We start from the raw sequence: 72,089 nt of genomic DNA on the forward strand, positions 1-72,089 counted from the left end.
ATTGTTTCATGGGAATATTGGCCAAGGACTCGGTATTAAATTTCACTTAAATTACTTGTGATTTTTGGAATTGATTCTACCTAATTTAATTATTGCCATTTTCTGCATATGGGAGAAAACTGTAACTGCACAAATCTTGATGACTCAGGAAGTATTCTTGCTCGACACCACAAGGTCTGGTTACATAGTCACTTGGCGCCTACTGGTTTATTCCCATCCATCATTCTGTAGTATGCCAGCAACTTTATTTTCAAATTGCAACCTGTGCTTCAGAAGCAATGGCAACACCTAACACCTTAGGTGTCTAAATATTTTTAAAGATGGTTTCATGGTGTGTCACACAGCACACTGGCCCAGCTGAACACCGGTCACATCATCGTATCACATAGAGTCAAGTCCTACTATAAAAAATTTCCTCATTCTCAATCTGACTATGAAATCTTGTCATAGAGAAACTGACTCAACTAATGGCTTGTTCTTGTGGTATGACTGTTCCTGTTTAAAATATTTAACATATTAATGGAAAAAAATCTAGGGAGGGATAATGTCTCTACTGTATTTGAGGTTTCCATGTTATTGCTCCTCATTTCAGTATCTCTAATGGGTGCCATATTGAGTCTGTTTTTCTACATTGACTTTTAGAATGCAAGATACAGTTGAAGATTATGGTTAAGGAATACGGGCAGCCTCTCAGTGGTTTTAGTTCAATCATGTACTAGGGAAGGGAAATATTGCAAAGTAGGACCACAGATACCCATCAGACAAACGAAGATGTACATGAATTAGAATTTCATTTTTCAGTCTAGCTTTCCTAATCACATTCTTTAATCAGTGACAATGAAGTCTAGTTTTCTCACACTAATACGTGTTCAGGCCACTCATCTAAAAGTCCTTACATTGTTTTATTATTTTATTGGTCCCAAACACATTTACCATGTAAAACATTGTACATCTACTTGGGTAAGAATTAGAATAATATTTCTAGTACACATATGTGGTGTGGTATGTAGTTCTTTTTAGAGTCACCATTCTTTTTTCTCTATAGCAATAATTGATGCCAGATCATATTGTAAAATCTTTTATTTTGTAATATGCATAAATTAAAATATTGTTTTTACCATTTAAGTAATATTTCTATGATTATTTTCCACACCCTATTTCATGGGATTTGTGTTCTATAAATAATACAATGAAGAACCCTGTATCAGAGGGCTTGTTGGTTTCAAGTATAGGGCTACTTAAATTATTTTCTTATACCATGTTTATGACAGATTTTTAAGTCTGATTAATTACAGTGTTTCTTACTGTATGCTGAAGGATACAAAGACTTTCATTTATAAGAAATCAAATTTAACTATTAAAAAAACCATTTAGTATTTTTACTTTTAAGGCTTTATCTGCTGCAGGCCAATGGTATAAACTAACTAAAGGACAGAAATGATATTTATTATTTAACTCATGTAAGCTATAAAATACAGTAATAAAACCCAAAATGTATAAATTTTGTTGTAAAAAAGAGAGGGAAAAAAACAGCTCTAAAGGATACAACAGCAAGTGTGTTTAGGGGTGTTAAATAGCTGACCATATTAATGTTTTTGGTTGGATCATTGAACACAACTGTTTGCAGTCTCACTGTTTGAATGTCCACTTTGTATGCTTTGATACTGTGATTTGAGCAATTATCTCTAAGATGATAATATGTAATCTATTAACTGGTGATTTCTTACTGTTTTTTTTTTTTTTTTTTTTTTTGTAGTTCTGTATTACTTGTACCCTTACACCGCTTTGTTTTGTTTTGTGTTTTTCTCTTTTTCCTTTTAAATAAAATTTTTAAAAAAACTATAAAATACACCTGTAAAATAAACTGAACATATAGTTAATTTAAATACTATTTGCTTAATTCTTCTTAATCTAATTATCAGTCTATTACCTATAATTTAAAACTTTCTTTTTCTTTTTGAACCAGCTATCCAAAAACCAAATAGTTTATATGGTCTATATTTTAACTTCTTTGGATAATAGATTACATGAAAAAGAAAATGTCCAAGCCCATCTGCTTATGGTCACACTTGCCAGATGGAATTTATATCTGTAGCAAATGAAAATAAGACAGACATCATGTATTTTTTTATCAGACATCACGAATCTTGTTTTAGAATTATTCACATTTGCACAACACTTTTATAAAATAACAGAACTGATTTTCAAGATAATACCACCAAACATATGCCTCCAATTACATAATAACATCTTTAAATTAATCATAAGATAAACATGTATTGGTACTTCTTTATGGCAATTCATAAGCACTAGTCACATAAAAATGAATAATTAAAAGATACAGAAGAAAACACTGGATGTGATTGAATGCCTCTAGCACTGAAAATAAGTACCCCAATTCCTTGTTGGACATAAGATGTAATTATTATATTGAACATCTTGTGGTTAGCATGAGATCTGACACTGATTTAGTAACTTAAGAATTTCCAAATGGGTAACAATGAAATTTCTAAAAACATATTTTTTGTAGTGTTCCATATTTACTGTAAATGTGTTTTAAAATTAGGTATTCACCATATGGACCACCAGGCAGCAGTTTGAACTATGCACAAAACTAAGGAAGTTTAGTTCTTCCTAGTGACAAAACCCTTTGCTGAGAGATACAGAAGTGACTGAGATTCATATGACAGACAGCGCCCAACACAAACAACAGGCAGTGAACTGACTTCTAACCTCTGGACTGGATATGCTTCTTGACATTTTCCACCAATGTATTTTATAAACCATATCTTTTTAAAGAGGCAAACAGGTTTCTGTGCATTTTTTTATTCAAATCAACTTATGAATCTAAACAGTTTTGCATGGAGAACTTAAAATTAATTTGTGAAGACAGGCAAGATTTCTATTGAACATATTCACATTTCTAATTCTTAATAAATTTCCAGATATATAATTAAAGCTTATGGGAAAAAAGCAAGAATGACCATGAAGTGCCTAATAATGTTCCTGAGAAATGTTATTACTAATTAGTAGAGAATAGCTAAAGACAGGTTTTAGTTCCTTAGGTATAACATTGGCTTAAACTTTTGTATTTGTAAAGTAATATTAAAAATAAAGTTTTGTATATTTTGGATAAATCATGATTTCATCAAAATCTATTATATTAGGTAAATAAATGATTTTTCAAATCTACAAACAGAGAATTACAGTATGATTCAGTTAGAAGACTGTTAATTAACCTGAGAAGTATAGCACGGTTTAGAATCTCATGGTTATTGCAAGAATTACCTTCTATAAAATGTAAAGGTATAACTCATAGTAAACAAAAACATTCCTTCCTCTTTCAGTGGCTTTTAATATGCCCTAGAAGGATTCTTTTTCTTTTCAGAGTCCAGAGTGCTAACCATTACACAATGGAACCATAACTTATTTTTCTTTTCAATAGGATGTATTCTATTCAAGTTATTTTTTCCCACCAACCCAAAAGTGCAAAAAAACCCTGTAGATCCAACATACATTTCCTACAAACTTATTGAAGCACAAATTATAAAATTTTATTCATAATGCACTATAACATTTTATTTAGATAGAAGAATATATTAAGGATAACTCAAAATTTTCTTGTTATTTTATCTATGGATTTGGATAAAATCTAGGAAATAATTGTAAATGGATTTTAATGAACTGTTTTTCTCATAATTCTATGCCATGTTCCAAAATAAACGTACTAGGAAAAGCTTTCTGCTTATTCTAATCAGTGTTAATGACTAGTAAAGTTTCAACTTTTTTTTCATTATTGTGGAAATATTTTTTACCAAATATAATTGAATATTTGAAAGGTTAATGTATGATTTGCCATAAACAGATGTTGGTTGTAGAATACTTATTAGTGAAAATGAATGTTTTACTTCTAACTAATTGACTGGTCATTCTGTGAAGAAACAAAATTGGCTTTAGGAAACATGATTGTAATATAATAAAAAAATGACTTCTGTAATTTTACTTATTTCTATAGACACCAAAAACTCATTTGATTTTCATAAGTCTTTTTTAATGTTAAAAATCTCTTAACAATATTAATATTCAAATATTTAAAATAAGGGTAGTTACAATTGATAACTGTATTTTATTCTTGGAACACAACTTGATCTTTCAGTTTAAAACAGTGACATTGAAGTTTCATTTAATAATTTTGTCAACAGTTTATTTTATTATTAAGACATAATATCTGTCTATTTTATTTCTCCAAAAGTTGACTACTATTATGTTTTACTCTGTAAATTTGCAAATGATCAAGTTATCATTTGATTTTCACAGTGGTGTTATAAAATTTGATTATTTCTGATATCACTGAAAAATTTAATTGTGAATATTAAACTGTCACTTTGATTTTCATTTAAAGAAAGGAGAAATTAATGTAAACTCATAGAGACTTTTGTGGATATTTAAATGATATTACATATGATAATATATTATTCTAATCATGTATAGGCTTAGTGGACAATGTTCAAGTAATAATGACAAGATGCAATTTACTGCAACTCAAGGTTTCTAAAAATCAACATAATTCATGATATATTTTTGTAAAGATACTGAAAAATTAGAACCTTGGCACAATTAGCCAATGACATAAACATACCTTTATAAAATATTGCCATTTTATTTCACTAAAATCTAAACACAGAATACTGTGAATATGTAGAAGCTGTGTTTAAATGATGACCCTGTCATTGTGTCTCCTATGGTGATTACATACTCTTCCAACATCCTACTCTTCCTTTACACTACTCTGGGGTCTCCTTATTGAGTATTAACAAAATTGCAATCAACACATCTGTGAATATATATGCATGCACATCTCTATACAGTTTATACATATTACTCTGTAAAATTTTGGACTATTTGAGTATTACATATATTTTAAAAGTAATAGACAACCTTGATATACCTTCACGTATCTGACTTAAATCTTGAATATGTCTCATTGTTATTTTTTAACAAGTTGGAATATGTGGTCCTATGATTTTTTAAGTATTATTTCTTTAGCAAGTATCTTGAAATCTTGTTGAAATAGAGATTTAACTTACGTGAAAGTGCTAATCTTGTTGTTTTTTCACTGTAGACGTGATATTTTTAATTGAGGACCTAGTAGCTCATAATAAATCCTAAAGCTGGCCTCCATTTTGGCTTCCTCCATAAATTTTCAAATATTTCATCCTAAATACTTTCATAAGGTCCAATTTTTTAAAATCTCTCTTTTAAGGATCTTTCTTCAGCTAATATTTGTTCTATAAATTTATGTAAGACTTGTTTGTTACCTTTCATTTTTAAATATTTCTTAAAGGCTTCAAAACTATGATCTTTAAAGGTTTTGCATTCAGGCACAGCATATTAATTTAGTAAATTAAAAGCATGATATTACACTTAAATATTAGTCTTAAACTTAACTATTTCAGTGAAAACATTAGAATTTCAGAATTACATGTTGCCTACTCTGAGCGTGTATTTTAAAATAATTTTTGGTACTGTCTGTTTTCTAATGTACCCAAATATATGCAGTTTATTAAAATATTCAAGATTCTAATTTATACTTATTTATTTAATTCTTTGGTTTAATATTTAATTTACTAATTGAAATATAAACAATTTATATGACATATGACAATCACAAAGATTCTAAGATGTGGTAGGTTACAATGTCACCATTTAATGAGAGATGAGAAAATATACCAGACTCCTAGTTAAGTAAACAATTGCCAGTATTTTCACACACACACACACACACACAAAAAAAAAAAAAAAACAGTAGCCAGAATATTAATTTTACTGCCAATCTTCCCTAAACTCTGATACCAACAATTCAAAACAAAAAATTAGTGACAGTTCCACGAAATATTACCAAAGATAAACCTCATGCTCATTTAAGCTCATCTGTTTTCCAACACTGAAGATTGGACCTGGATCTTTTGCACCTAGGTGTGCCCACATACCTTAGGAATGGGGATCCCACTTGTAACTCTGCTTCGTTAGCTCCCTGGAGTTCTGAGACTACAGGTGTGTACCAGCACACCCTGCCAATCTTCTGAAGTAGACACTATGTACGTTTGTATACTTTTCACTGAAAGACAGACACTAACTCTACTTTCCAAGGTGTTTTGCTATAAAAGCATTCTTCAATAAATAGTGTATAACCAATGAACGGCATCCTCCTTTTCTAGAGATGGCAATGAAAATTGTCTCCTAATTACTTACCTAGCTAAAGGAATTTTACAACTTAGCTCTTTAAAGTTTCAAATATTTCTAAAATCTGATGAATTACAAATAATAAAGCAAGAAAACATCTGCTATCTGAAGGTTTTATAATTCAGTATTCAGTCTGCTGGTCCATTTGTTTTCTCTGTCTCCATCTGTTTTTTTCTCTCTCTCTGTCTCCATCTATATAACATACATATATATCTCCATATATGTTTATATAATTTGTATATAAATTCTCTGCAATATATAAAATCCTCCAAATTTCTAAAATCTCTAATAACTTTTCTCTCTAAATATATACCATTTGTATGTAAATTTCCTAAAATATATAAAATTCTCTAAAAATTCAGCAGCTTTGGCTTCTATTAAAAATATAACATCTTGTTTGAAACTAACTTGTACACCAAAACAAATCCCAAATTTATTTGAGTTTGCAAATATTTTTAAAATACTATTTTTATAAATTGTGGACTATAAAGTTTATATTTTCTTACTCAATTCCAAAGCAAATAATCATAGTTTCCACATCATATTTTAAATATTTTGCAGTAATATTCATGATATTTTGAAATGTTATTTATAAAAGAATGAAAAAATAGAAGTTTTACTTTGCCTTAACTATATAAAGACAAACTAAATCCTCATAAAACAATCTTATTTCTTACTATAAAAATTACATGCAAACATGATATCCTTTTATATTTTTCATAAATTTTCTGATTACATAGATCATTAACATTAAAATTTACTATTTTTGTATTTATAGACACAGAAAGATAAAATTATAATGAAAATAAATTATTTGATCAAAATGAAAACTTGATTCATGGAGTTATATCTAAACTCAGTTTCTCAAAAGTTTCTTTCTTGCAGATTTTCAAAATATGATTTGTATGTTTTGAAGAAAATGTGGAAATACCTTCAGCTAATATTTGTTTTCCTGTAGTCTGAAATGTTTACCTGGCATCAAATTTGAGAAACAAAGTGAAAAATATTTATGAGAATATTTTTGTAATTTAAAAATAGGATAGATTAACATTATATGAGTGACTATTTTAAAAATAATTGCTATGCTGTAACGCAAGTACTAGATCTCTATCCCTTGGAATGCTGATCTAACTTATCATTCACCAGATTTTGCCTTGATTTTTTTCCTACATCATCCAGTTCGACTTTTGCCTTCACATAATCTCTCTCTCTGAGTCAGACTTGAGTTTCCTTGCAGTCACCTTGCAGATTACACAGATGATGTTTTAACTTATCAATAACTAGCAATGATTCTCATCTCAATTTGAGGTAAGTTAAATGAAACTTTCATTCTGATATGACCTTATAAACTACTTCTGCGGTCATTTATGCCATTTTTATTTAAGATTTAGGGAACATTATGAATGTCACATTGAATTTTAGAGTATGGAGATAGAAAAATGATTTAGATAAGGACTCACCTCTGGTAATATTAGTAAAAAGAACATTATTGAATGATATAATGGAAGCATGATGATGAAGCTTTGAAGATAACATACTGTGTTGACTGCAGAAGGCAACTTAATGTTCTACTTGATAGATGCTTGCAGAAAGAAACAATATACAGAATGACTACGAAAGATTTAACTTTCAATGGACAATGTTAGAGCAATTGGTAAGAGATAAGATTATATAAAGCTTTGGGGCACAGATATAACTGGCACTTTTGATTGCTTTATTATTTAGTATCTAGGCACAAAAGAAGAATATGAAGAAAGAGAACAATACATTAAAATTTAAATGATGAGTATAAAAGATGTTATGGCTCTAAAATAGTGAAGAAGCAAGCAGATTAAATGAGAACACATTTTGAGTAAATATTTAAAGGCACTAGCTGTAACAATCAAGGACACTTGAGTTTTTATTCCTGTGAATTATAATATCTCATTAAAAAGTTAGAAGGCAGTTCTTTGCAAATCACTTTTTCTTTTATATCAGTGAAAAGAATAGAGCTTAACTATAAAATCTTCAAACGTTTAGAGCATATAACATTTAGTGCATTTAGAACATATAACAATAGATATAATTAAATTCACATTTTGCAGAACTACAAAAGATATACAATATAGTAATGTCCTTTAGTGTTATTATTTAGAAACTGATCATATATGCAGTTATATTTCAAGCACTGAAATATAATATTCAATGTTTTCAATTAATCTCATGGCCAGATGTAGCCAATCATTATGAAGAAATCTGAACTATTGATGTCATATTTTTATTTTGTAATTATGACATTTTAATCATGTATACCAAGATAATGAAACAAATCTTTCTGTACTGCTCTGATTCATTGTCATATTTATCTCTATATTATGTTAAAAAAACAAAAGTTGCAATGGTTTCTGAACTGTATTTAGAATTTTATTTCTCAAGAAAACTAATATCCCTTTTTAAAATTTGGTAGCCTTAAGTTTTACAAGAGATTTCTATTTAAACTCTCAAGATATATAATATACTGATGTGAAAATTCAATATTTTAAAATTTCACTGTAGTTTCCTTTGAAAGAAACCTAATGAATTTTAAGAATATTGTTTTTCAAAAAATTTAGGAGAAAATTTACTATTTCTTTCTCTAAACTGTGACACATTTAGAGAAAAAAATCACATTGTCCATAAATATATGAATGAACTTTTATTTTAAGCAACTTAACCAGTTAATTGGATATTTTACTGCGATTTGCTCAAGGTTATAGTAATGTATTTGTTGAAATGTATCGAAGTAGATGTAACTGCCCTCAGCATTGACTAATCACTCCCTCTAAATTCTAGTCTCATTTTTCCCTTTTGAGTCTTTTTTTGAAGTTGTGCTGTCTATAAACACTTAAGGAAGAAAGAGAACATTAAGAAACAGGATACTCTGATTCAAATTAGTTGGCAGCAACTGGTCCTAAGAAATAGAAATAAGATATGGAGATTTTTCTTGTATCTCAAGTCTATCAATAGTGTTTCTTGAGTGTCAGTTCAAGGTTTTGTGTACAGTTGGTTATAATTTTATTATTTGCATTATATATCTTGATTCTAAAGCAATTATATTTTCTAGTTTGTTATCCACTAGATTTAGGAATCAAATTATTCTGCAATTTAGAACACATAGTTTGTGTTTTTGCTTTTGTTTTGGTCTTATATTTGGCATTTGCTTTCCACTCACAAGAATTGTGCTTCTCAGTGTGCTCTGATTTTCACTCTTCCATCACTCTTAAAACACACGTTATTTGTTCTAGAAACATTTAAGAAATAAATTTTCTACACTGTGGAAGGGGTGCTACTGGCTTCTGTGAGTTAAGACCAGAGACAGTGCTAAAAACTACATGACACTGGACAGCCCACTGCGGCAATCAATAGTGAGATTCAAAAGACAAGAATGAAAAACTTGAGCAATCTTTCATTTGAGAAAATCCAATGAATATACTAAACCAATGAGTTTTGTTCTCTTTTAGCCTCCCCTTGTCTGATACACAATAATATGGAAATATGAGTCAGTTTTCTTCTTTTCTTTTGATATGTTGCACATTGAAAAAGTAGTCCAAATTATTAGGCCGGGGTAGATGGCAGCTACTAATTGCTGTATACCCCAGTTTTATAAACAGTAGATCTACAACCCTGAAGTGATGTATGGGATACTTTACTAAGACAATACACTTATAGAAATATTACTTATTACCATTTCCTAAAATAATCAGTTTCATCATTTACAAATTATTCTATTTTCATTTTCAAAGGTTCTAATATTTTATAGCAAAAATAAAATGTATTAGCATATTTTCTCTTCAGGAAAAATCAGTGGATAAGGATTCGTTATGCACTATACAAGAGTTACGTGAAGAATTTTTTTTTTCTTTCTGTCTTTTTTGAAACTATTGATAAAATATCTGAGGCAATTAAAAGAATTTTCATTCTAAAAAGAGTAATTGGACATTTGCATTCTGAAGCTTGGGACCAGAAAAGTTCTGCTCTCAGCTAGTTAGTAAACTCATCAATAATTTAAAGGCAGCCTCAAGGTTACCCACAGGTTAACATTTGTTAGGAACCTGTTGAAAAATGCATGCTACAGTAAAATTCTTACAGGTTTCATCCTGAAAGTCAGCAAGTGCAGGTGAGAATTAACAGCTTCCCAATCTAGAAACCACCTTTCTCTCTCCTTCTGGACTAGGATGTCTTAGCATTGCAAGAATTTAACAAAACAAAACAAAACAAAACCAAAAAAAAAATATTTTTTTTTTGTTTTGGTTTCACATCTTTATCTTTTCAGATCTTTATTTTTTACAAACTCTCCTAGGTTATTTTTTTTTTTTGGTCCCAGTGATAAAAATGTGAATGAAGTGACAAAGGTTATATATCTATCCTCAGCTCTGTGTTTCATGCACCAGAATACAATTTAAACAAAAGTTATGCTGAGGATTATTTTTTATAGATTATAGTCTTTAACTGAATTCAAATAGCAAGTCTATGCCTTCTAATTTTCATTTTTGGGGTCTGCTTTCTCCAAATATGTTGAGAAGTATGAACCCAAGATAGAGGTTTATAATTTTTTTTTTTTTGGTGGTATCATGTTCACTACATGTAAATCATGACCATACTTTCTTTCAGAGGTTTGTAAAGCCAGAATCACATTTCTCCAGTTTCCATATAATCAGGTTTTCCTAAAATTTGTATGCTGAAACTTTCAGGCTCAATGTGGCAGCATTAGGGTGAGAGGCTTTGGGGAAGTGACTTTATCATGAGAGTGAAGCCTTCGGAATGAAGTTAGTGCCCTTATACAAAAGAATAGAGCCCTTATCCTTTCCAGCATGTGAGAAGACTATTAAACCTGGCTTTTCAATAAAAAAACATCTCCTTACCAAACTCCCCCCTGCCCTAGATTCTGGATTTTTTAGCCCCTACACTGTCAGGAATATATTTCTGTTCTTTAAGAATGACTTAAGCTCTGATATTATGCTATGGCAGCTTGAATTAAGTAACAGTTGAGGAGAAGCTATAATACTTCTGCAATGGTTCATTCTCTAGGTAGGGGCTATGAGCAGCCATTTTCTCATACTAAGGAAAAATAATGACTTAGGCTTACTTTCAAGAAAACAAACATTAAAAAACTATGAAATTAACTATATCAGTCAAATTTGCCTCAAATTGATTTAAATTTAATTATGATGAGTTTAGAATAAATTATCCTGGATGAACTCTAAGTAATTTTCCTTCATGGTATCTTGATATCTAGAAAATATACTTGGAAGAGTAAACATTTTCATTATGCCACTAACTAGAAAGTATAAACAGTATTGCACATTAAACTCTTTAATTCTCTCAAGACTCATCATTCTTGCTCTGAGGAGAGAATTTAAAAAGACCAGAAGTTACAAGGATTTTAAAAGTATTCTTTTTTTTTTTTTTTTTTTTTTTTTGTAATTAGATGTCTTCTCTCAGGTTTTACAAAGTATGTGCTACAAATAAACACTTTTTTCTTGTAAGGGATTTTAGGCTGTAAAGTTTTTTTAGATCACCCTTCTCTGTTGTGATTGTGTGTGTCAGTGTGTGTGTGTTTGTGTGTTGTGTATGTGTGTGTGCATTGTCCTCCACCTCATTTGGCTCCAGGGATCAGTTTTAGGACAACTTTTCCACAGACAGGGGTTAAAGGATAGGTGGCTTGGGGTTGATGTAAGAATACCTCACTTATTATTTACTTTATTTCTGTTATTCCCTTATAACATATAATAACTAAATTCACAATTCACTATGACACAGTGTTAGTGGAAACACTGATTTGTGTGTAGCTAGACAGAAATAGAGATAGGATGGTGGAAATACAAGGAAGCTTTTCAGTGTTTTGGGGGCAATATCATGATATCTCACCCTGAATTCTACGCAGAACATAAGGAAATTTGAAGATGTCCAAGCAAAATTTTAAGGACACTATCTTTGTGATCTCAAGCTGTTGACTTTTTAGCATGAGCAGAATTGCTTTACCTGGGTAATTTGCAAGTTGATGAAACTTTCTAGTTTAGCACTTTTTTTTTAATTAGGAAAAAATACCCTTGAAAGCTGGCACAGGTGATCATGCACTAACTAAAAAGGAAAAAGGTGCAGTCTCCTCCACAACTGTAAGATTTGATTCATATCAAAAATCTAAATGTCCCATCATAACCCTCATAATTGTAATTTGACTTTAACTTTGGATGCTACCACTTAAACACATCTGTGGTTCTCTCCTGTGTCGACAAATTCAGTTTGCTGAGCAGGTTCAATATATTACCTGAGTAAGTAAGTTTTTCTGGTCCATGAAATGTAGTAGTGACTGTTTTTCCAAAGGAAATTTCTATAGTATTTATTATAACTCAAAATCTCTGGCTAATGATCTATGTTTAGTGAGTCATCTTTCCTCAGGTGTGAGAGAAGATATATGTGCTCTGCCTCCATCTTTACGCAGATCTGCACAAATAGGCATGAATCATGGGCACTGTCTCTACTGGGACTGATAATTTTAATTACATGCTGAAAAATATAAAGTGCAGGTGACAAATTTCTCTATAGATGGCAAAATGTGTAGACACTCAAAACACTTTGCCCCAATAATAAACCTAAGAAAGCTGTCCTGTCATGGCATCTCTCCATTAGTGTGCAGACGAACACAACATGGCCAGTTTAGTTTTCGCTGATACGTATTCACCCAAAGACTTGAATAGTTCCATAACTGTGTCATTCATTGGAAATAAAACTGCAGATAACATATCCTCATGCATATCTTCCTAAGAATAAATCCTAAATAAACATTGTTGAGTTGTCAACATTGATAAACTGTGGAAGTGAATACCATTGTGACTCATTAACCATAGCAATTGTGCTGAAATACCCTCTACTATCTCATTAATTTATCTAAGTTCGGTGTTCGTTGAAGGAGGAGCACATGCCAACTTTGTCAACTGCAGTCTGGGCTAAAGATTGATGACAAATGTCCTTGGCAGGAAGCAAGGCTAACTCCTAAGCAATAGTAAAGGGCTTCTTAGCTTTACCAATGCTAATTGCCACTGAGAGTGATTTCCTCCTTGCAGACACATTAGATGTAGTGATAACCTTTAATAACTGCTTGTTTTTCTGTGTTCACTTCTGTATTTTGGAAGCTCCAATGGCTTTTACCTTAATGCAAGGTACTTGCTCTCTATGTGACAACGAAGTGTTGAAGTTTCATGGCTTCATTGGATAACCAGTGGTCACATTATATAGAGCAGGATTGAAGGACATGGATCACCTATTGTAACGAACATGTAATTTCGAAAGGGCTCAATATTTTTCAAGTGGAATTTCATTTTTTTAGCAGTCTTAGAGTCTTCTGCTATCTTATATTTTCCCCTTTCTCCATTTTTAGAGAAGCTCTTTAGTAACTTTTGTTGTTACTCTTAGGCGAGGGTTATCCTGTGAGCTTACCAAAACTGTAACTATGACAAGTGGGCATGCAGTTACTTACTTACAAAGTAAGTAAAATAATGAGCAGGCCAAACATAGAGGAAAATAAGTGTTGGAATTTGACTTAAAGCCTGCCACCAACTGCAACTATACAATTGAAGTGCATCAATTCACTCGCCACTATAAATCCTGCCACTAGATGTATTTTAAATATCACTTATATTTGTGATAAGACTACAATGAGTCTGCAAGTAATTGATTATGGTCTCCGTGAGGTCACACTTGTCTGCTAATGGAAATAATCCCCAGGATGAGCAAGCAGTTTTACATCAACCTCAGGTCATCAGGCATTAACTTCTCATAAGGTGCACACAACCTCGAAGCAGAATTGAGGCAGTAAATCAAGCAATGTGGAGAAGCTATAAATACACAAAGCTCAGCTCACTCACCTCTGTTCACTTCCTGAGCTGTAGCCGTTTTCCTAATATCCCAGGAACTGGTTACTGGTTCTTGGTTCAGAGTTTGGGGATCCCTGCATCCATGCACGGAACTAAATGATTCATGACTCACAAATCAGCATAGCTAACAGTCTCAAAGTGATCAAAGTAAGCCTAAATATATTGAACTTTAAAATATTTTCATGTTGTCTGTATTGAATAGTATGGCAGTTGCTCTAAAAGCTAGGAATAGAGAGATTTGGAGAACTGGTTTCTGTCTTTAGAGAGAAAACATTCTAATCAAAAGATGAGAATAACAAAGTGATACCACAAAGAACTAACAGTATTTCTATGCTAAATCAATTGCCATAGATACTAAGCCATTCACTGTTGTGGGCTGTGTGTGATATGTGAAGACTGAAGTTAATCTCTGCTTTCATTATTCCACTTAAATTCCAAAAGGTGTTGGTATGTAATAATGTGAGAGCTTGTCAACCAGAACAGTTTTTTTTAGAATGATAAAGAATACTGTCTTGCCCCTGGGCAGGTACAGCACTCACACTGCCAATCCCAGCACTAGACAATGACCCAATCACAAGTGGTGCATTCAGGGGACATCCCAAACATAACAGTGAACAAGATGAGAGCTAGACACATATCCTCATTTTGCATCTGCGGAAAATTCCAAGCACTACAATAAATAAGTGTTAATTACCTTACCAATTGGGAAACATGCATTGCTTGATTGTGAAGGCCAAGAGTGCCTTTGTGAGATGTATTGATCTGCATCAATAAGCATCTCTTATTTCCACTAGCCTATTTAAGTGCTAAAATGCTTGCATATGTAAGGATTCCACAAGTATGAACATTAGACATACACAAATTGTGAAAATAGAATTTTCTTTTCTTTTGCAAATTAGTTCATAATTTATTCATATATTAGAGAAATATAGAAAATTTATCTTCATAACCCCATATAATACAAAGCAAACATTTTGACCTAAAAACTAAAAATACCTTTAAAAATATGTATTTTCATTATTTGAATTAATTCTGAGTTATCATGTTGTAAATGTATAATGTTGATATAAGAGAGAAATTAATATCTCAAACTATAAATATACATATTTCAGTGATGTAATATTATCCTACAAAATATTGCTTATTTTCTTAATATGTGTACTTAGTTATAAATCTAAGCACAAAATCCTTCTTTAAGTATTTGATCAAGGATTCTAATATTCATAGTACACTTGGTCTAAGGGAACTGCTGCTCTCTAGTTGCTGCTGGATGACTACCCTCTGTTCATCTGAAGCTGGGCAGGGCCCTAGGACCACCTTCCCTTTTCATAAGGGTTATTACTCAAGGGCAGATATAAGAGAAACAAGCCCTCCTTATCTTCCTGGAAAAATTTTAAAATCCCAAACCATAACACATGCACAGCAGACCATCCTACCATCTTGAATGACCGTTCTTTCATTCCCTGAAATTCATTGAAGACTCATGCACATGGACAGTATCTCAACCTCTAACTAAAATAGAGTGAACTATGGGAAGAGACATGAGTGATAGTCATAGTGCCACCCTGAGAAACACGTTGTCAGTCATGGTCTGGAAGATCCCATGGGAAGAGCCCAGACCTGGGGCAATATTTTAAATCCTTAACCTAATGGGCTTAGGGCTGTGTCATTTTCCTTTCATCAGCACAAACCCACTCACCCAGCGTGCTGTCATCTAATTAAATTTTGTTGCTGCATCCTTACTCTCACATGCCACATCCAAATCTTTGTTTCTCACTTACAAGAACCTACAAATCTGGCCAGTATTACATCACCCATGGTAACAGTGCTACGTGATTGATTTTGAATGGTGGCATTATTTTTTTGCATTACATTTTATAAAATATAAATTTTTCAATATTTAATAATTCACATAAATATATTATGATATTATTTAAATAGCACAATGTATTTAATTATGCCATTCTATTTTACATATTATAATTTCTTTTTTATTTCTAATCAGTATTCTATGGAAACACATCAGTTTTGAGTTTTTTTCTGACTCAGCTGTCATGTTACGAATAAAGAACTGATATATTTTCACTCTTTTTGTTTTTGGTTTCTCTAAATATAAAGAATCTTATTGAATTTTTTGCCAAAATTTTTGATAAAATATTAGTGATTTTGTGTTATAAATTAAAACATAGAGAGCAGTGTTCTTTCCCAGAAATTGTTCTTTGGCTACTGTTTATGTTTAGTAATATTTCCCTTACACCCCCTGATCTGCCTCTATAATGGGGTGTTTTGGAATGCTAAAATAGATATGGAGCTATGATGATGTGCATGTGATTTATTTATGGAGCTATAAACCTTTACCTACTGATAGTAAGAGCTTTCTGGAAGGAAATTCAATGTTTTGTATGATTTAAGCTTTGTGCAAAACCAGTTCTGATGCCTAACATTCAGGAAAAGATGATTTAAATTTTCCACATTATGAGTCAACTCTGCTGTAAATCAGTAATGACTTTTGGTAATCACAGACCCATTAAAGTATTTCAAAAAAAGAAAAAGAAAGTCCTAAGAACAGTGTCTCAAGGAATCAGTATAATTCAATTACCTTCCTTAGCATCTGGGTATCGCATTACTGTTCATCCAAAAGATTTCCAGATTTGAGATTCTCTTCGCCATGTGATTTTACTTAGTCATTATTTCCCTCAGGTACTCTGGATGTTGTGCTACTTAACAGTGATTCAGGATTCTGATGTCTGAGAAATCACGGAATGTTTAACAATCACCAACATTAATAAACACTTTGGAGCAAGAGTTATCTTGCTTAATCACTTGTGTATTTTAATTTCTTAACAATTATATCAACACTAGAAGCATTTCTTTTCTATTAGGAAGGATGTTTGGCTACGGTAAGATCATTTTGTGTGAAATGTGAAACAGTAAAATGAAAACAACAAGAAAATATCCTTATCTATGAAACTGTATAGAGTATAGCAACTTTTGATCTAACTAGTTAGACACCCACTATGTGTGCTTTAAGTTTGCTAATTTAACTGCCATAAATATGAGATAATCATATATTGCTGGCATAATCTCTCGGATTAAGCCGAGCACACTTCATAAGCTGAAAAAAAAAAAAAAAAAAAAAAAAAAAAAAAACTAAAATGTGTTACAAGTGGTTATTTCTGTGATCTTTTATCTTTTTCAAACAAAGTTAAATTTTTAAATTTAGCCTCTCTTTCTAAAAAAAATAACTACACTGAAAATGCTATGTTGCACAAGTATTGTTAACATATGTGAAAGCACAAGATTTTATTGGTTTATTTGGGGAAATAAATAACATGAAAACAAGATTTTTTCACTTAGAAAAAAAAACAGCAACAAACACCATCTAATGAGCATGTAAATTTGCTTCGCTACTGTAAATAAAGTTTAGAAGTTAAATAACAGACTGAGAAAAATCATATTTCAAAGTAAAATAGATTTAAAAAGACATATTAATGAACTTTTTGGTTTCATTTTACTTTCTCTAAAGATTTGCAAACATATCATATATTTCTGGTACAATTTTTCTTATACTACTGAGATACCATTTGTTCTCCAAATAGGAAAGATAAAATAAATGTACTGAAAATAAATTTATTCTTTAATGAAGCAAGTGGAATGAGGACTTGATTTAAAATTCTAAAGCAGATAAATTTCCATCAGTGCTCATTTAAGAATCTTGCCATTTTACGTGTTTTAAACTGAGTTGTTTAAAAGATGAAACAATGCTTTTATTTATAATGTACCTAACATAGTCATACAATGAATACTAAAGAAGAAATAGCAGTTACATTTTTAAAAATTTTATTTAGATGAATGAGTATTAATTTACAATATTCTCTCAGTTGCAGGATTCATGACATTTCAATATACACAGGATTATTTTAAATATACTAAGTGGTTATCTGTAATACTCAAGTTTGGAAGGTTCCAGCTGAACTAAGCTCAAATACCCACCCTAAGACTCCAAGAGATCAGCAGTGGTGAAAGCAGCAAAGGGTTTTAATCAGCCTGAATTCAGTGACAAAAGCAGAGAAATGTTTAGTTACCCTAAGATTTGTCTTCATGGAGTTGGTAGGAACTTTAAGGTTTTGTGGCAAAAGGGTTTGCGTAACAGGAAGGTTTGCATAGCTGAGAGAACACGTAATCTAGCTCAGGTCATGATCCCATTGGTCATTATCTCAGGACCCAAAATATCACTTCTCAGTGACAATGATAATGGGAAGTCAGAATTGATCATTTGTGTGACAAGACAAGGTTCACTGTTAAGCTGGACCAAAAAAATTCAGAGTAGTTTAAACATTCATATTTTCTCAGAGTTGGTTAAATAGAGAGTGGTAAGTTAATAAAATAGAAGCAAAACTACTACTCTCAGGAAGATTCATTAAAGAGGAAATCGAGAAAATTGGTGGCTACTTCCATTTTGTTTGAGCATTTCAACTATCCTATAGATAAACAAAGTCTCTGCTTAAAGGTCTAAAACAATAGCAGATAAATGAACTGAAATGAACTATAATCTGTTTTACACAGTGTTCTATCTTTATTTTACTACAAAAATAGATTTACAATAATGTAGAAAAGGCATTGAGGATTAATGTGGTTGATTATATTTTTTGAGTCATTTTTAGTTTGAAATTTTCATGTCTTGACATTGTTTATGACAGGAAGATTCCTTAATTGCCGTTCTCTTCCTTCTTACTATTTTCCAGTTCTTCCTCAAGTACACCCAGGCAGGCGGTGACTCTTTGTGGAGCCAAACTATACAAAAAGATAACGAACATTGCCTCTTTAAAGTGTACCTTCAATTTCTCAATAGTTATATAGGGCTATGTGATTCTCATGGGTCATGAAATATAATTTTAAATAGGAAGCATTGATTTAAAATGAAATTTAAATACAAAAACTTTAGCAATTATAAACAAAATGAAAAAGGTGCAATTTACTTATTACTTTATAAAAATCAATTTATTTATTACTATATATCAATTTAATTTACTATATATGTAATTTACTATATATTTAATTTACTATATATCAATTTAACTTATTACTATATAAAATCAATTCTGGAATGATATGGTAAGGACTTTTGTTGGAGAAATTATTTGGACTGGTATTTGAAAAAAAAAACAATTTAATATGGGTAAAAAAAAGTAAAATACAATGCAGTGTTTGTTATTATTCCCTCTAGTTTCCTATCAATGGGCTAAGGACTTAATGAAGTCACAAGTCAGTGTGCTCATTTGTGTCTAACAGATATGCAAATAAATTGCATTTAGTTGAACAAACAAATGATAGAGATAATTTATAGCCCCATTGAATATTAAAGTTATTTTTATATGGTCATCAATTTTGTCACTAGAAGTATTTTAGCTTCTCAAATGCTCTTGGAGCTAGCAATAAATCATGTTGCGTTGCTCATTCATTAACATGCCAAACTATATAACATATGTTCAGTTTGTATTATCATTATGATTTGACCTTCCTGACAATTTTGTTAATTATGCTTTACCACTTTTCCAACAGCTTGTGTATTCCACACATTATCGTTTCATCACTTCTGACTTCTTTTTTTGTACTTTGTAATTCTGAGGCAATGAAAGTTTTATCATGAAAGTCACCATCTTGCCCGCATAGTTTTAACCTAGGATGCAGAATCATGCAGTTGCTCCCAAATTATAATCATGCATATGAGGCTTCCCCTATAAAAGAGAATGTTGTTGCTAAATAGTTTCAGTTTATCATCATATTGAAGAAGAAACAGAACCTTAGGAAGTGAAAGTAAGGAACTTGGTTTCCCAACAGTTCAAAACTCCTTGGGATAGTGTGTGTGTTCAGAGAATCTTTGTGAGGAAACCTGATAATATTCTGAATTCATTTCCTCTCATTGCCTTTCTTGGCAATAATCTTTCTCTTCTCTAGAACCAAAAACACAAAATTATGATAAAATATAATATTTTGTTCTTTCTTTCTGTAGTCTATCCCTCAGACAATTATGCTATCTTTTTATACTTTTCTCAGTTACCTATTATAACCAATTATTAACGAAAGAGAAGTAAAGTAAGAAAGAAATAATATAAAAACTTTGTCTCATAATAAAAGTAATCTTTGATTTCCCTTGAATTCAATGGATGCAAGTCCTGCCCATCTTTATCCTCTCACTGCTTCTACACCTTTCTTTCTTCCCAGGACTCATCACCCCCAATAGCTGAGTCTAACTCCTCTACAGATGCCATTTTCTCTCTGGAGAAGGCTACAATACATGACTCAATCTCTTCAAAAAGAAGAAGTTGTTGCCTAAGCTCTTCCAAATGATGGAGATAAAATACCTTTAGTTTTCAGTTCACCTCAGAAATACTCAACTCAAAAGCATACTGCTCTTTAGTTTGCTCCCTAGAGTGGACCACAGTCAGTGACTGAAGAACAGGAATCTATTCTAGACAGATGATGTAGATGGAACTCGTAATGCTGAAGGACCAGTGCGTTTTTTTTTTTTTTTTTTTTTTTTTCCTTGGTTGCACTGAAAAAATCAGCCAAGGCTATAAGTAGGATTATGTGACAGCTGAACTTCTTCCCTTACCCCAATCTTATTTTCCTTCCCTTATGCAGATATTTATTTCAGGAGTTCTCCTTATTTAACCTTTGGTAGAGGCAATTTCTAATGAGCTTAATCTCTGAATCAGCTTCTACCATAACCTAACATGATTGCAACACAGAGCCAATACTACTACCTGAAAGTTGTGTAGGTAGTCAAGATTAGCATATTCGCACATGAAGAACTAATCAAGAGTTACCTGTATTTTGCAATCCATGTGAATTTCTCTTTTTCTCTCTCCTTTTTAGAAAATATAACACCCCTGGACATTTTATCATGGATGATGAAGATTCTGAATTGTAGACAAAAATGAAATATTTGAAGGAGCAGAGAGCCAGGTGTCGCGCTACATATTTGTTATCCAAGCACTTGCAAAACTGAGGTAGAATATTCACTGTAATTTCAAAGCCAGACTTGTCTGTATCACGAGTTTAAAGCCAACTTGAGGTATGTAATAAGACATACCTCAAAGCAACAAAACAAACAAAAGGAAGAGAGGAAAAATTAGACAGACTGGAAAGAAAAAATCTGTGGAAGAACCACAATGAATAAGAGATGGCATTTGAGTAGCAGTATAGTTTATTTTTTCCACATTTTTTAATTGCAACTAATGCTATTCTTACAAAAATGCTTATCAGGAAGCCCTGGAAATGCATTTTCTGTCAATGAAGAGGAGTTTAGGAGATGAGTTGTATTGGAGACATATTCTCATGGAGTACTAGAAGCAACATCAGAAGCAGGAGGAAAAAATCTTATGATTATCAACCTAAAGCAAACAGCAACTAAAATATTTACATTCTGACATGCACCAGTTGGAATAGTTTGGAGTGGTCTAGATTTTATTCACAAGACCTATATCATTTTATTAAATATTTATAAATGTAGAGACAGCTTTCAATGATAGGTCTTTGTATGCATCAGTTAAAAATAAATCAATGTTCTTGTGGAAACTAAATACTAATATGCTGACTTCCGGGAGAACATGGCAGACAGATAGCAGCAGCTACGGAGGCTCTCTGAAAGACCCAGCTTAGAATTCAGGAATGGTGCGGAGTAAGGAATCATAAGCAAGAGGAGATATGCCCCACTGACCCAAGAATGAACTGGGCTGAGAGAAACCAACTGGGAATGCAATCCTGGTGCTATAACAAGAACAGAAAAGCTTCAGTGTGGAAGTTGGAGCCCACGCCATTGGAAGCCGCAATTTGGGTTTCCTGCCATTGCTGCTGCATCTATATTGGCTCGGCAGGGAGAGAGACAAGCGAGAGCTCTGAGAACGGGAATCAGTGAACAGAGTTGAAAGCAGGACGGGTGGGGAGCTGTGCATTGACCTGCGGTGAGTGAGAGAAACTGGGACACTTCCATGGTCTAGGAGACTCCAAGAGAGGACATTCTGGGACCAGGCACACTTGCGGGAACAGGGCGATGCAGTGACTTCAGTCACATATCCACCTCTCAAGCAGGATTGGTGAGCAGTGCCTAGCCTACATGATGCTGCTGGCTGAGACCCAGTAGGCTAGCACAACCCAGGTCCCAGCACCTGAAGGTAGATTGACCTGGAGGGGCGGCCCCTCATAGGCTTCCTGGTCTCCAACTTCCTGGTGCGCTGCGGTGGGTGGGCGGGAACACCTAGACAGCACAATTCAATCAGACGGTGGCTTCAAGGAAGAAAGCTGGGCCTCCTATATATGGTTGCATATATAAGGAACAAAGAATATGGGAAGAGGCAGCAACAAGAAAGGCTCCTCGGCCCCCAATCCTGAGAAAGAGGCAATAGCAGACACAGCACCAATAGATATAAAGTGCTATCTCCAGTGCCTCATAGACAAGTTCAGGAATGAAGTTATTAATGACCTGAAGCTAGACATAAGCAGAATAGTTAGAGAAATGCTAAGCACCACCCAAGAAAAACCAGATGGTGGAATGGAAGAACAGAAAAAGAGGGGAGAATTGTTTAATGGAGAAAATAGAGAAAGCATAGAAAACGTGAAGCAGGTTCAAAGAGATTACCAGGAAACTAAAAACTCTATCGAAAACTGGCATAACAGCTTGAAAGAAACTAAGGACAGATTATCTGAACTGGAGGGCAGATTTGTAATATGGGAGCATGAAATGAAAAACTTCTTAAAAATAACAAAGAAACAAACAGCAATAATACAAAGACTAGAAGATGATAAGAGGGTCTATAACTTAAGAATTAAGAACATAAAAGAAGAAGTAGGGACACAAACAAAGGAACTACAAAAGCTACTCACAGAAATAATCCAGGAGAATTTTCCTAATTTAGCAAAAGGTAAAGACACTCAGTTGTATGAAGCATACAGGACTCCAGCCACCTACAACCCAAACAGAGCTACAACCAGGCATATAATAATTAAAATTCCAGAAATCTAATACAAGAACAGAATATTAAAAGCCATCAGAGACAAGAAACAGATCATTTACAAGGGAACACCCATCAGAATTACAGCAGTCTTCTCCTCACAAACCATCAAATCACGAAGAGCGTGGGAGGAAATAATTCAAGCTTTGAAAGATAATAATCTCCAGCCAAGATTGATATATCCTGCACAATTATCCCTGGAAATTGATGGAAAAACAAGGTGCTTCCAGGATAAAGAGGAACTAGGGGAATATGCAACCACCAATTCAACTCTACAGAGAATACTGCAGGATATTCTAAAAAAGAACAATACGAAGAATCCAGAAATAGCGGCAGAGAGGCCACAATGAAAGGAGCAGAAAACAAAATGAAGAAGACAAACTGACAACTAATGACAGCAAAAGAGCTCAACAGAAATGAGGCAGAGAAGATTGGATGAGAGTAACAGCTGTTTTGGAGAAAATGAGGTCTTAAGAGGTAATACTGATTTAGTTTCATCTTGACTTGAAGTCTCATCAAGCTTTTCTTCTTCTGTCTCCATTGGTCTAAACAGGTGGTATCTTATTGGATTTTATTATGTATGATAGTATAAGCAAAAACTTTTATAGACAAGGAGATTATACAGAAACCATTGTTCATTTTCTGTTAGTTGATTCTAAATACCCTGTAAGGCTGTCATTATCTTAAATGGTTTTACATTGTTTTGATATATTTGATGCTACAGTATACGAAGTTACACTCAAAGATTTCAAGGAAAGAGACAATATGGTAACTACTTTTATGTCGGGATTATCTTGTGGTGAAACACTATTTTGCTTAAATGGTTATGTTTTGATCTGCGCTGTTTTGCTGTTATGCCCTCTTTTACCTCAATCTCCATTTTATTATTTACTTTTTTATTTTTATCCTTTTAATTAAGGGAAATAAATTTTAAAAAATAGCAGGATATATTATAGTAACCCACTTTGACTTTCCATTATCTTGATTTAAAGCCCTGTATTGCTCTCACCATCTTGTTTTGACTGATGTTCCTCTATTCTGTTTTGCTTGATAATACCATGTTCGAAAGTTTAGGCAACAGCTCTGAAGATAGTGGGATTCATTATGACGCCCATTCTGGTTGACTATTACCTTTTGAAGACCTATAATGTCTCCAGTGTTTTGGTTTTGTTGGTTTTGTTCTTTACTGTTTTGTTCAATTTAATTATAACTGATGATATAGACAATTCTATTAGAGATAGCGGGAGGCATCATGGTAACCATTGTTGATCACCTTGTATTATGCTTTTACATTATCTATTATGTCCACCCTTTTGATTTGACTGACTCTGTTCTGTTATGTCACATTTGGTTCTACTCTCTTCCAAAAAAGTAATAAGAACTGTGGGAGCAACAAAACCCAAAACGTGTAATTATCATTGTACAAAAGAGAGGAAAAGAAAGTGCTCTAAACTATATAACTGCATGTATATTTAAGTGTATAAGATAGATAATGATATTACTGAGTTTTGTTGGATCATTGAACAGAACTGTTTGCAGTCTCACTATTGGAATGTCCACTTTATAAGCTTTAATTTTGTAGCTTGAACAATTATTTATAAGATGACAATATATAATCCATTAACTAGTGATTTCCTGCTGTTTATTTTTTTCTGTAAACCTGTATAACTTGTACCCTTTCTCTGCTTTTTTTTCTTTTTCTCCTTAAATAAAATTTTTAAAAAACCACTAATATGTTGTATACTAATATGCTGTATATAATTGAGATTGGCCTAAATAGATTCAACAGGTATGTCAGTACTTGTGTGTTTGAAGTTCTGAGCAAAAATGAGATGCATGCCTACATGACATATTTATTCCTTTTCATACATACTGCCTCATTCTCCTTTCCATTCTCTAATGTTGACCACAGTTCCAGTTTCTGGATGCAGTAAGCCCATTTTTACAAAGCAAATTTCATTGTAATTTTGAACATTTTCCCAAAAGATATAATTAATTAAGGATAATTAATTAATTAATTAAGGGAGAGGTGCATATCATTCTCTATTCAAGAGAATCCGAGAACTTAGAGTAAAAATAAAACTTATGTGAATATGATACCTATGGCATACCTTTGGACTACAATAAAAACAGCATAGATTAGGCAGCATGCAAACAACAGAAACTTAGATATAACAGTTCATTTTTGATTTTTTTTATTTTAAAGAGATTAAGACAAAAGAGGTCATAACAAAGCAGATCAGATCAGAACAATGCAAGTAACACAGCATTTTACCACAAGACAACCAAAAATTAACAGAAACTACCATAATTCCTCTTTCTTTGAAATAGTTGAACATAGCTCCTGTAAGATAGTATTCAACATAACAAAACAGTATAAAACCATTCAAGAGAATGAAAGCATTACAGGGAATTCAGAACCAAATAGCAGAGAATAAACAATTGCTACTCTATTATCTCATTTTCTATAGAAAATTTGTTTATACTATCACACATAATAATATCCAATAATATATAACAGAATAGAGCCAAAGAAAACAGAAAAATGAAAGTATAGTAGGAATTCAGAGTAAGATGATACGAAGTCAGGCTATTCTAATGTCTTGTTTTCTTTAAGATAGCTATTTATACTATCATAGATAATGAAATCAAACAAACTAGGATAAAACTATTCCAACTAATGAATACAGACATTATAAGGCTTCAGAGCAATGTAATGGGGAATCATGATTACTATAAACTCTTATGTATTCTTACCATTTCTTAAACTAGGGAGACTATATGGTACTTATATATGTGAGTTTGATTTATTTCACTTTATGAGTATGGTCGCAAGTTGCATTAATTTATTTATAAATATATCAATGTGATCATTCTTTATACCCAAGTAGTACTCCATTGTATAAAAGTACCACAGCTTTTTATCCATTCCTCAGTTGATGGACACTTAGGTTGTTTTGAAGATCTGGCTATTACAAATTGTGCTGCTGTAAATATGGGTGCACATATATCACTATGGTCTGATGTTTTCAGTTCTGGGAATATGCCTAGAAGTGGAATAACTGGAACAAATGGAACTTCTAATCCCAGCTTTCTGAGAAATCACCAGACCAATGTCCACAATGGCTGCACCAGTCTACACTCCCACCAGCAGTGCAGGAGAGTTCCCTTTATCTCACAGCCTTTCTAGCATTTGTTGTTGGTAGTTTCCTTGATCCTGACCATTCTTTCAGGAGTGAGATGGCAACTCAGTATGGTTTTAATTTGCATTTCTCTAATGAGTAATGATGATGAACATTTTTTCATGTATTTATTTGCCATTTGTATTTCTTCATCTGAGAACTGTGTATTCATCTCAGATGCCCATTTTTTGATTGGGTCTTTGAATTTCGAGAGTCTCATTTTTTTTAAATTCTCTGTATGTTTTAGACAGAAGCCCTTTGTCTGAGGGACAGTTCACAAAGTTTTTTCCCAGTTTGTGGGTTTTCTTTTCACTATCCTGGAGGTTTCTTTTGACATGAAGAAACTTTTTAATAAGACGTGATCCTAGCTATTGCTTCTGGGAAGTATTTCCAATGCAGTTTGATTCCTGTCCATGAATTATCTACCTACCCTTATGTATTCAAGATTTTTACCTAATTTGTCTTCCAACAGATTTAGTGTTTTTGTTTTAATATTCAGATCATTGATCCATTTATATTTTAGTTTAGTATATGGCGGTAGGCATGGGTCTCGCTTTAGTTTTCAGCATGTGGAGAGCCAGTTTTTCCAACACCATTTATTAAAGAGACTGTCGTTCTTCCAGTGAACATGTTTGGCCCCTTTATCAAAATAAGGTGGTTGAGTGTGAAGGTAATTGTGGTTGTATCTTCTAATATATTCCATTGATCTTCAGATCTGTTTTTATTTTAGTGCCTTGTAGATTTTATTACAGTTGCTTGTAGTAAAACTCCAAGTCAGGGATTGTGATGCCTCCTGCCTTGTATTTGCTAGTTAGAATTGCCTTTGCTTTTCAAGGTCACTTCTGGTTCCAGACAAATTTTAGGATTGATTTCTCTAGATCTATGAGGTCTGTTGAGCTATTTACATTGAGATTGCATTGAATCTGTGAAACAGATTTGGTATAATGGCCATTATTACAATATTCATTCTTTCTATCCATTAGTAAGGGATGTCTTTCCATTTTTTGAAATTCTCTTCAATTTCTTTTTCAGGATATTATAATTTTGCCTGTATAGATCTTTAACTTCTTTGGTGAGATTAGTTCCTAAGTATTTCATTTTTTTGAATGTTAGTGTGAAGGGTGTGACTTCTTTTATTTCTCTCTCAATGACTTTGTTGTTAATGTAGAGAAATGCTATTGATTTTTGAGTATTGATTTTGTATCCAGCTACATTGCTGAATTTATTTGTTATATCTAGGAGTCTTTCAATGAAGTCTGGGGGTTCGTCTATGTAGAGTATCATGTCCTCTGCAAATAATGATAATTCAACTTCCTCTTTTCCTGTCTTTAACCCTTTTATTTCTCTCTGTTATCTAATTGCTCTGGTTAGTATTTCCAGTACTATGTTAAATTGGAGTGGTGATAAGGGATATCCTTTTTTTGTGCCTGATGTTAAGGTAAAGGCCTTCAGTTTTGGGCTATTTAATATGATGCTGGCTGTTGGTTTGTCATAGATGGCTTTCATCATATTGAGGTAGAGATCATCTATTCCAATTTTCTGTAAGGTTCTTAGCATGAGTGAGTGTTGGACCTTATCAAAAGGTTTTTCTGCATCTATAGAGGCAATCATGTGATTCTTACTTTTGGTTTTATTGATATAGTGGATTACATTTATTGATTTACATATGTTGAATCATCCTTGCATGCATGGGATGAATCCCACTTGTTCGTGGTGTATAATCCTCTTGATGATTTGCTGCATCCTGTTTGCCAGTATTTTACTGAGGGTTTTTGAATCTGTGTTCATTAGCCATATTGGCCTACAGTTCTCTTTTTTGGTTGGGTCTGTTTCAGGTTTTGGTACTAGAGTAATATTTGCTTCAAGGAATGACAGGAAAATTGCTTCCCTTTCAATTTCATTAAAGAGTTTGAGGAGTGTTGGCATTAAGTTTTCTTTGTATTTCTTGTAGAATTCTGCAGTGAATCCATCTGGGCCTGGGCTCTTCTTTGTAGTTAGGGACTTAATTACATTTTCAATTTCATTAATAGAAATTAGGTAATTCAGCAGTTTTACATCTTCTTGACCCAGCTTTGGTACTTCATATATTTCTAGGAGTCTGTTCATTTCTTCTGTGTTATCAAACCATTGACAGTAGAGGTTTTTAAAGTAGGTGTTGAGGAATTCTGTATTTCCAGAGTCTGTAAAGATTTTGCCTTTTTCATTCCTTCTTGCATGAAATTGAGCTGTTTCTCTCCTTTTTTATAAGAGTGGCTAAGTGCTTATCAATTTTATTTATTCTTTCAAGGAACCAACTCTTTGATTCACTGATTTTTTGGATTGTTTTCTTAGTCTCTATTGTATTAATTTCTGCTCTGATTTTTAATTTCCTTCCTGCTTTTGGTTGGGCTTGACTTTCTTTTCTTTTTCTAGATGTTTGAGGTGTAGCATCAAGTTATTTTTTTGTATTCATTCTGTTTTCCTGATGGGGGAACTCAGTGCAATAAGTTTTCCTCTGAGGACTGCTTTCATTGCATCCCACACATTCTGGTAATTTGCATCAGTATTCTTATTGGCTTGTAGGTATTGCTTCATTTCTTCTTTAATTTTCTCTGTAACCTACTGATTGCTCAAGAGTGTATTATTCAATTTCCATGTGTTTGTGGTGTTTTTTCCATTTCTTTCATCATTAATTTCTAGTTTCATGGCACTATTGTCTGATAACTTGCATTGGATAATTTCAATTCTTTTGCAATTTTTAAAATATGTTTTGTGAAATAGTATATAGTGTATTTTAGAGAGTGTCCCATGTGCTGCTGAGAAGAATCTATATTCTGATGTTGTTGAATGGAACAGAGTATATGTTGATCAAATCCATTTGTTCACAGGTGTGATTCAGTTCTGTTATTTCTTTGCTGATTTTCAGTGTGGTTGATCTTTCCCTTGGTGTCAATAGTGTGTTAAGTACTCCTGTTATAATTGTGTTATTGTTAGTATGATTTTTCATTTCTATTAATACTTGCTTTGTATAATTGGGTCCTCTGGAATTTGATGTGCATATATTTAAGGTAGTTATCTCTGCCTCTTGAAGTTTTCCACTAACCAGTATGTAATGACCTTCTTTATCTTTTAGGATCATTCTTGGTTTGAAGTTCACATTATCTGCAAACAGAATAGCTATCTCTGCTTTTTTTTTTTTTTTTTTTTTTTTTTTTTTTTTTTTTTTTTTGTTCCTGTTCCATGAAGTATTGTTTTCCATTCTTTGACTTTCAGTCTATGAGTTTCCTTTTGGGTTAGGTGGGTTTCTTGCAGACAGCATATGGTTGGATGTTGCTTCTTGATCCATTCTGCCAGTCTATTTCATTTCATTGGTGAATTGAGATCATTTACATTTATAGTTAAAACTGTTATATACTGGCTTATTGTTGACGTGTTATCTTTCTGCTGTTGCATCTTTATCTTTCCATTCTGTTTAGTTTTCTACCTTGCTTAGTGGTTTTTTTTTTTTTTTCCCTATGTGTATCTAGACTGTCTTTTCCTATGTGCATCTAGACTATTCTTTGCAGGGTTGGCTTGGTGTCCATGAATTTCTTCAGCTGTTCTTTGTCATGGAAGTATCTTATTTTTCCATCCATTTTGAAGGAAAGTTTTGTAGGGTACATCAGTCTAGATTGAAAAGCATTTTCCTTTAGGATCTGAAATACTTCATTGCATGCTCTTTTTTACTTCATTGTTTGTGTTGAGAAGTCTGCTGTGATTTTGATAGGCTTTCCTTTATAGGTGATCTGTCTTTTCTCTCTGACAGTCTATACTTATTTTGGACTTCTGTGATGGTGATTATTATATGTCCAGATGTAGTTTTATCTTTGCTATGGCTATTTGGAGTTCTATATGCTTCAATAATCCTAATGTCAGTTTCCATTCTCATGTTCGGGAAATTTGCAGCTATTGCTTTTGTGAATAGCCTCTTGATATCATTTGTGTTGGTCCCTTCTTTTTCATTTATCCCTATTAATCTTATGTTGTTTTTCTTTGCATCATCTTGTTGAATTGTTATTTTCTGATTCCTTGTTATTTTTAAAAGATCTTTCCTTTCCTGATCACTAGCTGCAATCTTGTCTTTGAGGTCTGAAATTCTATCTTCACTTTTGTTGAGTCAGTTTTGACAACTTTTGATGGAATTTTTGTTTTCCTGTATATCTCTTTGAATCTGCTCCACGTATTCTGTTTGTTTTAAATTGTTCATCCCGGGATTCTATGTTTTTGTTTTGTTCCTCTAATTTTTTTTTAACTATGTCTTCTTTAGATGTGTTCTGCACCTCTTTCATTACTTTTATAATTTCTTTTTTTACCTGGGAGATTATTTCTAGTTTGAGTTCCTTTAAATCTTCCTGGAGTTGCTTCTTTATTTCAGTTGCCATTATTACAGGTATTTCAGATGTATGGTATATATTTTCTTCTATGTACATGGCTCCTAGGCTTTCTTGGGTTGGGCTGGAGGTTTGAGATTGCATTTTGGTCTTTCATTTTGTCATTTTACTATATTTCTGTGTTTCAAGTGTTGTTCCCAGGCTTCCCCTGGATGTGTTGACAATCATCTCCTATGCTCTAGGAACCTAGGACTGAATGGAGGTTGCTGAGCATGGTCCAGTCAGGCCCTCAGGTCCTCCTGTGCCACCTTCAGTGTTCCAGTAGCTGAACAGGCACCTAACCACTGTGGATGATGGGCTAAAGCTCTCTCTGGGCAAAGACCAGGATCCTGGAACTCACTTCATCTGCTCTCAACTCCTGTAATTGAACATCCCTGGGCATAATATAGTCAGTGCACAAAGCCTCCCAAGGCTAGTCTAGTGTGGCTGGGCTCTGGGCCGGTCCTGAAGCTCTGGGAGTGATGATCTTAAATCTCTTGGGGCTTGGGATGGTGCACAGACTCACCCCAGCTGCCAGCTGAGTATCTAAGTTTGAAAGAAGATGCGATATAACAGTTCTTTAAGGTGCTATCTATGAAGTTTCAGTCTTCTGGTAAATAATGGTTATCTTTTCCCTATGTCTTCTCAGTATGGACACTAGGAAATTCTTTGTGACTGCTTTTATAATGGAACTAACCTTATTCACAAGAATTCCATTCTCACGACCCTACTAACCTCATCACATTGATGTTCAGATTTCAACACACAGAACAGGTGGGAAATAAGCATTTAAGTGACAACATGTAGCCACAGCCCTAGTGACTGGCCTCCTCATCTTTCTTAGTGGATCTGTGTCCTGTAGGTTTACTCTTGACTACTTTCCTTAGCTATATCAGCTTTTTTGTTCCCCAATAAGAATGCCTCAGCTACCTGCCTCCCTCTGCTTTTACTACAGTTCATGAAGCTTTTCTTGCAAATGTGTTCATTATTTGTTCTTTTCACTTATGCATATAGGTTAGGCCTCCCCTGTGATTCACTGACCTCTTTTGTATGCTTTCCTTTCCTAAATTTTATTTTGTATCATTTATCAATACCTGAAGTGTGTATTGTCATTTTGCTTCATTGGTATTTTTATAATAGTTACCATTGTCTTATTGCTTCAGTTCACAATGTCTGTCTCATTGTTTGCAATCAGCTGAGCACATTAGTATTAGAGACAGAATCAAGTGTGTACACAGATGATCCCCACCTCACAGTAGTCAGAGTGATTTTTCAATTTTATTGTTGTGGGACTTAAATATATATTCATTGAAATTGTGCTTCAGATTTTGACCTTTTCAAAAGGTACTTGATCTAATCTTATTCTTTTGGTGCTGTGTGACAGCAGCAAATAACCTTTCCGATTGGTTAATCAAGTTATGAAAAACTGATTTCACAAAACATGGTGCACATTCAGAAGTGATGTTCAGTTAGCTAAGTCTATGAATTCATTTTCTACAGATCATCTTTTCAACTCACAATGGAGTTAGTGGGATGACCCCATTGTAAGTTTAAGTTTAAGGCATGTGCATATATGACTAGAGTAGAATAAAGGTGCCTTGGTAACCCACTGTAAATCCTTAGCTTTACTCTTTGAAAGTAAGACAAAGGTATATACCCCTCCTTGACTCCTTCTTTTACTCACTGCTTCCTGTTCACCATGAGGAGAGCAGCTTTCCTCTACTCAGTTCTTTCCACCATACTGGACCAAAAATCTTGAAAAGTAAGGCAAAATATACCTCTCTCTTTTTAAATTGTATGTGTTGGGCAATGTGTCTCAGTGATGAGAAAAGTGGATAAGACATATATATATATATATATATATATATATATATATTATTACTTAAAGAAATTGAATTTTAACCATTTTTCAAGGAAAAAGCAACTTTGAGCATTCATATTTTTTTGGTATTATTACACTGATTAATTACAACTGGAATATAAAATAATTTCATGCTATAAATGAAAGCCTAAACATTTCTACAAGCATATTTATGTAAGAAATATGTTCTAATAAAATGAAATTTATGAACTTCAAATTTAAAGCATATATTATTTGTAAATCAAATCATTTTGATAGTTCTTTTTATGATTAAAAACACCATTTTATATGTAAAATAACATAATAGAAAATTGAGATTAAGAATTAAGATTTAAAGTGTATCAAACTATTTGATACACTTTATAAAACAAACTAACAAAAATGTTTATTTGTTTCTGAGACAGGATCTTTCTTTATCGTTATGGCTGGCCTTGAACTCACCATGTAGCCCAGACTGGTTTCTAATTCACATCAATCCTCCTGCCTTGTCCTCCCAAAGTTTTGATCATAAGAATGCACCACCACACTCAATCTGAAAAAATATTCCTTAAAAAGTAATGTGGGCTTTATATCATGTGTTCTGATGGTAGCATATTTTAATGTACTCTTTGTGTAACATAAAATATGTAGTCAGGCATATGAAAGATAAATACTCTTTAAATAGAATTTCAAATTCTTGTGATTGTGAATTAAACAACAAGTAGGCATAAGTACTATTTAAAACAGAAACGTGTAGACAATATTTCAACACACAAAATTATTTAATATTTCACTGAAAAGAATCATTACAAGGCAAAGCCAAAATAATAAAGCTTTTATGCCAAATGTTCACCAATTATGGTAATAGTGGGAAATAATTTATATGATTATTTTACTAATGGAGGATAAAATATTAGATAATTTGTATTATTTGTTTTCTTGTCAGAAGAACTGTGTGAGTACTTAGCTTGTGTAAGAGTGAAAGTAAAATGGAATAGTGATATTTACATGCTCTGTAATTTGATTTGCTAGGTTACAGAGGAAATGGTTATAATGAAAGTAGTTACTCAATGTTATTATACATAAAAAATGCTTCATAATCACTGTACACTCTCCAAGGTGGGTGTGGAGAGGCAACAAGAGCAACAACTGTAAGTTAAAGATATTATATTTATTTAATATTACTGAATTTATTATCTGAGATACAGAAATTGAAATCATTTAGAGAATGTAAAATAAATCCTGGGATTACTCATCTTCTTATGAATCGGACACTATTGCAATATATTTTGCACTTTTATAACCAGTTTGACTTAGTTCACAGCATTTCTTGTTTACTCTTGTGAGTAAGCAAGGAACTGTGTAAGACCTAAAAAATATCAATAGGGTGTGATTGAATTAGATCTGATTCCCACAAATGAAATTCATTGTGGATTCCAAGAGCAAAGTAGCATGAAGGTGCCTATCTTAAAAAAAAAAAAAAAAAAAAAGTACATGTGTTAAAAACCCAACGATGAAATATCATCCTTCACATTTCTGTTTAGAAAAATAAAAGCGAAGCTTCCTGGCAGATTCTGTTTATTTTAATTAAACATAGCCTTCAGGGTAGAACCAAATCTGAATGGTTTTTGATATGGAAATAATACATAAGCCTGTTTTTGTAGTTATTTCTAAACAGAACTGAACTTGTCTGTATTCCTAGCGCAGGAGAATTGCTACTGCGACACACTTTGGGGAAAGGTTAGGACTGGAATCCAAGAGTCACCTCCTAGTCAACCTGCAGCTGCAGGGACATCCAGGTTCCCTGAGGATTTGCAGGGCAAACAGGAAATGGGTTAAAGTTCATAGAAAGGCACATTCTTTGTAAGAGTTAATGACAAGTGCTAACCTGTGACATAATTTACTCAACTTTAAATGAAGATAAAGCTTTCCAAATCAGAGGGGATTATCATAAGATTAAAAGCAACAATGATATATAATGTGTAGCATAGTTCTAGCCTCCAGTGTTCACGGAAAATTCTCTGTTGCTACTGTATTTAACATTCAGATTTCCAATGATGAGGATGTTTTTATGTTAATTATGTGCTTGCATTTTTTGTACTGCTTGTTTCAAATTTTAGTTATTTACCTTTTTATCTCGATAACTTGTAAGTGGAATTTTCCATTATCTATGTCACTGATGCTGTCAACAATAAAAAATTTGGAAAAAAGTAAAGACTAAACAAGAAGAGAATTTTGTGTCTATTTAGATGGAAAGAAATGAAATTACTTGTTCAAATCAAGCATTGAAGACAAATATGAAATTTATTTATTTTATTTTTAGCTTAAAACTTTTAAAAAATTAAACCAGGTGAGAAAAATAGGTGAACAAATGAAAACTGCCCAGATTCAAAGTGTATGTTGCTGTCTGTGATACAATCAATATCCAAATGGTTGAAGGACTGTAGAGTTTAGCCTGTCAAGAAAGGATGTTCTATTATTTCTGAAACATTCCTCTGACTCCATAAACATTTTTATTTTTAGAACAATATATAAAATATAGAGAAAAATTAGCTATGAATCTATGTGCTATGTCTTCTCTCTTTTCTATCAAATCTCACCTTGAATTAGAAGTCGTATGCAAATGACTTATGTGATTAGGTTAAATAACATTAATTCTAATTTTAGGGGAAACTATAAGTGTTTTCCTCCATAATTTATATAACCATCCCACTTCTAGGATGTATGCATTTTAGGAAAGAATAAATGTTGGACTGTAGACTTTAGACTTCCTATTTTGAATCTCAATCTTTGCCAGAAACAATTATTTTCTGAACACTGAACATTCAAAGTCAGTATATCATTTGTGTTCTTCTTTCATTTCCATAAAACGACTTTGTTCAAATCTGTAGCTAATTTTTACATACACCAGTAACAGTGATAAACCAAAATTTAGTCATAGTTATTATTTATAATGAATACAGAGTACAGTATTTTTGTGGGTGAATAATTTGTGTTATTTGATTTTGCTTTTCTTATTAACCTCAAAAAGAATATATTATTTGAGGAATTTCAATTTCATGATTATAAAGAATATTGCTTTACTTTGGATTTGGAATCTCACCCCAAGGCCGTGTGTCAATGATTTGGTCTCCAAGACGACACTTTTGGGAGGTAGTAGAAACTGTAAAAGCTGAGGACAAGATGGAATGATTAACAGGGCTGAACTTCCAGGTAGGAGCATCATTAATTTGAGCCCATCTTGGTCAGTTTATCCACTTAATGAAATCTTACCTCAAACAGAAGACCAAAGAGTGCTGAGAATAAAGCTCAGTGTGGAGGTCTTTGTTATGCAGTCATCAGCAACACACACACACACACACACACACACACACACACACACACAGCTGGCTCTTAGTGGATGTCTTTAGGTCATTAGGAATTTCCTTCAATGGAGATTGTGTGATCCTGACAATTTTCTGAAACATTTTTGCTTCTTGACTACAGAGTAAAAGATTCTTTTCTACCAACATGATGTGCTGCCAAAGCTTGTTCACAAAGCTTTACATCACCCACTTCTGATGTGTTTGTGCACTGAAAAGTTTCCACACTTTGCTTCATTAATTACAGAAGTATAAGAACCTGACTTCAATCTGTATCACATTTTCACTTCAGAGTTCATCAGAAAATATAACTCTTAACTGTGTGTTACCTAATCCTCATCTCAAGTTTTCTTTCAAGAAATAATTTTGAGGGCGTTGTTGAAAGGAATGCAGGGCAAAAAATTCTCCCTTACTTGTTACTTAGGTAGTATCCTCTTAGGATCATGAAGCACTCTGACAATAGCTAACAAACTTTTGTGGACGAGGTGAGAATTGCTTTGGGAAAAATGGTTATAGCGTTAGCTTTCTATAAGAAATAAAATGAGAAAAAGTCATAAAAATCAATACTATATTTATATTAATTATCTATACAATGCCACAAGATTATATCATAATTAATAGGTCAAAATTGTTGGTGTCTCTTTTCAGAGATCATTTGTGAAACTGAATTAGTTTTGCCTCAGGACACTTTTGTTTGTGTGTCTCATTTTGAGTTGTCTCTTAAAAGTCAGTTAACCGTGTGCCTACATCTAGAATGTGTAAAAGATGTAATTTAAAATATTTTCTGTAATTTGTTGGCCTAATTATCTAGTTTTATTGAATTTAATAATTATAGAAACAGAATATAAAATTTCTGTATTCTCCATAGTGAATACTTGAAGTCTAATATAGATCTAATACAGAATTTCAATGTACAATTACAAATTAAGACTGGCCTGATATACACTGTTTGATGTCCAGCAGAGTCATTTTGCTGTTTCTATCTGTATGCCTAATTACTAATCTGTGTGGTGGTACCTGAGTTTTTTGAACACACTGTTGTGGTTAAGTAGATCATCTCAACATGTAGCAACTATACTTGGTTAATGAGTATTACAGGATTTTTTAAAAGTCATATTACAAATACATATGTGCAGGGCTTCAGTGTTTCATTCTGAATAGATAGATAATGTATGCTACATATGAAATGCATCAGACAGAAAATTATCCACTACTGATTACAGTAACCCAGTCTAAAAATGTAACTTTAATTTGCATTTTGCCATGAAAAATCAATTATATGTGTACATTTCTCATTATACTGCATCAAATGCTTTTACTAATTCAGAATATGTTCAATTTTAAACACTAGAAAAATTAACTTCTTTTGCGGTGACATTATCTTATGCAGTAAATGTCAGACTGTTCTTTTTATAACCTATATCTGAAATGCAATTTTCTTTAGTGAATGTGAAATAAAAAATTTTTATTCAATAATTTTAAATTATGATGAAAGTTTATACTGGAACTAATGATGTCTTCTTTGTTTGACTTTTTCAGGTGAGGTAGCATAATGAAAATACTGTACTTCAGAGTTTATCAGAAAATACAATTTATTAAAATAGAAATACAAATTTTTCTATTAAAATACAAATTTTTCAATAAGAACTACAGAATCATAATCCTTTTGACTATTTTCTACAAAAATTACAATGATTTTAAAAATGCAAAGGAGAATGATGAACAAAGTTTAAGCTATATGTGATGATTTGAGGTCATTGTTGTGAACTGAATACCCATGACAGAGTGTAATTCAGAGATGCTTTGAAGTTTTTCTGATGGTTGATCTTCTAAAACTAGGTTCCAAGTACCATCTGTTGCACTTTCTGAACTACTCTTGTTATTTTAAATTTTCTTCCTAAATCTTTGTGTTTAGCCTTCTAAATACTAAATTACTGATAATATTTTCAAAATTTAAATGTTAACCTTGAATAATTATGAATTTGTCTGCATGGTGAGTATTGGGCTTTGGAGTATAGGGAATTCAGATAAAAACTGCGGTATAGTACAATTAAATTATTGTTTCATTTTTCATTGGAATAATTTATAATACCAATTATCTACAATAGTAAGTTACATAAATTATCCTGTTAGATGAAAAACTAAAATGATTGTATGCATATATGTGTTAATTTCCACACATCCTTCCCCCAAACACTTGCTTAACTTCTTAGAATGTCTAAGGTTGTCTAAAGGTTTCATAATTTTAGCTAAAATTTTTTAAGTGAAACGCAATTTTCAAATTTAAATTACTTAGAGCAAACATGCCATCAACTCTTCTAGTTACCTGTAAACTTTAAAATAGGTTCATTAATGCACAAGTTATTAAAAGGCAATTATGAATCTTGTATTTAAACCCGTGCATGACTTTCAATAGTGCAAGTTCACATCTTTAAAACTGCCGTCACTAAATGCCCTTTTTAAAAACTTAAAACAGTACATCCACATGCTATGTTGCATTATAATATTTAAATTTTATGCTTACTTTGAAAGTGAAACAGATGGTATTTTGAACCTGTGTAATTATAAAGATATAATTGCACATTTATGACAACTGCACTGTGAAATGTATAAAATATGTCTGTAATTTTTAAAAATAACAGTGGCCTACGCCCTCAAATTAGGATTTTCAGCCTGAATTTCTAGTACCTACCATTTAGCATCACCATTTGGGGACATTTCAACAGGAGGTCTTGTGGCACATTCCAGACCAAATCTATATCAGGCATAAACTATAACATGAGAACTGTAGATCTTTCAGTTAGAATTTCAATATATGAATTTCAAAGAATGAAATTTTCACTCTACAGTAATGACGATAAAAAGTGACATAGGGAGACTTGCTATGTTTATAAATTAGAAAAAAATGTATTTGATGTTTTTAAATATTTCTTCCTAATTTAGGTTACTTTCAAGGAATCTTAGAGAAAAGACATTGAATTTTCTGACAATAGAGGAAAATTGAAAACATGAGTTCATTAAGTAAAAATTATCAATGCTTTTGCAATTTCAACCCCCAATATACCAGAATTTCTAACATTTCAATTTAAGTTAACCTATTTATAATGATTCTTTAAGCTAAATGCATACATTAGGACAAGATATAAAATATATCTTACATAGTATGAAGGTTTCTGGATGAAATGAGCACTAATTTAAAAAGGAATATTAATACTTTTGTCCAATATTAGGAGGCAGGGTTTCATCATCATAACATTTGGAGATGTGCGGTCTCTTTTTCAAACTGAGAGCAGTGTGATTGTGATAGGGAATACCATGAGACTTTAACCAAAAATGTTCATTCAGGCGTATCCATTTGGAAAATGCTGAAGATTTGAAAACTTACTTTCTGAAAACTCCACACTTAATGCCCTGTGCTTTATGGAATTTTTAAAAAATTTCTTCAGTGAGACACAGAAAGAGTCTGAAGCTATTGGCTTCAATCACTTCACATATATGTGTGGGTGTGCGCCTAGATGTACACATATAAAAGCACCAAATGTGCTTACAAATCCCACATATACATATTTCCCCAACTATGTAATTGCTACTTTTAGTTACAGATATGTACCTGAACATAAAGATCTATTAAACACCTTAAGTTTAGTACACTTTTTGCGCTCAAAGTTCACTTTATCTCATTTGATATTAGTTGCATTTCTCCAATTGAATCATGCTTAACCACTTTATTTTTCTTAATTTTTTCTAACTTTGAAGATCCAGCAGATGTAATCGAGTTCACCTGAAAAAATATGTAAAATATGACTCTACCACCACTTCTTTTGTTATCACCAGTTAGAGCACAATTATTTAATTCCCAGGCTACTAATACCTTTCTGTTCAAAACACATCAATCTTTTTAAATAAAGTACAAAACGTATTTGTGTAATATTTTAACAAAATTATGTGAAAGTTTTGCCTAACAGTTATATGGTGTGTTACTAAGCTTAATTCTACACTTGCCTAGATTAAAGGATACCTAATATCCAATGCTGAATGTGTCTGTGAGTCTTTATGAATAAGATTGCCATGAGAATCGGACACCCAAGGAAGAGCCACACTTACTCACCAGTGATTGACATCGTTCAATCAGCTGAGCACCCAGATGATACAAAAAGGAAGAAGAAAGGTAAATTTTCTCTCTTTTCCCATACTGTTTTTCCCTAGATATAAGGTTTTCCAGCCTTAAGACTAGTTTTCGGGTCTTTTCTTTGCCCATATTCTCAGTACAAGTCTTCTGATTTGAGAACCCGCTGAACCTGGCACTTATTTTGTGCTTCGTCTCTTTTTTCTTATTTATGCCCTCAAATAAGTAGTAACCTTTCAAGCCCACCAAGTGTCCTGACAACTGACAAATAAGAACCAATAAAATATAGCTAGTTCCAGTGCCATTCAATACAAGTAATATTTTTCATCTCCCTGATCACAGGACTGAAAGAAATCTCCTGATCAATCCCTTGCCCCGTATCTGTAGATCTATTTTCTTTCTATTTCTATGTATCTTTGTGTATATAAATATATATATATATATATATATATATATATATATATATATCATATGTATTCTACCTCTTGAGAGAACCCTAATAAAGTAATAGCTCATTCAGCATTAAAAAGAAATCCATAAATTGCTTCACAACAAATAAATTATGTTGGAAAATCTTTAGGCTCCAGTCCACAGTTAATTTTCTTGCCCATGACTTCCCTCTGGTTTCACGTTAGCTGAGTTCTATGTAGCATTTCTGCACCAGCAATAATGTCATGTCACCAAAACTTCACCTAGCTCTGAAATCCAGTTTATCCTCCTCCAAATTCTGAATGTGTTTCTTTCTTGCTGTTGAATATGTATCATAAGCAATTTATGTGGAATAGGACCATTCTGATATTTCTCTGAAAAACAGTTCCCCATGCTTTAGTCCTTTATTCTCTGTTAGAGACCACTATGCAGTGGCTCTGAGCAGGATTTAAAACTAACTAATTGGTTTTCTATTTGTCTGTGAGTCTATCCTAGGCCACAGCCCCTTGCCTTCTGACTGAACTGATTCATAGTAAGTGAACCACTATGAATCACTGATTCGGGCAGAGGCCTGTAGTGGTTTTTGATGTCGGAGATACCTCAAAGGGCAAGATAAGGCCACAGCTATGGTCACTTGGCTCAAATATTAATTAAGTAGATAGAGACTGCAGCTGCAGAAATTGCTCCTATGGTCTCACTTTTACCATGTCTCATGATAAGACAGTGCTACTGAATTGACTTGATTTCTTACTTGGAGACATCCTTGAAGTGACTCCCAAGGTCCTGCTCATTGCCTGTACTTTCCTCAGTTTCCCCACCCTTTGTTGCTGGACCTAATAAAATGGGCAGTCCAGAGAAGTCTTTGTCTTAGCCCTCAGAATCTTGAGCTCAGCTAAAGAATTTTGACCATCTTGGAGCCCTAAAATTATACCACTTGTCTCATTTTATTTAAGCCTTCACTGTATACTTGTTTAGGAGATTGGGGATCTAGCTCAGGACCCAATAATTCTGAACTTCTTTTTTCTTTTTATTAACTCATTTGGTTGTATTCCAAAATCTTTTCCAAATAATTTCTTCTTCCAGCACCCATTTCTCTAAAATGTAATCCAATGTCTTTTAAGCTACTTAACCAATCTTTACAGTTTCTACTTTTTTGATCTCTTACAATTTTTTTCTACTTCCCATCCTATGTTACCTTTTAAAAGTATAATTCAGAACATGAAACTCTGGTGTGAAATTATCCAATGATTGTCATCTGAACTTTGAAAAAATGTCAACCTTTTTCCATACTAATTTTGTCTTATATTCTATGGCTCTTACTACTCTTTCTTTTATTTCTGAAAATTCAAAATGACCCTATGCATATCTGTTTCAGTCTCTTTTTTAAATATGTCATTATCACTTAAAGAGAGGAATATTTCTTACTTTTTGTTCATCACTTAACTGGATTGTCACCATCACTTGAACCAGAAGTGATGCCTCTTCAGAAGAGCTTACACCAACTTTGCCAGCTAAAAACCATTTCTGCTCCATGTTCTAACTTCACCAGTTAACAATGGCCTTGTGTGCCTTGTCTGCTTAAGAAATCATAGAGAGCATTAGAAGATATTTTATAGATATGTTATCACATTTCAAAGGTGTTCATTCATTCATTTCTTAAACTGTCAACTGGCATTGAAAACAAAAGCAAGCAGGAGTATTCAACATCATCTTCAGTGTTCTAGCACCGCAGCAGTACATGATCTCTTGTAGATTCTCAATACAAAATATGTTGAGTAGAAAGTGAATGAAAGTCGCTGTATAATACCCTTCCTCCTGCTCCAATGCCTCCCGCGGTCTAGGCTTCATGTCTTCTCAAAACTTTGAAAACACAAAGCACCTTGAATTCTATGAGATTATACATCTTAGAGATTTGTCAGTACAATAAAAGCTAGTTTATTCATCAAGATTAAATTTGAATAAATCAGTGGATGTGTGAAAAGAAAAGGACATATGGTACTTGAGTATTAACAATGGGGAAGAAAGTAGTGAAATATGGTCACCTTACTACATTTCATTTATTTGGATCTAGCTTCTATCTCAATTTGTTGATGGCTGATTCTGGTTAAGGCAATTATATTTAAGCTCTTATACTCATATTTTTTGACATTTTAATATCTATATGTGTCATCTTTTATACAATAAAATCACCTTAAAATGAGTAAGTTTAATCTTTATGATATAAACTACCTCTGAAAATTTTAAGTGTTTGCTTAAATATTTTATTTATGCTCTTCCATGTGTTATTCATTATTTAAATGGAATAGATCTCCAACATGGAAATGGTGGTCCATACTTGTAAATCCTAAACACTACAGAAAGCTGAGGTAGGATGATCACAGTTTCAATCCCATCCCATGTAAGCCAATGACTTATGAGACTTTGTCTCAATCTTTTATTTTAAGGGAACATAAAAGGAACGCTGGTGATATAGCTCAGAGTTCAGTGATTAGGTTGCATCATAGTTCTACTTTTAAAAGAAAGCTAAAATATCTTTCTTTCTATGGTATATCAACTTTATTGTATTTATACTGTACCTCAGTACAGAAAAAATATGTATGTTTGGATTTCTGGCTTTGAATTTTGTGTTGTACAATTTTTGCTATAAATGTGTTTTCTGAAAATACTAGAGTTTTAAAATTCAGTATCATTTGCTTACATTGCCAATTTTAATAAAGGAAATTACTCAAGGTTCTCAAATGGGAATGAAGGACACTAGTTCCTTTTTCATTTGCTCTTGCTTTCTTTCCCAAGAGTTGATGGTTTTTCTTTACATGGCAGTGTCTGTCTAGTCATGATGTGCTGCCTTGCTAGGAGATCAACGCCATGCAATCAATCAAACTGGAGTGGAACGTTCAAAAACTGTGAGCCAAATGATTTACTTACATGTAAGAACTATGAATGCCAGATACTTTGTCATGGAGACAAAAAGCTAACTAACACAACTTACCTAGAATACTGGAATACTCAAGCAATTGAAGATACTTTTTATTTTAGTTTTCTCCTCTAGGGACTGATGATAAATAGAAGCATACAGATACAGCATAGCAGTGAATGAGGACTCTGCTCTCATTTGCCTGTCACTGTGTTGTATCATATGTTTGTGTTTATTTATGTGATCTCACAATCGGATTGTTGTTATTTCCACTTCAAAAAATGAGACAGGAATGTATGCAACAGGGAGAGTAAGACTGGCTAGCCTTGCCAAAGAAGGAAAAGGTATAATCTGAATTTAGTAAGAACCAGAAAATTTACATAGTACCAAAATAAAAATTAGACCTTTTTATATGCTTGAGAATTATAAAACATCATGTTCACTTATATACAAATGAGTCAATGCATGGTTTCACCATACCATCAAGTACATTCTTATTTCCAATATTATATGCTCCAAGTCTAATTTATAGTTACCAATTTCTGACTGCAATTATTATCCTTTCTATTTAATCTGCTATGTAATAACTTAGTGGAGCATTATTAATATGCAGATAAGAGACAAGATATATAATGTAAGAGAAACGTTTGCTACTGCTGACATTTAAATTCTTCAAATTGATTTTTTGTTAATAATTAATTTATAATTTAAAAATTCTTGTTGGGAATAGATTACAATTTATAGAAACCTTGTAGAAAGTAATATTTCCTATTTTACCAACCAGAAGTTATTGCTTGTCTTTTATATACAGTTTACAAATGATTTTCTGAAATAATAGAGTTTAGATGCAGTTAGAATACAGTTTAGAAATAATTTTCTGAAATAATTATCATAGAAAAACTGGTTTATGGGTTTATATTTCATTTCTTGTAATAAACTCATTTTAATTACATTTACTACTTAAAGGCTTTAAACAAATGCCTACTAAATATGTTTAAAAATAGCATCTTGAGTTCTTTGGGAGTTCAGTCTGCCTTCCTGCCTCTATCAACACATCATACATAAACTAGCTAATTTCATCACATCTGTGTTTATGAAAACTGGGGCTCATTTTTCTTATCCCTGTGTTGACAAGAATATTCAGGTAGCTTCATAAATACATGCAGACATGCAGACAAAGAAAATTGATGTCATATCAGGGAGGGAATATCCAACATGCAATTATATGATTTAGATAATGACTTGGTTTTCAAAAGTCAAATTTTTGGTTATAAAATTCTCATTTCTATGAAAGATTAAGTGGATGAATTCATATAATATTGACTAGCAGCAATAATTTATGAAGAAAAGTATGTTCTGTGACATTTAATAAAGGAAATTTAGAGGTTAAAATGATTCAGTTTGTCTGTGACCTGGAAATTATTTTTTTATATATCATCATTGATTAGAAAGCTTGAAACAAACCTTGTAAAAACAATCCAGGTTTTTCTTTCATCTTTTATTTTCTTTTTTTGAGACAGGATTTTGCTACACAGTTCAAGCTGGGCCTGCCCACTTTGTAGCTCAAGCTGGTCTCAAACTCCCAGCAATCCTCTTACCTCAGCCTCCTGGAGGTTGGAATCACAGGCATGCACCATCATGCCTGGCTTCTTATCTATCTTTGAGCAAAAACACATGGAAAACAGTTTTTGAGAAGGACAAAGTTCCTTCTGTAATTTACTTGAACTTTAGAAAATTATACATTATTTTTAAAATGACTTTTCATAAGCAATTGGTTACATTTTCTTTACAAATTTAATACAGAGGTAAAAGGCAAATGTTCTTTATAAAGAAAAATGTTTCTTCCTTAAATTTTTAATATCTTACTGCTGTATGTGTGTATACATAATTATTACACTATTTTGTGGGTATATATTATATATTTGCTGTATGTATTATATAATATGTACCTTACTCATTTGAGAGAGGTAGAAGTAATGGGTAAGGAGAGAAAATTTGCAAGTTTTTAAATGCAACTCACAGTTGACTGATAATGCATATAATGACAATGTGTGGGGAGCAGCTGAGCTGGAATCCACCACACATTTAGGGCTAGGGCAAGATCAGCTGGAGGACATGGATTGCAGAGCCGAACCATGTGTAACAGTTGTTGGCATGAGAGCAGAGCTAGTCCAGCGAGTGTCCTCGATGTTCCCCTCGGAGAACTGCAGCTCCGATCTGAGAATGTTTTACTTTCAGTGTTTCAGCAAAACACTGAGACCTTGCACTTTTGGCCTCATTGCACACTTCTCCCCTTTTTACTGTGTCTAAAGAAAGACACAGACTATGCTGAGTTGCTGAGGCCTCTCCATCAGAGAGATCCGGTCCTACTCCATCCCAGATTTCCTTTTAATGTGTGTCTAGTTTTTTTTCTTAATCTTTCATTGTCCCCTCTCAGAATCCTGCTAGCTATGTGTGTAACAGCGATGTTGCAAATGCATATATAATTTTACACTTTTCAATTTTAACTATTGTTGATTAGATCTTATTATGATGATGAACTCAAAATAAACCAAACTGTTTACTTTCCTAACATGGCACCTGGTTAGTGATCCTAAACAACTAAACCAAATGAAAACAAATAACTATGATCCTGGCAAAAAATAACTTCCAAAAGAATTATTCAAGTGTAAACCTAAATAAATTTGATTCTCCTTTAGTCATCAGTACATTAACTATTTCATGATATCTTGTACAATATATTTTTCTCTATAGTAACAGAAAATAGACATTTTAATGATAGCAGTTTATTGTTTTGAATGAGTGATTTCAAAAAAGCAAATGATCTTACTATTAAATGCCTAAAAAGATATTTCTTCACAATTATTTTCAATCTAAAGCCATCAACTTTTTGGTACACATTCTCCAGTAATTATCACTCATATATCCAGTATTTTTCAGAGGAAAATAACGTTTTCTTAGTTACCTATTTTCCAGTTGGTGTACTAAAATATCTAAAAGAAAAGGAAATGAACGCATTTCTAGTATATGTATCTCTTTAGACCTTTGATTATACTGGATGTTTATAAGGTTAACACCACTTTCTCTGTTAAATTGATAGGCTTTCTTCCCTTGTGATCTATTTTTTGGAATCTTAGTTTATGCCATAGAAATTGAGGACCTCCAGTTTTCCAGAATGTCTTTGCTTTATTCATAAAAGTTTGCATGGCCCAGACCATTTTCTATTGCTATGCTTCATTAGAGAATTTATGAAGAGTTTCAGTCTGCATTGCATTTGCATTCCACATCTTTGTCAAATAATATAGCGCTTACCTATAGCTCTGTCTCTCCTAGTGTCTTATCTGAGGTTTTATTTCAACCTTGGAAATGCTAGAAAAATGGTCAGTTTTTACAGTGACATTATGTCAGTGCTACAAGTGTTAAAAACTTTTTCTTTGAAAGGCAGTTCATGGAACATGTAATTGTCTTTAATTGAAACTGAAATTAAAGTTATTATGAAATATTTTAAGGCATATTGAGCTTCATCTATACTGGAACTAGTAATTCCTGCTTTGTTTGATGCTGTCAGTGCATATAGTATATCATATATCATAATCAGGAGCAATTAAAATTATAAATCAGCAAGAAACATGAAAATGTAATCATTTTGTTCTCTACAGTTTTCTTTTATAATTATTTACCTTTTTCAAAAGAGAAGACTGGAGAGAATTTCAGCTTTATAAGACAATTTGAGGTTACACTCAAAATACGCATAATACAGTGTAATCAAGATATGCCTTTGAATTCTTTAGTTATGGTTGACGTTTAGGTTTGGTTCATACTTCTGTACTTTCTGGGGTTTCAAGTGAAAATGTATGTTGGTCTGAAATGTATACGGAAAATTGACTTTATGTAAATGATGATTCCATTTTTGTAATTAATTTGGTATCAATTTTCATGAAAATTATACTCAAACTGAGTACCTCAGATTTTATTTTTGCTACTTGTATGAGTTTGTATCACTTCTCTGTTAAATACTGGGATGTTTTACTATAAAGATTGAGTATTTAAAGTGTTAATAAGATGCATATATGTGGTACATTTTGAAATAATTGGGTTTCTATTGGTGTGCAATGGTATTAAAATTTTTTATAGTAGGAAACTTTTAGTTTTTAACTGTCTCTTCAAAACTTTTTAGTGAAAATATAATCTAGACTCTAGAATCACATTCTAAACATCCATTTTTAAAGTCATTACAGTTAGTGAATAAAATAACTTATTTTTTTATTTTAGAATTCAGCTCATAGACTTTTATTATGACAGTTTCATTACTCTTAGTTTTATATCTTGCACTAGAGAAGAAAATCTATTAACTCCATAATTCATTAATATAAATAATTTCACTTTATGCATTTCATGATTTACCATAAACTTTATTAGCAGGGCTTGTATTTAGTCTTTTGGACAATTGCTATCACTTGGTGATTATCTTCTGAAACCAATTTAGCTGTACATTTATATGTTAATTTAGCATTTTAGAGTTCAGACACTTGCTAATGTGAGCATAGCCAGAGAAAGACATTAAAATTTTATTGGGCACTACAATAGATGTGTTTTCCTTACTAAGGAATTACCTATTGCAAACTTTTAAAAATCCTCTTGTAATAAAAGTTTGATATTAGTACATAGATTGATAACATAGTTACAGATTAAGAAATATTTTAAATGATTTTGCTAGTAAACCTGACAATAAGCAGGTGAGGCTTGTTTGACCTACATGAATGGTCTGTCCTTTGCTTATCCATGCCATGGCTGTTTACAGTTCTGTAGCCTATAATTCACCTCTATTTAACTCACAATGTGAATGAGTCATAATGGAACAGTACAACAAGAAAAGTTTGGTAGATAAATACCCAGTGATATAAAACATTAAATAGTTGTTGATCAACCTGCTCTGAATCTAAAAAGAGATTGTGAGTTCAATACAAGAAAGGCACTGTTTTCATTCCACAAGTGCTACATTCAAAATTTCCAATGTGGGAAACACGTAATTGAATTCAGTTTCATACAGACTTTATTTGGAAATTAAGATTTGTAGAAAGATATGTTTGGGAAAATATTTCTACTGTTATAGAGTTAGAAGTAAAACAGAAATTAAATTTATGGTACTTTAACCTAATATCAGTCATTTGGGAGACATATAATAAAGAAGGTAATACAATACTTAAGATGTGTGCAGGGATTCAGGTGAAGATTTTGAAATTCATACAGGATTATCTTGTAAGTAAATAAAAGGAAATCTGTATAGCAAACAAAGATCTTGGCTCAAATATTTCAATAAATAGTAACAAAGTACCTACTAACTTACTTTCTCTACACAATTTTATCAAGGATTCTAAAATATCTGTCTCGGTCTTGGGTCCACTTATATGAATCATAGTTTTACTGTTTTCAGATTTAAAAAGGAAGATAGCTGTGAGCTCTCAGAACTACCAAAATAAACCTTCGCATATCTGGACAATTGTTCTTCCCATAATTGTAAGGAAAATTATCTATCTTACTGCATTCAGCATACCAACACATTGTTGTTCTCATTTTATTAAGAAACCCTTGTTTCCTCTTACATTATTTTTAATTTCTTATCATTTCCTTGCAAGAAGTAGAATATTTCTAATTCTAATACTATGTAAAATCAATCACATTAATGTTATTAATATATCATTAAGCTGTTGGAAGTAAAGAAGTAAAGAACAGAACACACTGCTAGATGGAAAGAGGAAAGGAAGATTACACAGGAGTACCATTGCTCATGTAATGCTTGAACCCATGCTGACTGAATGAATGTTTGTCATTTTACTTGCTTGAGCTATTAGCAGTTAAGCTACTAAGATGTTCTTACATTTAAATTGGTCACATTAAAAATAGCTTACTTTGTACCATATAGTGCTTTATTTTTGACAATACTTTATCTTATGATTACTTATTTTTTAGCATATGGTTACTAAATAAATTTTGAAATGTAAAGTTTTTACAAAACAATTGAGTACTACATGAATACTTTAAATTGAAAAAGACAAAGCAATAATTATGCAACAACATAAACAGGGAAGTAGAAATTTTAGTAAGTTTGGGTAGATAAATATGGAAAACGGACAAAGAAACGTGTAAGACAGTGGCTCTGTCGGCATTGTTTATTTATTTATTTATTTACTTATTTTTGAGACAAGGTCTCACTGTGTAATTCAGGATGACCGCATACTATGTAGCTCAAGATGGCTTCACACGCATGGTGATCCTCCTGTCTCAGCCTCCTAAGTACAGGGATTATATAACCATACCAGCTAGCTTCACTTTATTCCATATGTCTTACATTGAATATGAAACAAAAACAACAAAATGACACAAAATTTGTTCATGTTCCAAACAATGCAAGTCTTCATTTTTAATGTTTACAATAATCTGTTGTATTTTTTATCTCATAGAACCTCTCACTGGATCCTTGTTAAGTATTTTATTAACAACATATCAAAATATACCTCTGCTACTATGCTATCTTTCCTTTTCACTCACGCCAAGTGATAAAAGCTGTACAGGGAGGGAGAAGTAAGGTTTCCATAACATTTTTGGAAAGGCTTTGTTCTGCTTTTGTAATTTAAAATTTCATCAGAATCTGTCCATAGGCAAAACTGCTTCACCTGGACATTTTCAGAAAAACATCATCACTTCTTTATTCACGCTCAATGCAGGTTTGGTTTTTCTGGAAGAACTTCAGAATTTTTGAGTTTGGTTGGTAAGTGATTGTTCTTTCACACATTTACCTAATATATCAGTTAAATGATAGAGCTTTTGGAAATGTGGCTTTTCTCAGTTCATACTCTATTTTCCAAAGTTAAATTCTTTTTGTGTGGTATTTCTGACTTCAGATCGTATAAAGAGATAATATGCTGTTGAATGTCTTCTCAGTAGTGTTTATTTGCTCTCATTGTGCTCTAGCCTTTGTTGTTTCCAAGCAGGTGATACTCTAAAGACTGAATAGCATTTATTACTGTAAAGCTGTTTCTCTAAGTCTACATGATTCTTTGCAATTTTGTTGTCTTACTTTTGGATATTCTTTTATCTTTTCATGCACTTTCCTTTAATTGTATCTGTAACTAAATATATTAATTCTGTGGCTTCTAGTAATTCAAGTTAGAATTAAACAGCTGTCCTTTTGTTAACACACCCGCTGAATATTGTTACTAAACCAGAATAATACTCAGTTTTTTTTTCTTTTTCATCTCCTAAAATGCAAACAAAAGAAACTCAAAGGATTTCATGAAGAAGTAAATACTTCTCATATTTTTCCCAATATTTTTATTTTTAATGACTAAATTTGAATAACTATGCAATTTTACATGAAAAGAATCTTCAGTTCATGAAAATGCCTAGTCTTAAAATTGTAATACTAAAAATTACTTTCATCTAAGTTTCCTAGAACATGTTAAAGAAATTTAACATTTGTCATGGCTTTAGAGATGACAACATTTTTCTAATTGCGGATATTTTCTTGATGAAAAATACAAGGTAAATTGATATTAACTCTGTTTCTTGTTATTATTATTCAGGACCTCAACTTTGGGGGATAAAATATAAGCAATAATCTGTTCAAAATGAGTTATACTGCAGGTTTCAGGTTGCAAAATACTTGACAAATATCGTAGAGATTTTCATTATGCCGCCTCCTATCACCCTACCTAATATCCCTATTTCATTATGAATTGCATAGTACCTTCACCTAGTATATTTATTAAGTTTGTGAGTAGACACTAATATAGTATGTTAACTAAAGTTTATAGTTATATCAGAGTTCATTCTATGTTGTAGTTTTTATTTTGACACTTGCTATCTAATGTACCCACCATAACAGAATAGTTCTATTGCCCTAAAATGCCTTGATTTCCATTAATTTATACATTTTCCTTCTTAATTTTCATGAGTTATCACTAATTCTTTCACTGTTACACTTTCGCATTTTGCAGAATATTCTATTGTTGTAATTGTCATATTATTGTATGTAGTCTTGTCATACTACCTTTTCCGCATTTTATCTTGTTTCTAGTTTTTGGCATCTCCGAAATAAAAAAATGTAAACCTCTTCTATTTTATAGTACTTGCATTAAAAAGATTCCCTATTCAATATATTAAATACCTAGAAAAGAAATAATATATCATGATGGAGTATATCATCATGTTTTAATTTGCTATTTCATAATAATGACGTGGGCTATTTTCTTATGCTTACCATCCTTATATATTCTTTTGTGTATGTTTGATACTTTTGCTAATTTTTAACTTTCTCTTTTCTTATTTTGAGTTTTAAATATTTTTATGAACATAAGAATTTTACTGGATATTTGATTTACAAAGATTTCCCCCCGTCTGTAATTTTTCTCTTCCCCATTTGTCGAACAATGTCTTCTACAAAGGAGTGGTCAACAATTCTTTAAATATATTTTCTTCTATTTATTATACTTTATTGATGGTATATCTGAAAAGCAATTACCAATCCAACCAAGATCATGAAGGTTGTGTTCTACTTGACTCTCTACAAGATATATAATTTTACATTTTATGGTTTGATCTATGATTCTTTTTAGTTCATTTGATGAAAAGTATAACATTTGTGTTTAACTTCATTTATTAACATGTAGATGTCTAGCTATTCCAGGAACTCCTACTGGAATACAGTCTTTTCTTCATAGGATTCACATTGGCTGGCTGTCAAAGATGATTTGGTTATATTCCTCTGCATCTGTTTCCGTGGTCCTCTTTGCTTATCTTGATCAGTTTGTCTATCCTTTCATATCAGTGTGATTTGTTTATTGCAGTCTTGAAGTCAAATGTCAGCTGTCTGACTTTTTTTCAGTATTATGGTAGTTATTTTTGGTGTTACAGTTTTGCGTATGAATCATTACATTTTATTCATAACACAATTCTCTGACATTTTTTCCAGAATTATATTTTATTTATAGAACATATTGAAAAAATGGACAACTTGAATGTTCCTATTCAAGAATCTGGAACATATTTACATTTATACAGACATCCTTTGGTTTCTTTAATAAAATTTTACTTTTGCTATAATGATGTTGTACAGACTACGTTACATTTGTACTATTTCTCTTTTTGGAAGTGTTAATGTAAATGGTGTAAATTCCTGCTCTACTTGAATTAGCTTTTGTACCTTATCTTTCTTTTGTATCTTTCAACATATAATTAGTTCCTTGGTGTTTTATTTTCTTTCTGATATATTCCTTGAGATTTGGACTTTGGCTGTACTGTATACAGCTAAGCAGAACAAAATGAACCCTCAGGAATCAATTCCAGGAAATTTATTAGATTCTGTTCTCAAATGAATGATTGATTTACAATTTTACACCCTTGAAATTGAAATGAGTTGAGTCTTGCTGATTTCCAAACTGTCATCGAGGCATTTTTTTTTTTTTTTTTTTGTCTTTTTCCTTTTTATCAGTACCAGGGATCGAACTCACGACTGCCTGCTTGCAAGGCAGGCGCTTATGCCGCTGGGCTAAACCTCCAGCCCCCCATCGAGGCTTTTTTGTCTTTATTTTTATATAAAGTACTTGATTTTTGTTAATCTTTTTTTACTTGTTAATCTTGTTAGTAACCATATCTCTTTTGGCCCCAAATTTATACATAGTTCCTTCTGATTGAACATTTTTCAGTTTTTTCTTCTCTGATTTTTGCCTCCAATTTTCACCACACATCTAACCAAAAATATTCCACAATGTCTGTGCCACAGCCTAATGTTTGGGTTGCTTTGGAATTTTTCTGCCAAATTAATTACTCCACTACCCTTTTTCTCAGTTGCCTGGATACTCTCCAGTTGTGAGAAATATATAGACACATTTTCTGTAAGAGTATAATGAATATGGCCTCTACTGCCTTCCCATGGAGTCCTTGTTCCCATGTGAAACCTTTTGATCCTGGCCTTTCGTGTTGCATTTTTGTCTTCTGAGCTCTGATTAGAATCAGTCATTGGAGTCTGCTCATAAATAACATCCCCCAAAATTTATATACCTCTCCTCCAGACAATGTCTAAAGGCTTTTACATCACATTTTCATCTCAGTTATAGCAATCATCCCCTCTCCCTAGTATCAGTAGTCTGTGTTAGTGACCTTTCTCATTGCTGAACAAAATTTTCAATACTAACAAATTAATGGAGTAAAGGTCAGCTAAGCTTGTGTTTTCAGGCTGTGATCAGTAGGCCCCAAGGCAGAAGCATCATGGAACAAGGACATGGAGAAACAAAGCTGCCCAGTTCATGGTGGCTGGGATGCAAAGAAGGGAAAAGTGCCAGAGAGAAACAGGAGTGAGACCAAATATAGTCCCTAAGGCCATACCTCCATCACCCACTCTAATACAACCAGGGAGGTTCATTTCTAACCTTCTAGGCAATTTTTAATCAAATGAAATTGGCGTATTGTGATTAATGGTTATAGCTTGTTAAATTATAATTTTAAAATATATTAAATTTTGCAGCTAAATGGCTTTTGTATGTACATCTCAGAAATGTATCCTATGGATAAATCAAAGTGAAATAGGTAGAAGTTAATTTGTAGTGATATTAAGTTTAAGAAAAAAGTTTCTGTGCTTTCTGGTCTTTAAAAGCTTTTGAGAAATAATGCTGAAAGCACCATAAAGTGTTTTACATGTCACAGCTCTTTATAAATGACTATGGCAGAGTTAATATATCACTGTCCTATAAGAATACTTTTTCCTTCTGTGAAGAAACTATTACAAAACCAAATTCTGGAGGCCCCCTGGGTTGTGATGTTTCATGCTTCTCTTCATGATTATTTGTCAATCATTTACTTGCCTTCTGCTTCACTCCCTTAAGAAGTGTTTTTCCTTTCCTCATGTGCTTCTCATAATAACAATGCAACTGCCACCTAGGTGAATAATCTTTCTTCCCAGATGATTAATGAAAAATCATAAATTATTTTAGTCACTGATGAATAGAAACAGATGCTTTATATCTGCTGGCATCCAACCATTAGAGTCAACTACTTAGCTCAAAGAAACTAGATCATTTAACAAATAGGCTTGGACCCAAAAGCATGCACTTTGCTATTTAGAAGACCTAAAAAGTTGTCTCTGAAAGATATATATTTTTTTTATGCTGCAATGGTTCTGTATTAATGAAATAGCTCTGAAGAAACTTTCATTCAGGAAGCCAACAAAAATAAATGCAAACCACATTTTTTCTTAGATGACTGAGACCTGTAATTTATGCAATTGGAGTTGCCAAACAACACATGCATTTAAGATCAACATTGGGATGAACATACTCAGAGAGGACAGAAGGATCACCTGTAGGCTGCTTTGAGGTTTAATTCTCCTTCATAAATTGGTTAGATGTTTGCCATGATCACTTTTACACCACTCCTTTCCAGAATCACATTGAATTCTGATTCCTTAAAATACTGTGTGGCAAGAAACAAATAACTAACAAACAAAAATAGTAAGAATCTAGCTACCTAGGCTGATTGGAAATTTGTCATTCTTATTAAATATTGTAATTATTCTATACTTTTCAGATAAACATACATCAATTAGAAAAAGGTAATAGATATGCACCTAAAATATTTCCTGTCCCAAAAAGTGACAATTCGTAGCTGGTCTTGGTGAATTAGAGCAGGTCACCTATCACAATGGCCACAAGCATCTTCCACTAGTTCAGAGCATGAACCCATGTGAGTTGCACATACTGCAGACTCTTCACTGCCTGTGTCTTCAAGTCCAGCCATATGGATGACAATCATAACTGATACATGGTGGGACCTTTTGTTAGTTCCAGGCTGTTAATGGTTTTGAGGAAGGAAAATGTCTAATTTGAATCATTGAAAATAGTTTTGAGTAGATTAAAAACCACAGAGTGGTGTGCTGAAAAGTCAAATACTATCAAACATGAGTATAAATACTATTAATCATCCCATGGTTCATGCAAAAATCATCCATACTATCAATCTATAAGATAACTCTTGTAAATACTCAAATTTGATCATTAGCTGTGTTTGGTTGTACCTATAATTTTTTAATGAGGCTGCACCACAAAGTATTCTTTGATCGCTGCATCTTATTATTCATGTCTGTGTGTGCTCTTCTCCCATGTTACTCAGGGCTGACTTGTATAGCTAATATTGTATTGAAGTAAAGCATTTCATGTTTTCCAAGGTTAGGTTATAAAGAACACTGATGTCAGTTTTATTTTTATTTTTTGATCTTGAATCACTTGTTCTAAAGAGAATGAGGTAACATGGGATGGAGGCTTATCTAGAGTGCCATATGGAGGTACATATATCAAAGAACTGAGGCTTCATACCAATACCCATAGCAGTGAGCTGTACATAAAGAGATGCCTTTTAATCTTCAAATAACTGTAACACATCCAGCCTTGATTTTAATCTAATGAGAAAACTAGAATAAGATTCATGCCATTAATCTGCTTCTGAATTCTAGAACTGCAGAAACGGAGAATAATACTGTGTTCAGCTTGTAAGATTTTGTAACTTGCTAAACAGCAACACAAAATGAATTTCTAGTACATTATCAATAGTTTCATGGAAGTAGTAATAAATCAGGGATTAGCACTCACTCACTCCCAATTTCATGTAAGTCATTTAGTTATCATCTTGTTAAATGGTGCTGACATTTCTCTTGAATGTTTATGTTGACCATATTTGTAGGCAAATGTAAACAGCATTCAGTCCAAGCTCAGTGTAAATCATAAGTTCTACATTTCATGGAACGATATAATGATGTTTGGGCTCAACTCAATAATATCACCTTCTACCACCCACAGTTTTGAATTCCCCTCCAATTTCCAGCTGTGTGTACAATTCTGCTGTTTTTCAGTGTCTTAATAATACTATTCTATTCTCTCAGATAAAATCAGAAATGGTGCATAATTATAACATTATTTTTCTGATTCTTCATGATAGATTTAATGCACATTTTCTTTTTGTTATTAAAGAAATATTACTATATTATTAATTTTTGTAATAAGAAGATAATCAACTCACCTATTAATTTATTTTCTAACAATTATTTCAATTAGTATGTTGGAGATAGACTTTCATTTTTATCACAGACTATCATCCAAAACTGTATTCTTAGGATATAATAGATTAAAATTTCACTTGTATGTTTTAGAATATAGGAATCATTGGTTTGTACTTCTATGACAAGTGAAAACTGCTTTCCAAGAACATACATTTGCATTTGGTCATTCATTCTACATATGTTCAGTCTGCAGTACATGTCATTTCTTTGGTTGTAATATAATGGTTAGCAAGAAATGGGGTAAAAAACGAAGCCTCACTTCATGGAACCCATACTCAACCATGGAGCAGGCATTGTAATCAATAAAGTACAAGAAAAAGTATACATTTGTAAGTGTCTTAAATTCTTGAAAATAGGTAATGATATAGATCCACCATATAGATCCAGTGTTTGTGTCCCAGTGAGCATCAGGCAAGGCTGAGCTTGGGCTAATGTCTGTGAAGCACTTATATATAAAAATGGGATAAAAAAAGATAACTTTATAGTTAGAGTACATTAAAATTCTAAAACAAACCTGACATAAGGACATTTATATGATAGCTTTGTTGGTTATATGATGATTTTTCTTCTCTGGAAATCTTCACACTAAGCTTTCTCTAGTATGCTAACTGCGCTTTTAGAAATATTTAGAATCCTGTGGATCAAACATTTTTTAATATTTCAAAGTGCTGTAGTAGGCACTTGATAGCTCACTGTTGTGAATATTGGCAAGAGGTCTAAATTCTTTGATATGTGTACTTCTACATGGCACTCTGCAAGAGTCCCAACACTATGTCACCTCATTTCCTTCAGAATAAGCTTTTTCCATATTTCTAAGTGAGAAATTATAATAGTCACATCCAAAATACCTTCATTCAACAAACTTGTCTTTGTCCATCACAATCTGGTTTTTGTTTCCTTTTTTTGATTTGCGATAGTCATTTTATTGAACTTTTAGAAAAACATGTTCGGCAAATATTCTCTATCACAAAGAAAATGTAAAACACTGACAAAGTCACGAAACTTAACCCATGCATCTAGAAGACTGTACTTTTGAAGAGTACTAGTCAATAAATATACTACATCTGCACTATAAGAGTAGCCTTTTCATTGCCTCTATTCGTTTTGCTGTGCTTTGGCAAACATTTGCAATAGACTTTTCAAAATGCATTTTAGAATTGTATTCACTACCCAATTTTTCTGTAGTATATTTAGTCAGAATAAAGGCCTCCTTCCCTCTCTAATGTGATCACATGGCTGTATTCATGACTCTCAGCCATCAAGACCTGTTATGCTTCTTCTTTTTCAAGTACCGAATTTTAAAAATTTCTTTATCTTAAAGGGATTAAGACAAAAGAGGGCAGAACAAAGCAGATCAGAACAGAACAATGTAAGCAACACAATACTTCACCACAAGACAAGTCAATATTAACAGTAGCTGCCATAATGTCTCTTTCTTTGAAATAGTTGATCATACCTTTACATATAACAGTATCAAACATAACAAAATAGTATAAAACCATTCAAGAGAATGAAAGTATTACAGGGTATTCAGAACCAAATAACCGAAAATGAACAACTTTTATGAGACATTTCCCTGCTCTACCAAAGATTCCATTTTATACACTTAGAGAGCACAAAGGATCTAAGTAATCTTGAGAGAAGAGCTTCATAATATATGTGAAGAGTTGGTGCGTAACTAAGGGTATGCATGATAACATACTCATTTTTGCATCCAGTGGTATTAATCATCTGATGCCATTCAAACTTTGCAATCAAAAATGATCATTATCTCGAGCAGCAACTTTGATAGGAAACTTTTTAATAAATGGAAAAAAACTGTCCAAACAAGTTCACTAGCCATCTGCCAGTGAAGTAATTAGACTAGATACAGTCAATGTAAATGAAATGATAGAATGCATTCAGTCTGTATAATATTAAGGAAGTGTTTTTTTTTTTTTTTAATTTCATAGTTTTTGAAAAAATAAAATGAAAGAAGTTTTAAGCCTTTTTTTTTCACCGAAGTGTTTGTGGCCAAAATAGACATAAACAACTTGCAGTAAAAAGGTAAACAAATAATTCTTTACATATTAAAATAGGTACTTAGAGCTGGAGGACGCCAGGCAGGCTTTCCAAAACACTGGTGGACCCCTCCCTCCATCTGGAGGATCCTGCTGACAGGTTCTTCTATCCCAAGGACCACAAGTAGTCCTGCAAAAGTGCCAGGGACCCTTCCTTCAATCTAGGAGTACCTGGGAAGGACTATAAGAATACTGGTAATTCATGACCACCAAACCATCTAGAGGGCCATGGCAAGCTTGTAAGAACTCAGGTGAACCCTCCCTCCATCCAGAGGACCTCAGCATGCCTGGGACAGTTCCAGTGACCCCTCCTTCCACCAGAAAACAACCAAGACTCTCAGTGACATAATAGAGCCCTGGGTGGGGCATGCATTATGGACAGGTGAGTCTGGTAGCCTGGAATAGCTGAACTAACATTGACAATACAAGCCTATGGCTGGTTCACATCAATTCTCCTAGACTAGTCAGCCCAGAGTGAATCCAGCACTCACCAAGTGGCCTTGCAGGAGGAATTCAGGTAACTGGCTCCTCACTTATGTCATGGGACCTGGCAACTGGGTGAATGTCAAACACGCCATCAGATCCTAATTAAGAAGCACATGATGGACAGGAGATATTAGTGAGATTTAAAAGACCAAAATATGAAAAAAGACAAAAAAGTGAAATACAATCTCAGACCACAGACTTTTAGTCTATCCAAAACAAATACAGGAGACACTGACAGAAAAATTTGAAGACTTATACCTGAAATTTGTGAAAAGATAGCGAGTGAAGTAAAGAAACCAATCCACAAGACTATAGAGGATAAAAAATATAGAAGCATAGGAAAGTGACAAAAACCTTGACCGAATAATATAGGAAACAAATAGTATGCATGAAACATTCAAATAAATATCTGGAAATTAAAAATTCTGTTGAAATGCAGGAAAATTGCTTGAACAAAACTAAAGCTAAATGTTCATGCATTAAAGAGAAAAGAGCTATTAAATATAATGAGAAAAGAGCTATTAAATATAATGAGGGACTATGAAATAACAATTCAATAACTCAAAGATGATAAAAAGATATAAGACTGACAGGTGTCAATGAAAAACCAAGTGACAACAGAAATGACATAAAATTTGCGTAAGTCATAGCAGAAAAGTTACCAACATGGGGACAGCATCTGATATGCATATTAGTGAGTCATACAGAACTCTAAATAGTCATAAGAAAAACAAATCTACTCTCAGACATATAATAATCAAGAAACCAGAAACTCAGTACAAGTACAGAATATTAAAAATTTTTACAGAAAAGAAATAGATCAGCTCTAAATAAATGCCCATCAGAAGCATGGCTAACTTCTCTACACAAACCCTGAAGTCAAGTAGAGTTTGGGTGAAGTATTTTGAGCCCTAAAAGAAAACAACCTCCAACCCAAATTGATTTTTCATGCAAAACTATTTTTCAAAATGAAGAAATAAGATACTTCCATGATATATAACAGTGGAAGAAATTCATGACCACCAAACCAACCTTACAAACAGTACTGAAAGATGTTCTAGATAGAATTAAAAAATGATCAAAATTTCAAGAATAACAACAGAAAGAAACCATTAGGCTAGACAAGCAATTAAACAGAGAGCAAAAGGAAGGAATAGACAAGAAGAAACTACCATGACAAAGATAAGCCAATACGTAAGAGTTATAACCAACCAAGTAGAAGGCCTTGATTCACCAATCAAAAGAAACAGAGGGGCAGAATGGGTCAAGAAATAAGATCCAAATATATGCTGTATACAAAAAACACATTTAACTAAAAAACAAACTCATAGACTGAAAATCAAAGGATGGAAAACAATACTTCATGCTAAAGGACCCAGAAAAAAGCAGGTTAGCTATTCTGAGTGTAGACAATGTGACCTCCAAACATAGAATGGTGAGAAGAGATAAAGAAGGTCACTATATGGGGGAAAATTTCAAGAATAAGAGATAATAATCATAAACATATTGTCAGGCATGGTGGTATATATCTTATAATACCAGCACTCAAGAGGCTGAAGCAAGAGGATTGTTTCAAACTCAAGACCAACCTGAGCTACAAAGTGAGTTCAAACCCATCCTGAACCACATAGTGAGAACCTGTCTCAAACACACACACACACACACACACACACACAGAATTATAAATATATATGCAACAAATACAGGAGTACTTAACTATATAAGACAAATATTAATACTCATGAAAAATTAAACAAGTGATAATACAATTGTAATGGGGTCTTTAATACCCCATTGTTTCAAAGACATAGGTCAACTAGACAGAAAGTCAGCAATGTAATAGCAGAAATTTGTCAAACATTAATCAAATAGACTCAGTAGATCTTTGCAAGGTTTCCACTCAACATCAGAATACACATTCTTCTCAGCTGCACATTCTCTTAAATAGACCATATACTAAGCTATAGAACATGCCTAAGTACATTCAAGGAAAGTAAGTATTATCTGACCATAGTAAAATGAAATTGGAAATAAATGATGATAGAATCCCCAAAAGCCCCACAAGTGCATGGAAGTTAGATAACATGCTTCTGAACAAACAATGCACCATGAATGAAATTAAAGAAGATATTAAACAATATCTACAATCAAATTAACATGCAAATACAACATACTTGAACCTGTGAAATGCAAGGAAAGCAGTTCTAAGAGGGAAATTGATAGCAGTGAATTCTTACATCAGGAAAACAGAAGGAGCACAAAAAAACAATCTAATGTTGCACCTCAGGCTTCAAGAATAAGAAGGACAACTCAATCCCAAAGCCCATATAGGGGCAGAAACTACAAAGATAAGAGCAGAAATTAACACAGTTGAGAGTAATAAAATGATATAAAGAATTAATGAATCAAAGTTTGGTTCTTTGGAAGAATAAACAAAATCCATGAGCCCCTATCCAACCTTATCAAGACAAAGAAACAAAAACCTCAAATTCATACTGAGGAATAAAAAGGGTGAAGTCACTATAGATCCTGTGGAAATTCAGATCATCAATTCCTACTTCAAAAATCCTTAGTCACTGTGTTAGTCAGGGTTACTAAAGAAATAGGTATAACACAAGGTATACAAATACAGACAAATTTACAAGACTGGCTTACAATTGTCAGCAGCAAAGTCAGATGAGGGAATGTGCAGAAGGGGTCTGCGTGTTGGAAGTTGAAGGGTCTAGCTCAAGGGCTGGAGCTTACTACACGGTTTCCCACAGGTCCCTATCAGGAAGCCGATGGGTCTATGATGGAACACTGAAGAATCTACGGTTAAAGCTAAAGAGTCCAAGGAAGAAGCCAAACAGTCTGCTAGAAGCCAGGAGACAGCATCCAAGCTGAAGGGGAAAACTGGAGCTCCTCTGAAGAACCAGCAGTCAGTCTCTCCTCATTTGCCTTTTATTGTATGCCTGGGCGGTGGGGGACCCATGAATCCTGGCTATGGGTGACACAGTAGCATATAGTAGGAGTACCTTATCCCAGCCCTGCAAGCTATTGCCACCCAGATGGGACCTTAACTGCATCATCAAAAGACAATTCCATCTTTCTATCAATTCAGCTCCTTCTGCATGGTGAGGAACATGGTAAGACCAGTGAATTCCATGAACCTGAGCCCAATGCTTCACTTCTTTGGCTGTAAAATGTGTTTCTTGGCCAGAGGTAATGCTATTAGGAATTCCATGATGGTAGATAAGAGACTTTCTGAGTCCGCAGATGATACTTTTGGCAGAAGCCTTATGCACAGTGAACGCAAATTCATACTAAGAATATGTGGCTATACCAGTAAGGACAAAGTGCAGTCCCTTCCATAATGGAAGTAGACCAACGTAATCTACTTGCCACCAAGGTCACAGGGTGATCACCCTGGGGTGTGGTGGTATTTTGAGGACTCAGTGTTAGCTTCTGTTGCTGGCATATTAGAGATTGAGCAGTGGCTGTAGCCAGATCAGCCTTGGTGAATGGGAGTCCATGTTCCTCAGCTCATGTATAATCTCCATCCCTTCCACCATGGCCACTCTGTTCACAGGCCCATTAGGAAATTACTGGGGTGGCTGAAGAAGAAGATTGGCCACTCTTCAGAACAGTTCATCTTATCTACTTGATTATTAATGTCCTCTAGCTAAGTCACACTTTGTTGTGCATTTACATGGGAAATATATTTTTTCATCCTCTCCCCACATAGAAAGGTCTACTCACACACTTCTGTTTCAAATATCTTAATTACAAATTTTCCAGTTGTGTTCTTTCCAAGTTCCTTAGCATCCTGCCAGATCACTGGCTACAGCCCATGAATCAGTTTACAGTCCACATCTGGCCATCTTTCCTGTCAGGCAGATGAACCACTAAGTGCACTGGGATGACTTTCCTTAACCACTATGTCCTTCAAAGATGCCGCAGAAAGGTGCTATCATGCTGCAACTCTCCATTGGTGAGTGGTAACTGTATAATGTGCAGAGCCATCCATATATTAGGCCCTAACTCTCTTGTTCTCCAACAGCTGATTATACACCTCACAAAGCCAAAATGCTTGGAAACAGAAGGCAGTATAGTATATGTAGAAACCATAGATATCTGGGAAACTTGTTCATATAATTTACTTGTACCTTCTGAACCTACTGACTTAGTCACAAATGTATGATTTCCATTTAATGATGGACTGTCGCTGTGCACATCCAACTTTGTAAGTTGGTGGATCAGATAATACCTAGGTCATCATACGCAACTCAGTTCACATGGTGACCTGGTGCTCCATGGTCAAGCATCCAGTTTCCACAAAGATCCAATAGCAGGCCAAGAGTTGTTTTTCAGAAGGAGAGTAGTCTGCAGATGACAGCAGAGCATTGTACTTAAAAGATAGGAGATTTTCCTTTAGGACACACTAGGAAACTGAGATTTCTTATCTGTGTCTTGAACTGGGAATTTGAATCTTTGAGTACCTTATTTCCCTTTATCAGTTTATCCTCACAACCAGAAGATTTTAGACTTCATATGGATGCTTTAATTCATCATTTTCTTTCAATAATTTGTCTAGGGATGCTAACACTAGACATTCAGGATTGTTATATTCCCTACTCTTTCAAAGAAATTCCTGGAAATTGGAAATCTGTCATATAAAGAGTTGCTAAATTCCTGACATCTCACAAATGGTGAGTGAGAATAATCAAATGAATCCACACTGAATATTAGGAATATTACGTTAAATAGGATTATCAGTGTACCCCACTGAAGTAAAAGGAGAGATGATTGCAGAGCTAAATCCATGAAACTCTAAAGATATTAAAGAATGCCATCATTACAAGTCTGTTTCTCTAAAGCCACTATTGGCACTAAAATCTGTCTTGATTACATTTCTCTCATTATTGGTACAAAATACCTAACAGAAAATTAAAGAAGGAAAAATTTATTTAGCTTACTGTTTGTAGAGGTTTCAGTCCATCATCAGCTGGCTACAAGTCAGGGTGGCATGGCACTAGGGTAAAACTTCAGAGCAGCAGCCTTCAAAAGCAGCAAAAGCAAAAAGGAGTGAGAGAGAAAACCTGTTTTATTCCTTTTATTATATGCAGACCACCCCTCTGCCACCCAAACTCATACAATGAGGGATGAAAAGGCTGAAGTCTCTATAGATTCTGTGGAAATTCAGAAAATCATTAATTCCTACTTCAAAAATCCTTACTTACATAGGATAGAAAACACAGAAGAAATGGACAGATTCCTGGAAATGTATGAATTACCAAAAAGAATCAAGAAAGTATAAAAATTTTGAATAACTCAATATCAGTCAATGAAATTGAAAACATAGTAAAAAACTTAGCAACAAAGAAAAGTTCAGATCTTGGTGGATTAATGGTTGAATACTGCAAGAAAGTTAGACAAGATTTAATGCAAATATTCTTAATATGATTAGTGACATTAACATGGAAGTAATTCTCTCTAATTTATTCTTGGAGGCAAGTATTACTCTGATACCAAAGCTGGAGAAAGACCCAGTCAAAAAAGGAAACTACACGGGTTGTAGTGTGATGAAATACTGTGTTACTTACATTGTTATATTTTGATCTGCTTTGTCATGTCCTCGTTTGTTTTAATCTCTTTAAAACAAAACAAAAAAAAATTCAAAACAGAAACTACAGGAAAATCTCTCTAATGAGTGTAGATGAAAAATATCAACAAAAAATGCTAGTAAATGTTGGAAGCCATTGAACCTGGAAACTGAAACACATGCAGGACTGCATTATAGCCAGGGCATGGTCAACTGGAGAACATAGTGACACCTCAAAGGGGAAGATAAGGTCACAGCTGAGGTGCCTGGCCCCAACTCCTGTTAACTAAATAAAGACTGTAGCTGCAGGCATTTCACTGCTGTAGTGAAATATAACATGGAGAGCTACTCCTAAAATACTTCTAAATTAACATACGGTAGTTCTCCCTAATTAAACACAATCTGTTACTTGCCAAAGTCCTTGAACCACTCCTAAGATCTGTTCACTTTCCTGTATTTTCTACTGTAACCCCTTCCTGGCTTGAATACTACATAAATATCAGTCACCCAGACATATTTTTTATCCTGCAGAGTCTCAAACTGCAGGAAAATGATCCTCTTTGAGCCCTAAAGTCATACCACATATCTCATTTGTTTTAAGCCTTCGTCATACACTCAGTTTGGGAGATTGGGGATTTTGACCAGGTTACCAATAAGGAAACAGGATGAAACAAATAATCAAGAAGATTATACAACATGACCACGTACAATTTATTCCAGAAAGGCAGGGATGGTTGAACATATGCAAATCAATAAATGTAATACACTATATCAACAGATTCAAAGACAAAAATCACATGATCAAAGAGAAGAATAACTGGATAGATGAAATAAGAAAAAAAAAAGAAGGGAAAGGAAAGAACAGTTAATACTCATGATTAGATAAATTTTGCATGCCTCATCTGATGATATAAGCGAGTCTTGAAGATAACAATATGCAAAATAATAACCACTGTTAAATTCCTATCATCTTGTTTTGAAAGCCTATATTGTTAATGTTTGGAGGTTTTTGTTACTGTTTGTTCCTTTTACCTTTTGTTTGTCTCTATTGCCTTTTTTCTTTTCTGTATTTTTTTCTTTTAAAATAAAAAAAAAATCACATGGTCATCTCAATAGATGTAGAAAAAGCTTTTAAGTCCAACATTCACTCCTGATTAAAACCCTATGGAACACTGGAATAGATGATCTCTCCCTCAATCTGATAAAAGTCATCTATGACAAATGCTTTCTTTATTGTAGATGGGATTGTTGACTGGTACATTCACCGTGGAAATTAGTATGAAGATTCCTCAGAAAACTAGTATTGTAGGTTCCATTTGACTCAAATTTTTCTGGGTATTTTCCAGATTAATTGAAAACATCACTATCACAGTGATATATATGCATCCATATTGTAGTAGTACACTTTGTAATAGCTAGATGTTGGAAACAACACAAATGATCATCAACAATGGAATGGAAAAAAAGATTTGGTATTTTCATATAACGGAGTACTACTCTGTTACAAAGATAAATAAATTTGAACCTTTTATAGGTAAATGGATGCAACTTGAGACCATACTCATAAATGAAATAAATCAGATTTACATGTGTATCATATTATCTCCCTAGTATAAACAACTGAAACTTAACTAAGCTTTAAGTGTATAATACATATTGTGAAAATGAAAGGAGACCAAACACTCAAAAGGAAAAAGCTGACTTGGATGAAATAAAGGATGAAAGAAAAAAGGGAAAAGTTATATATATATATGTATATATATATATATATATATATATATATATATATATATGTATATATATATATATGTATATATATATATATGTGTATATATATGTATATATATATATATACATATATACATATGTGTGTAATATACATATATTTCATATATATATTATATATGATAGATAATTATGCTACTGGTCTCTGTTGGTTCATAAAAAGAATCATTTGTTTGCATTATTTAAACAAAAATTTTCATGCCTATTTCTTATAATCTGAGTAACTACATTTAAGATAATAATACTCAATGCATGAATCATTGTCAATCCACTATTATTTTGTTTTTAAATTCTATACAATCATTTTTGTTCTTTTTCCTTTTAAAAAAGAAAAATAAAGAAGAAACAAGAAAATATTTGCATAATTCAAAAAATAAGTACTTAATTCTCTGAATATTCTACATACCTTCTATGTCACTATCTTATTCTTCTAAATACTATTTTTTAAATTAATGATATTTCTTGGCAGAATTATTTAGAAAAATTAGTCATTTGAAAATGTTCGCAGGCTAAATATCTGTATGTTTATATTTCTTTTCTTGGAAAATGTCTTATATGTAAGCACCTTCAATTCTGGACAAGAAATTAAATTAGATAAAACAAAAATATTGGCAGTTTTATTAGCAGCTTTTGGTCTTTGATTAAAAAGTTGAAGCTAAGAACTAAAACTAAATTTGAAAGAACAGATTAAGTTAATCTGACAATGCTATTTCTTGGCAAACTATGAAATAATGGACATCCTTAACATTGCAAGACACTAATTACATTTCTAAAGATTTTCTATGCACAATATTTAAACATTTATTGAATTAAATTCTGTAAGTTCTGGCTTACAATGTTTTTAAATATCATTTTAAAATAGCTAAAATTCCAAGGAATTACATTGAAGAAATGCTAACTTTCAGCTTTCTGAAAGATTTCTGAATCTTTCTATGATTTAAGGATATTATTTGATACTCGTTTTTTCTTGATTTTAAAATTTTTCATCTCTAATTTTAATAATTACAATAACAAAAGAGGCATTATTCATAAAAACATAGTTTTTTGTATTAAATGCATATTATTTTCCTCAATCAAGATGAAACACAATTTTATGTTACTTGTATAACAAAAACTTGTCTTCCAATAATATCTGCAAATAAAATCCTCACCTATCTCTACATATCAAATAGGAATTTCTCTGCTTCTGTCTTTTAGCTACAATATTTTGAATCTTATATTCTTTACTTTTTATTCTATTTGATGGTTTATTGGTGTAAGTATATGTGACATATGCACTCAGGACACAGTAACAAAAATGCTTTTGAAAGACTAATTACCCTGTGATGAAACACTAGCCCTGTATTCACTTTTCCTTTGAATTTACTGCTAATTACATATTGACATGTCATTATGTTATCATTTTACTATAATACTCAGGCAAAGGGACTGATTATCAAAGAAGCTAATTTACAAGTTGAAAAGGTCAAAGTCATTTGTAATTATTTCTTTTTAGATTTCTATTACTCCAGGATTAAAAAAAAAAGAAATTGAGAAAATAGCCAACAAATCTCAAATATACTGTGACCCTTTAGTCTGAAAGACGAAGACAGAAATGTTAGAGATACAGAGCAGGCTGTATGAAACCTAACACAAACTACAGGAAATTGATGAGCTGTGGCCCTTTAGTAAAACTTTAGCCTGATCATATCCAGATATTGTAGAACAGGTGAATTTAGACATTATCTCCTTTCAAATATTTTAGGCATCGGTGGCAAAATAGTTTGGACCTGTGAACTTAATAAATATAATTCAAAAAATTTATTTTGAGATTATTTAACATGATTCTGTCTTAGTTACTTTTATCATTGATGAGACAAAATACCCAAACCTACAAATTAAGGAAAGAAAGTATATGATACTCCCAGTTTTGAGATGTTTCAGTCTGTAGGTGACTGGATCCAAGGCAGACTGTCACAGCTGTCATGGCAGACAGACAATGACGCTGGAAAAGTTCATGATGAGCAGAAGGTAGCACCCGGACAGGGCAAGCCTCATTGTGTCCTTTATGTTATACTCAGTCTACTGGGATTAGCACAGTGCCAAACCAATCAGTGGACTGATTTTGTAATCAGTGACCCTAACCCTTAATCCTAGCCTTGTACCCTGAAACAGTCACACAATCTAGACCCAGCCACCCCGAGAAAACCCCACCTATGACTGCACAGGTCTTTGGGGAGACACCGGACATAAGACATAACAACTTCATTCATTAACAAATGCTTGCATGAGCATTACTTATAGAAATGATAAATTAAAGCTGGTTAAATACCGGTACTAAGATTACTGCTGATACATTAATAAACTTTGTATTCCAATATTAAGTAAATCTATGTGAGAACTGAGGGAAAATAACTTTCTGTAACTTAGAAGTCAATTATTTCTAGTTGTTTGTGTTATTTTTCTGCTTCAGTATCAAAATTCACTTCTTTTATGCTTGAAGAATGTTTTTCTTCTCATATTATTGTCACAATCCATTCATGTGTTTCTCAGTAATTACCAGTTTTATGTGTTTCTTTTACTTGTTTCCATTTAAGTACATGTGAAAAAAAGAGATGTATTGTAAAGAAATGCATTTTTCATATGAACTCATATGAAATATAACATAAATATAACAAAATTATATTTAAAGGAATAGTTTATTTAAAATCAGAAACAATATTTTAAAATCCGATAATAAATAAAATTCATATTTTCCTGTTTTGAAGAATGAAGATGGTTATAATATTTTTATTCAAGTTTTCCTTCTCCATATCCATTATTTGATTTTTTTCAATTTAATAAGTAAAATAACTAACAAATGTTTTAAAAAGATAAACCCAGTTAATGGTTTTTTCAGTTATGGTCACTAAGATGATTCTAAAGTTGTTAAGAAGAATCAAGACATATTAGCATTATAGATTAAAAAATGGTGGTCAACCTAACGCCAGTGAAGTTAAATCACCCTAATGCTGAGCATAGATATTCTGCCTGAGGAAAGTTGCCAGCATAAATAGAGATGTGGAGAAGGATAAGAGAGATGAGACATTGTGGGTTTCACTAAGTGTTTGAGCCAATGGTTCTCCTGGAGGAGCTCTGGACTTTACATTGAGCATCACTTCCTGGCTCTGGAGGAGATGTGTGCCACTTGATGTCCAGGACAAACTCATCATGCTGGCTCCCTGGCATGTACTTGACTGTTAATCATCAGAGGAGCTCACAGTCTCCATGTTGCTGAGGATGGCTGTGGTGCTTTTCAGGACAGCCTGGTCTTTGTTTTGAGCATGACTTCTTGGCTTCAGCATAGAACGCTCAACCTACAAGCACAGCTTCTTCACCCTGTTGGCATATATTTTCTAGCTTCTACCACTGATCTTTGGGCCTTCCCAGTGCAGATCCATAAAAGAGACACACCTGAGTCCATCTTGTAGAATCTAGACCTCCAGTTGGACTTGTAGGAGGCATTGTTATGAGCTCTGGGTCTTCTTCTAGATTCATACAAGACATTGCTGTGGGATTCAGGACCTTGGCTGAATATTCTATGTCTTTGGTGTTGTGTATAGATTTCCCTCACTTTCTTCTGTTAACTCGGGGTGATCATAAAACAGTATTATAAATCCTATGTCCTGATTTTAATTGTTCTCTGCACAACCTCTGACTACAACAATTAGTAAAGGTACGAATTCCCCATGATGAATGCTATCATTATGTATATAAAAAATGTACCAATTAAATTAATTTTTAAACTGGAGGGAGTATTTTATCTTTTAAAATATTCTGGAGCAGTTAGGGAAGAGAATCATTATGACTCACTTTGAGATACACTAGCATTTTCATAGAACACACTTCTGCATGTATATGAATGTGTCACAGTCGCATGGACCTGGCATCTATGTCTGGTCTCGCACTGCTTCCTCTGGGGCATTCTTATCCTGCCTGCTTCCTGGCCACCATGAACTAAGCAGCTCAATTCTTCCATGCCTTTCAAACATCTAGTCTCTGTCTTGGAGACAACTGATTATGGATTAAATCACCTGAAACGGTGAGTCAAATTACAACTCTCCTCTTTTAAATTGTTGTTTACAGCAACAATAAATCTGGTTAAAATAGAAAACTGGAACCAGTGGAATGTGATCATTCCTATGACTGTGCCTGACCTTTATGTAAGAAACTTTTAGAAAACAGTTTGTATGAGGCATTTGTAAAGCTTTGATGATGCAAGCTAGTGAACACTAAGGATACCCTAAGCAGAGCCTGATGGCTGTTCCATTTTCTCAGAAAACTATGACATTGATAGTATAGGCCAAGACTAGGTCATTATAATTGAGAATAAAGACTCCTTTGGTAATTGGGCTAGATACCCAAGTGTTACACTATGGGAAAAGGAATCTAAATTTTCTCCATATGCTGAGATTAATGGAGAATAAAAGTAAGGGTTGTAGACTGATTGATATGATTGCACAAATGTCAAGACAAGTCAATGTTCAATTTATGGCATGTATAACATTGGCTATTTGAACCAGAATTACAGTAAGAAGTGCTGCAAAAAGCAGAGAATAAAACTTTGAAAACTTTGTCCTAACATGAACCGCATGTACAGCTATGCAGTAGGAGACAAGGGCTTGACAACATGGCTGGAGCAGTTGGGCATAATGTACTACCTGAGAAGACTTATTTAATAGATTTCGAACAGAAGCACTTGAGCCCAACAAGGGTTTAGGCTGAGCCCTAAACCAGGTGGCAAATTTCTGATGCAAGGACATCTCAAATCAGGGGTCTAACATCAGTCTACTAGCATGAGATCAAGTGTGAGCAGTTGGATCAACTACCAAAAAAGGCCTAGAGGACAGCAGCAGTTGAGTTTGTGTCCACTGCCTTTTTGTTCTTGCAGTGGTCAATTCTGCTGCAGGTTATACTTTCTTTTTCTTTTTCCAAGCACCCTTTTCTCTCAGAGCATTTATGTCAAGCTTCTCCTTTTTCTTTTTTGTCTCCTAAAATAAACAGTAATATTTCACATTCATTGATTGTCCAGACCAACTCATTGACTTGGTCCTTACCTATCTGGTCACATATTTTGCAGGCCAGCTAGAAGGTGACAAGAAGGAACAGGAGTTAAACCATTAGGCACAATTTTGTTTGTCTCTCTTTGAAATCTATGGACTCAAGCCAAGAAGGAGTAATGTGAGGAAATTTTCCCCTTTCTCTTTCTACCTTAAGAAAGCCTTATTTCTTAAGAAGGAAGGTCAAGGAGAAAGAAGGAGCTAGATGCTGGTAAAAATTAGTGGACGCTAATTAGTGGTCCTGCTGATGACTTTAGGAGGAGAGCTAAGGGAGTGCAGAGCAGAAAGCCTATGCAGCTGCCAGCTCAGCTCCTGTTTCAGAATCTCAAAGCTGGTGACTATGTACGATCCATTTAAGTCCTGACAACTTTATGCATGGGAGTAACTGAGAAATGTTTCCCTCAGGCAAGTTGGAGACCAAGTGACCAAAGGACAGAGTTGAGTGCTCTGTGAAGGAAGACCCTCGAAGAGGGTACTCCAGCTGTCCTTAGGGGAGTGATGTGGCTGTTGCACAGAAGGTCATTGTCACTAGTACACTTGCACTTCTTGGCACTGCTGCTGAAGTCTTCCAGAAATATTTAATCCCTAGATCAGCTGCTGTGAG

This window comes from Cavia porcellus, unplaced genomic scaffold (genome assembly GCF_034190915.1).
Source record: "Cavia porcellus strain 051 isolate PalLab524CR breed Dunkin Hartley unplaced genomic scaffold, mCavPor4.1 scaffold_4, whole genome shotgun sequence".
Lineage (NCBI taxonomy): Eukaryota > Metazoa > Chordata > Mammalia > Rodentia > Caviidae > Cavia > Cavia porcellus.